The sequence below is a fragment of the Gossypium hirsutum genome, chromosome D03, assembly GCF_007990345.1.
Source record: "Gossypium hirsutum isolate 1008001.06 chromosome D03, Gossypium_hirsutum_v2.1, whole genome shotgun sequence".
NCBI classification, from domain to species: Eukaryota; Viridiplantae; Streptophyta; class Magnoliopsida; order Malvales; family Malvaceae; genus Gossypium; species Gossypium hirsutum.
Window position 1 is genome coordinate 18,891,729 of NC_053439.1, and position 72,089 is coordinate 18,963,817.

At 33.9% G+C, this 72,089-nt stretch overlaps 1 long non-coding RNA gene and 1 other non-coding gene across 4 annotated transcripts; both read right to left on the reverse strand.

The window, feature by feature from the left end:
• Nucleotides 1–22,277: 22,277 nt before the first annotated feature.
• Nucleotides 22,278–22,384, reverse strand: LOC121215855 (small nucleolar RNA R71). The gene has a single exon (XR_005911824.1). It is a non-coding gene; the product is annotated as a small nucleolar RNA R71 (small nucleolar RNA).
• An 18,138-nt stretch (nt 22,385–40,522) lies between these two features.
• On the reverse strand, nt 40,523–44,358 carry LOC107950786 (uncharacterized). 3 transcript variants are annotated; one of them, XR_001698208.2, is made up of 9 exons: nt 44,228–44,331; nt 43,921–44,050; nt 43,763–43,843; nt 43,272–43,596; nt 42,721–42,758; nt 42,617–42,639; nt 42,416–42,508; nt 42,232–42,324; nt 40,523–40,761 (listed from the first exon to the last, which is right to left on the reverse strand). It is a non-coding gene; the product is annotated as an uncharacterized lncRNA (long non-coding RNA). The 3 variants fall into 3 exon arrangements; XR_005911240.1 differs by having other exon boundaries at nt 43,729–43,843; XR_005911241.1 differs by having other exon boundaries at nt 43,272–43,843; nt 44,228–44,358.
• Between the last annotated feature and the right edge of the window lie 27,731 nt (nt 44,359–72,089).

Consider the following 72,089-nt stretch of genomic DNA (forward strand, 5'->3'; position numbering starts at 1 on the left):
TATACATGTACATATAAAAGGAATATACATAGATAAAAAAATTAAATAATGAGTACATTATCAAAATTAATTTAAAAAAAATATACGTATATATACATATATATATATGAGAAAAATATTAGCTAAAAAAATAAGTATGTTCATAAAAATATACATATATAGATTTTTTTTAAAATGAAAATAAAAATAATAATTACACTATTAATTAATAAAATAAATAAAAAGAACATAAAAAAATTAAATTGAATTGCAATTAAAAAAATCTGGGGTAAATCCGCAAATAAATAAAAGTAAAAGAACTAATTTGAACGCGCGAATTACGTAGAGAGGCTGGAAGGGAAATTTTCCCTTCTCCTCTAAAACGGCGCCGTTCAAATGGATCAAATTGGAATTTAATAAATAAAAGGGTAAACTAAAAAAAACTTAATTACAAAAACATTAAAAGGCGGAGGGGCAAAATAAAAATAAATAAAATTCGCAGTGGTATCACCTTCTCCTTTGTTTTAAAATCGTAAATAAGTAAAAAATAATCGAACGAAAAATAGTAAACCACCTTTAAAAAAAACTGTCAATCGTTCTTTTTTTTATTCCTCCTCTCTTTTATTCATTCCCTTCTTCCTTCTACAATGAAGGGAGAGGCCTCTATTTATAGCTGAGCCTCCCCAAATCCAACGGTACAAATCAATTACATCAACGGCTGAGATTAAAGGGTATCTACAAATTAAATCTCTAAGATTACAAAATCATATCTTCTAAGATTGTATATATCATATCTAAGATTGCATATATCATATCTAAGATTGCATATCATATCCAAGATTGTATATCCTCGAAAATTATGTTTCCATATGTGAGCCCGGGCTAAAATTGGGTATTACAATAATAATAATTTCGATAAACTATATATTTATTTGAATTTATATACTAACCAAATTCATGTTCTCATTATGCGTACAACAACCTTCTACATAATGTGTACATAATGTGTTCAATATTTGATTATCCAATTAAATTAATTCTATAATTAATTAATTTAATTCAAGCGGCAACCAAACACAATAACAACTATGTTTTATTCCATTCATTTCAACTATAGGGTGTGACCCTGTAGGTTCTTGTAACGTTAGCAGTAATACTAGAACGATTCCAATGTTACAAACAATGAGTGGCACCTAGCAATGCATCATTGCTACCTAAGTCACAAGAAATCATGATTCGACATAACATTTTTATGATTAACCTTTCATGCAATAATCCTTAAGTCCTTTATCTCTGGATTGGACACAAGTCTTGGTATAGTCACACTTGCATAGTCCATTCATGTTCCTTGATATCTTCAGTAGACTATGATATACAAATAAGTATGACATCTCATATCAGCTTATTTGAGCATGGCCATGCATTTCTAGTCTCACTCAATCAAGTGGCCTAAGATATTACTCCCATTATGTAGGAGGGACTTATCCTATATCAATCAACCATATCCCTCTACATAGATCGTGGTACATCCAACATCAGCCTTTATAGAATAACCAGTTACAATGCATGTTTGACTGTATCAAAATATACAACTCACGATGTTGGGATTATGATGATCTCAATTCTGAGGATCATATACATATTAATCACTATGAGTAATGTTGTGACAATTACATAATAGTCCAAGAAACATACTCATAACAGGTCAGTCCAATATGTTGTTCTCTAGCACACATATTCATGCATCGATTTTGACATTCCATATCAATGACAGCTCTTTATCATCAATCAACTACATGTTAGTCTTAATGCATTATTGTTGTCCTCTCCAAGAATAATACTTGACTAAGGACCTTTTAAGAGTAATCATATTACTCTCAGGACATTATTATAAAATAGTTTATTTATACACATAGAAAAGAAACTGAAATAATAATGGTAACGCCTTATATTAATAAACAAGATAAATCAAGTATGTTATTACAACCATCTCATGATTGATCTTTGGGCATACTCTAACAGTGCAAGGGTGGTGGTATGGTGGTTCGATGGTGGTGATTCAATGAAATGGTGGTGATTCATTTTTTAAGGTAAAATGAAACAAAAAAAATGAGAAGATCAAGGAGGAGCAACCAAACTTGGGTGACAAAAGGTGGTGAATAGGGAGGAGCAATAAGAGAAAATATGAATTAAAATTCAAAAAAATGAAAGGCGGTGAGATGATAGGTGGGATTGCACAAGGTGAACAACCTTCCAGCAAAACATTCAAGAGGGGACAAAGGTGTTAGAAAAATTAATAACTCTTTACTATGGAAGTTACTCTTATGAATTTTAAAAATAAGGAGTTACTAAGCAATTTGAAATAGGTATTACACAAGCATGCATAGACAGTTGCATGGCTTGGTTGACAACATTTAGTCAATTTTTTTAAAAAAATTTAAGAACATGGAGACTTGTACTTGGATCACTAAGGAGTTACAAAAGGTGTTTAACAACTAGGCTGCTTCTCAAGCTTGTCAATAAACTAACATTAGCTATTAAAATTTTGGGATTTGACATAATGTATGTAGCGAGGGAAGGTTATGTGTTGAAAGTATGTATAGAGAGTGCAATAACGTAAGGAGGATTTGGGCAAATTTTTAGTTAAGTACTAGGCATAGTCTACCCTGACCAAAGAAAATGGTAAGACTACTAAGTATGGAGAAAGATATTAAGTATGATAATAAGGTAAGATTTAAGAAAGGATATAGAAAGTAAAGAGAGGTTAAGTATAATATGCTCAAGAGAGGGGAAAATGGTTCACAAGAAATAAATATGGTAGCCTCAGTATTGTACCCACTAAGAAAGAAGGTTAAGAAATACCCTAAGGATGTGTAAAATAACATATTCAACATACAATATATGAAAAGGTATTCTAAGGTTTAGCTCTCTAAGTTCTTACGAACTTACAACAATTGTTTCTAATTCCAAGTCTGTAAAGGAATATGCGTCGAGAGATGATGCCAGGGCTACTCCAAGGAAGCGACATGTTGGGCTGTTATGCATACATAGGAAGTTAAATGTCGTGTCCAAGTCTATGCTGAAGTTCAATAAGTAGTATCCCAATATAAATCCAGTAGTCTAAGAGATAAAGTAGGAAAGTCTAAAATTTTATTTAGTCGAAATGATAACCACGCATTGTATTTTTACAAGAAACTCTATAATAGCCATATATAGTAGTTTTTACATAGGAAAAATGTAAATGTAACCATACAATGTACATCAATAAAAGATTATGTTACACTTATAGAGACATTTACAACAATGAAAAAGAAATAAAAATTTTAAGTTACATCTATAGAAGGAGGTAACACTCGAGATCCGGATTCAATAGATTGAGTTGGGTCAAGAGTGTTACAAGATTTGGTATTAAAGCATGGTTTAGGCAATTCTCAAATCATGAAGGTAAATGAAGGAACCCTGTAAGCATAATACGCCACGCATGGCTTAGTCTCTCAGGTATGTGCCGCAAACTCTACTTTTGTGTAGAGCTGGTGAAAATGCAACAAAACAACCAGTAGGCTCTTGGGGAGGAAATGTCACTGAACAACATGGTGGGCGTATTGGTATCTTTACACTAAGTGGTGTGGTATTCATCGGGAATTCATACGATCTTCTGAAGGGTCTCTTTTGGTTGTGAGGCGCTAATGAATGATCCTCGTAAGAATGGATAGTGGGAAAATTGAATAACCTATACCAGAATCTAAGTCTTTCATTTGGCCAAAGCCCATCAAGCAGCACGATGGATAAGCTTTAAGTAGTGTCACTCTAATGGCTTCTAGGTGGCTACTTAGTTTCATGATGAGAACCTTATTCTTGATGAAAGTAACCTCAAGCTCTGAGGGATTCATATAAGACCGAAAGGCTAGAAATTATATTTTCTTTGATGAAAGAGTAGCCTTTGTATTAAAGGAAACGTTTTCTTGGCATAAAGGTGACCTCCTGGTGAAAGGATATCAAGCCATTTTTTGTAAGAAATGAAAGTGAGAGGAAAGGAAAAGTATAGAACAAATGATGAAGGAGAAAGGAAAAGTTAACAGAGTAAAGAAAGGATTTTGAGTAAGTTCAAGGAATGATAAGTGCTATGTATGCCCAATTTATAAAGAAAACTACACTTGCACGGGAAGTTTAATTACTGAGAATTGTTTGGCTTCTCCAAGTAAGTTGATAACAACTGCCATAGGGAAATAAGTCTAAGATGTAAGGATAAAATGGGAGTAATCATTAGTGATAAGGTAAGCTAAGATGACGGCTTAAATTCTCTAATACGAATTTGACAGTTCTCCAAAGAAATCGTGAAATATATACACTCAGGTGCTTGGTCGCCAAGAATTTATTTTTATACTCAAAAGCAGATAAGTGACGATTTCCAAGGAGATTTTCAATGGATATGCCAGTAAAGGAGAGATCTTGGAAACTTAAAATAGGAAGTAATGTTGTCTTTGATGGGTTAATGCTATCAAATGAGGTATTAGAAGGATGAAAAATTTCGAAGACGAAATTTCCTAAGTGGGGAAGAGTTGTAACATCTCTCTCGGCAAAGCCCTAGTATTCTAGTGTTGGTCTAGAAGTCAGAATTTTGGAACGATTTCTAAGTAAGTAAAGTGATTGATTAATTTCAGAAAGAGAAGTTCATGAGAACCCCATTGGGTGAAGTGATGAAAGTTTGAAATATAGTCAATAGGAATGAGGCTTAAAAAGATAGTTTTAAGTGTCCAATGTTAGGACTGGATTAACTATAAGTTACTATCCGAACATGTTTTTAATGCCTTAGTCTAGTGTATTTTGGAAGAACGAAACTTATGCCTAAGTTAAAGACGATGATTCAAAGAATAATGGCAAGAGAGTATAAGTCTCTGAATTACACGTATAGTTATATAGAAAAATGACAGGAGAAGAAGTGTTTGTCTGAAACGGCCCATTTTGGCGTAAGAATAGATGAACCAAAAATGTTCTATTTATACGACCATCTGTAATAGGAACAATTAAGGAATCACAGGGTGGAATATTTGACTAAGTACTAGTAGTCGCCCGAATGCATTTCTAGCGTATAGAATGGGTAGACCCTAATATGGAAAAAAGTATAACCATACAACATCAAGCAATCCAAATTAGATACATATGCATACAACCAATATGCCCAAAAAGGCACCTCAATCACAGCAATTAAACTTGTATAACCATATGCGTAGTTTATCATCTTGCTACCCTTTTAAAACAAACCATGCTTAACTTATACCTTGTCATTAGAACTTATCATTTGAACTATAGTTTTCATGCATCCTAATTATACATATATCTAACTTATACATATTTAACCATAACTTTTCCATATATATAGTTTAATTGTATATCAAGTTATACCATAATTGACCACATGCTAAAATCACATTTAAACATACCAATTTAGTTATTCAAAACACAACTTCAAATGACCATTTCAACTCTAACCAGCAAGGCCATCTAAAAGGCTATAAAGTCAACCATCAGGAGGCCACAAATATATATCCACATATCAACCATTCAATCATTGAAAACACCAAATTTGCAAGCCAAAACATAATGGCTAAAATATCAACCAAAAACACCCATACATGTACATATTTATCCAATTTTAAATTAACTTGTTTCCATGCTAAAACATAACATAATTTCTACATAATAACCACACCATATTAGATTCATGCCATATCTAGTTCAAAACCTTTCCAAAGCATACCATATCTTGACCATGTTGAGGTCAATTCATCATATATCATTTTTGTCATTCAAACATGCTTTAACACAATATCAAATTAACACATATCATCAAGGCACCAAATGTACCAAGGCTACGTCACCCAAAATATCATATACATGCCAAACACATCAACTAACATTCAGCTAATCATCAACCATAAGTTCACCCATACATGCCATTATAACCTTAACCAAGACATCAAAATCTACTAATATAATCACTGGATAGTGTGATAGATCTCCGACAAGCTTCCAACCCGATCGAGCTTTCAATAATCTAAAAAGTAAAGGAAAGAAAACCATATAAGCAAAGAATGTTAGTAAGCTCATGTAAACCATAAGCATAATATTGCATTTCAATAATGAACAATATAGGTTAAATCTAAGCCCATACCAATGCCTCAAGATTTGACAAACCATAATTACCAACTCGTAAGTGAGTAAATTAGTTTATGTAACATATACTAATAATTCATAACATGAAAGGATTTTTTGGCATGTAATGTATAACCATCAACCTTTCTATAGAATTATACACCTTTCAATTTACTCACTTTCCTTTCCATTCCCAATGCTTTTCATAAGCCTCAACAACATTATTAATTCTCAATTCAGTGTATTTATTCATGATAACAATAGATTCACTCAAAGCATGAGCAACTTACTATCATATGAATATATCATTTATTTCATTAAACCTTTTTATAACATCATAATACATCCCAATTACATACTTACCGTATCATTCCCTTTTCTTAGCTGTTTCATATGCATAGTACAAGCATAATCATAAAAATCAATCATATCCACAAAGCTTGGCATAAGCCTAAGAATCCACACTAAACATGTTAGCATACATGGTATAAATCATACGCAAAAATAACATATATAGCCATTGATTTCAACATGAACTATTAGAAATTGTCACCTATCTCAACTTTCATAATTTTCATATATCAACATATCAAGGATATTCATATAGTTTCATGTCTTACTTCACATCATTTTCTTTACCATTTCATTTGCATAACACATAATACATAAACATAGCATCACTTAAATCATACTTTTCATAATCATGAACGTTCTTACTTGAATCATCAATACATCATAACTTTCTATAATTGTCATAGTGAAATCAATCGGAACCCTTACTGGTTCATCCCTTTTCATGCCCGTTGAACCACTTAGAATAATACCGGATACGTAGGAAAAGTCACAAAAAGTATGATAAACATATAGTTGTAGCTCACACAAGCTGTAAAATGGGTTTGTTCACACAAGCTGCTGGTCAGAATGTAAGCTACACAATGCTGCTAACACAAGCTGTTGAGTATCTGCAACTAATGTTAGAACTCAACCATCAATAGGAAATTCAAGACTAGTACTCAAAACATGGTAACCTGGGTTTGCTCACATAAGCTATCAAGTAACTGCAGCACATGCCGGACACTCAGCCATAGGTAGGACATTCAGCACTAGCACCCAAAACACTATAACCCTAATGACATGTCATTTGTATCCTATATATTCCTAAGGCTCAAAGAGGGCTCAATAATCGTCGTACGTCGTTGAATTTATGTCGTCTCACAATATGATAACTTGTATAATAACATATATATATATATATATTGATTCATTTTCAATAAAATCATATATTAACATTCAATTTGATAAAAATTATATATAATACAGTTCATACGAACTTACCTGGCTAAATTGAAAAAATAGTAAAGTTTAGGGGCATTTTGATAATTTTCCATTTTCCTCGATTTTGGTAAATAATAATTTCATTCAATATGTTAATTTAGACAATAAAAAATTCATTTTATGCAATTTAGTCATTTTTGACATTTTTACAAAATTACCACTATAGTTTTACTTTTATTCAATTTAGTCCCTAAGCCCAAAACATGTAAATTAACCATTTTTACCCAAAATTTAGCCTAGCTAAATGCTTGTGGCATCCAATACAACCCATTTATGCAACAAATTCACAATAAATCCTTGTATTTTTATTATTTTAACAATTTAGTCCCTAATCGACAAATTCATCAAAAATCACTTAATAAAATACTTTTAAGTATCAACTAATATATCAAATTCATCATTTAACATCTAAAATCTCAAGGTTCATCAATGGACACATTCAAAATCTTTAACAATTTCAAAATCGAAGGTACGGGCTAGTTGGACCTAATTGCAACGATCACAACAACTTAAAAATTGAAAGAAATGGATGAAAAATGGCTTACCATGGATCATCCAAAGAAGAACCAAACCTTGAACATTTTCCTATGGTGAATTCGGTGGTGAACAACCAAAATGAAGAAGAAAACTTTATGTTTTCTTATTTTAACATTATTATATTATTTTAATATTAAAAATAATATATAAAACATATATAAAATTAAAGTAAATTAAAACTTAAACCATCCACCATCTTAAGAATGGGTAATTTACCCATTAAGGCTGTCCAATTATGATTCTTTTATCAATTAACACCTTTAAACTAATAGCGGTTAACTTTTTCAACTTTTATGATTTAGTCATTTTTGCTTAATTAACATTGAAACGTTCAAAATTTTCAACGAAACTTTAATACCACCTTAATGACACTCTTTAAATATTTATAAAAATATTTATGACTCGGTTTATAGAAACGAGGTCTCGATACCTCATTTTCTAAAATCACTTGACCTTAGGGTCTTACCACTTGAACTTAATAAAGCGCTTAAATAACATAATTATCAAATAAAAAACCACTATTTCTGACACTACTGAAAAATGTGCTATTACAAAAAGATCTTAAACTCAACCTGATGTTTTCATGAGGAAGGATTAGATTTGACGTTTCACAACCTTTTAAGTTATAAGGTGAGCCCCTAAACTGACTCTTGCAAATGTATTATGCATGTTAGAACCTTCTGTTAAAATTAGCTAAAAATGTATAATGTGATGATTCTGTGAGAAATGTATGTCTGATAAACTTGCACGAATGATTCGTATAGAACATGGATATGATCTCTATGGTCAATGGTTAATTGGTTTAAATGATTAAGTGTGTTTATGTGTGTTTCCAGGATATGAACAAGTTTGATGTGAACGAGTCTATCATGAGTAAGTCAGATGCAAATGATTTTGTGAAGTATGAGTCTGCATGAAGTGTCTATGTCTGTCTCCGGAGTTATCTAAAAGGGTCTGTTAGAACTAAAAACACGAATTTCTGAAAGGAAAAATCCATGACACTCTAAAGACCATATAGTGTAAGACCAAGGCTGGACTATAGCATCATATGGAAAAGATTTGAAGGACGGTTGGGTGAGTACCAGACGATGAGGGGCAAACCTCATAAGGGTGAGTTTAGGAGACTCCTTATAGTCAAAAACACCAACTTCTATAAAAGGATGCCTTTGTGGCTATCTTTGTTAAAAGAAAGTCTTTGTAGCGATCTTTGTTAAAAGGAAGCCTTACTGGCTATATCGGTTAAAAGCAAGCCTTTGTGATGATCTCTATTAAAAAGAAGCCTCTGTGGCGATCTCTGTTAAAAAGATGTCTTGTGGAGAGACTCTAGAAGGGAAGCCTCTGTAGCTATATTTGGAAAGAAACTCCTTTGTGGTGTAATCTAAAGAATGAATCTCGTTATGAACATTTAAAGGCAATGCCTTTAGGCAAACCCCATATAGTTACAAGGGATTAGGCTAGTGTGCGCCAGAGTACGTGGTGAGGCAAGGTTATGTGTTGAAAGTATGTATAGAGAGTGCACTGAAATAAGGAAGATCTAGGTAAATTCTAACTTAAGTATTTGGTGTAGCCTACCCGACCAAAGAAAGTGATAAGACTAGTAAGTATGGAAAAAGATATTAAGTCTGAAAATAAGGTAAAATTTAAGAAAAAAATATAGAAACTAAAGAGATGTTAAATATAGTATGCACAAGAGAGGGGAAATGGTCCTAAAGAAAGAAAGATAGTAGCCTCGGTATTGTACCAGCTAATAAGGAAGAAAGGTCAAGAAATTCCCCAAGGATGTGGAAAATAACATATGCAACATAAAATGAATCAAAAAGATATTCTAATATTTAGCTCATTAAGTCCTTACAAACTTACAATAGTTGTTTCTGTTTTCAGGTCTATAAAGGACACCAAGAGACTGCTAAGGCTACGACAAGGAAGTGATGTGTTGGGATGTTGTGCATACAGAGAAAGTCAATGGCGTGTACAAGTCTACGTTGAAGTTCATTAAGTAGTACCCCAAAGTAAATCTAGTAGGCAAAGAGATAAAGTAGGAAAGTCTGAAATTTTATTGAGTCGAAATGATAACCACACATGGTATTTACAAGAAACTCAATAGTAACTATAGACAATAGTTTGTACAAATGCAAAATGTAAACGTAACAATACAATCTATGCCAATATGAGATTTTGTTACACTCATAGAGACGTTTACAACAATGAATAAGAAAGAAATTTTTTAAGTTACATCTATAAGAAGGATGTAAGACTCGAGATTCGGATCTAATAGATAGGGTCGTGTTAAGGGCTGTAAGACCCCTATCCCATCTTCGTTACTAGATTGGGTTTACTAGATAGAGTCATGTGGGTATTTGAAACTGGTCCACACGGTCGTGTCACAGGCCGTGTGCAGCTAATGTTACCCCTAAAACAAGCCAAAACAAGCCTAAATCTTGCGCATCAAGACATCCCACTTCCACAAGCCTTAGCATGTCTAAACCACATATAGACATACCCAAAATATACCATTTCAAGCAACCTACAAAACCTAACCAATATGATATTCAAAGGCACCACAATTAATGTTCTTTCAAACAAATAGCCCAACTAAAAAGGAACTTATTATTAGTCATCTTTTCATGCTCAAACTACCAACCAAATTGGCCAAAATATAAACATACACATCAAGATACCATTCCAAAGCATCATTACCTAATTCTTAACATTAAGAGTTACCTAATTAAACCAATTAAAACATACATCCAAAACCAACCACTTGACTAGAAATACCATTATAACACAACATTTTACATATCAACAACAAAAACCTATATACATGCCACATCCCAAAATCAAATACAAAAGCTACCAAGGACTGGACAATGTGAGCTCCAAATTGATCCGTCTGGTTAGTCCACAAATTGGTAACTATAAAAAAACCACAAATGAAACAAGTAAGCTAAAGAAGCTTAGTAAGTTCATAGTTTACATACAAAATTAACTTACCTCAATCAAAGAGATAATTAATAATTCTTGATAGCCAAATACAAGTTCACAAATCACATTAGTTTTTGCTCACATATCTAAATATATCATAATAACCCCTTCTCAAAGGACTTACCATTATCATAAATCACATATTCTCAATTTAGCTATGCACACATGTAAACATGAAATTCATTGAAACATTTTTTTCAACTACTACTATCAAGAATATGCAATATCACTTGATCAAATAAATAAGTTGTAATTTAAAGAACACATAGCCCATTGAACTAAGTAACTTGACTCGAATACTTGGGTAACTACACCACACCAGAGGCATTCATAGATGCGTAATAGAGGCACCAAAGTGTTGACAAAGGCATAAATGTGCAATCGGAGGCACCGTAGTGCAAACAGAGACACCAAAGTGAAATCCCATACAAGCGCGCATATTGACCCTATTGGCATGCCAATCGTATCATAAGTGTTTAATATGTTCAACCGAGCATTATACGTAAATTTGTTACTTTAATACATATTCATCATTCAGAGGCATTTTGTCAGTTCCATACACATACTATAAAACCAATACATTCATGTTAATAATGTGCAATCACAAGAATTGCTACCGTCAATTATTCATTTTCATATGTACTCATTTGCAATATTCAATAACATATAGGTAACTATTGAAATATCACCTACATATATACAACTAACTAGAAAACAATGATATAATCACAAGAGACTTACATTTACATATAAAAACACTATGAACTTACATACAATGCACTTTAGGTTAACACAGGGACTACTCCGTAATTTTCCCCTTTCCACGATTACTGTCTCTTTAACTCGGTTCTTGATCTATATAATAATTAAATTCAATTTATTGAATTCACGTACATTACAAACTCAAATCAATGCATGGGACCCTTAAGTTTTCATTATTAACACATTTTCCTTAAACTTTTACATTTCTTACAATTTAGTCCCTAAACCAAAAATTCAAAATTGAACAAAATTTTACAACTTCTCATGCTAATCAAATTTTCACCCATCCATTTACAGCTCACAATTATTCTAAATTCTAAAAATTTCCCTATCAATTTTAATATTCAATCAATTTAGTCCTTTGACAAGAAAACTAACAAAATTACTTTACAAAATAATCATAATCAACAACCAATACTTCAAATCTATCTTTTACATCATGAACAACAATAATTCATCAATGGTGAAATCCAAAATCTTTAACAATTTTATAAATAAAGGTTCGGGTTAGTTGGACCTAGTTGTAACGATCACAAAAACATAAAAATCATTAAAAATAGTTAAATGTTACTCACCATGCATGAAGAACGAACTTCGGCCAAAATTTTCCTAAGGAAACCATGGAGGGTTTGGTTCTAAGGTGGAAAAAAGATGAAGATGATGATGTATCTTTTATCTCAAACCGTCCATGCAAATTAAAAGTGGCATAATTAGATTATAAAACCTCTCACCTTTACTAATTAATCCCTCTAACCACATAATTCAATAATAAATGAGCTTTTACCTCTATTACAATTTAATCCTTTTTACTCAATTAACTAACTAAACATTAAAATTTCTTCACCAAATATGACTCTAATGTAATTCTATAAACATTAATTAAATAATCAAACTCGATCTCACATTTTAGAATTGTGGTCTCGAAACCACCATTTGTGACACCACTAAAAACAATAGGATATTATAAGGGTAATACATGTTTGGTACCAGAGCACAGTTTAGCTGATTCTTGAATCACGAAGGAAGATGAATGAACCATGTATGCATAGCCTGTTGTACTTAGTTTAGTCTCTTAGGTATGTGCTGCCAACTATACTTTTGTGCATAGTTGGAGAAAATACAATGAAATAACGAGTAGGGTCGTTGGAAGGAAAGGCCACTGAACAACATGGTGGGCGTGTTGGAAAGAAGTGACCTTTCAAGTCAGATAAAAACCAGAGACCTAGGAGAGCTAATGCCTAGTGCTGAGAGGAGGTCTCGATGGTGATTGTCTTCTTGTCTTCTACTCATGGAACAACGACATGAACATGCTTAGCATGTATGGTACCATTTTTACAACAAGTGGTGTTGTATCCACTGGAATTTCATATGGTCTTCTAAAGAGTCTCTTCTAGCCATGGGCCACTAATGAATAATCCTTGTAAGAATGGATAGTGGGGAAATTGAATAACCCACACTAGAATCTAAGTCTACCAGAATCTATCTCTGTTAAAAGGAAGCTTTTCTGGCGATTTTTGTTTAAAAAAAGCCTTTGTGGTGATGTATGTTAAAAGGAAGCCTTTGTGGCTATCTATATTAAAAGGAAGCTTTTATGGAAATCTCCATCAAAAGGAAGCCTTTGTGGCGATCTTTGTTAACAAAATGCCTTTTTGGCGAGACTCTACAAGGAATGCATTTGTGGTTATCTTCGAAAAGGAACGCCTTCGTGGCATAATGTAAAGAACAACTCTTATGATGCCCATCTAAAGACTGCCTTTGGGCGAACCCCGTGTTGTTACAAGGGATTAGGCTAGTGTGCGCCAGAGTATGTGGCAAGGTAAGGTTATGTGTTGAAAGTATGTATAGAGAGTGCACTGAAGTAAGGAAGATATGGGTGAATTCTGAGTTAAGTATTGGGGATTGTCTACCCCGCCCGAAGAAAATGATAGGACAAGTAAGTATGAGAAAAGATATTAAGTATGATAATAAGGTAAGATTTAAGAAAGTATATAGAAAGTAAAGAGATGTTAAGTATAGTATGCTCAAGAGAGAGGAATTGGTTCTTAAGAAAGAAAGATGGTAGCCTTAGTATTATACTAGCTGAGAAGAAAGAAAGGTAAAAAAATGCCCTAAGGATGTGCAAAATAACATGTGCAACGAAAAATGAATGAAAAAGGGTATTCTAAGGTTTAGCTCACTAAGTCTTTACAAACTTAAAAAAGTTATTTCTATTTCCAGGTCTATAAAGGAATATGCATCAATTGATGATGACAGGTGTCACATCCCACTTTTTAACTAATTATACAAGAGTGATACTATCATCTCCTATGTTTTAAATTAATTACGCAATAGTGAAAATAATAAAGTGTTGTGGCTTAGTGGTAGGAAGCTACTTAACTATCCTAGAGGTCCCTAGTTCAAATCCCCTTGCTCCCTTGTTTTATTTTTCTATTTTGGGCACAATTCCCATGTGCACAATAGATGCCAACCATTCACCTCCTTGTTGCCTTATATGGAGGATTCCTTTCCTCATTTAACAAGTCAAACTTGCTATAAGTTGTAAGACACATCCCCCTTTGTTCCCTCTCCTTCCTTACTCTATTTTCTTGCTAAAACATGGTGTTGACCACCTTTATTTCTTCCTATTTTCTCTTCCCTTCTCTTTTCCTCCACCATTTTCTCTCTTTTTGGCAACCACCACCATTTCTTTTCATCTTTGCTTCCATTCCTACACCATGAGCATTAGTTGCACGACCACCTCACCACCGTCCACACCCCTCTTCTCTCATTCTTCTCCTCCAATCGCCACCCTTCATTGCAACTATGAATCACCGCTGGACCACCACCGTTACTGTTGTTGCTAATGCCAATTGTCATCGGGATTTGGGTTTTTCTCCTCTTTTCCTTTCCTTTCTGATTTATTTCACCTTTTTCTTCCAATTGACTCATTCTTTAATTTTATTTCATTCCACTTGTGTATGAATCTCACCGATCACATTATCCCTTGTAGATCGTTAAACCTCTGAACTTTTCTTCGGGATTCATCTTCGACTTCGTTGTGCAATTTAGTAGTATAAGTTATGCAAAGTAATGGAATCATCATCTTTCCTTATTTTCTCCCTTATTTTCAAATAATGACTTAACTATAATTGCTTTCTTGATATTAGCATTCAATCTTGATTCCATCGTGATTCTGTCCCATTTCCACTCGGGAACCATCACTGGCTGAAGTAAACTCGAAGGTACCTAATGCTCGGCTTTGACTTGTTAGCAAATCAAACACTTTGATACAAATTCAGAAATATCTCTTTTCATACCTGACAACCAATCAATTTCTTCAAATCATTATACATTTTCGTACTACTTGGATGAATTGATAAACAACCACTGTGTGCCTCATGTAAAATTTTCTGAATCAGCTTATCATCTTTCAGCACAAATACCCTATCACAAAACGTCAAGCAGTCATCTGATCCGACTCGCAAATCTAAATCACACCCTAATTCATACTGAGCTCTCTTGGCTTGCAATTCACTGTCATTATTCTCAGCTTCACAAATTTGCTAAATAAATAACGGTTTAGCCCTCAACTCGGCCAAAATCGAGCCATAATCAGATAAAACCAAACTCGTTCTCAAATATCTCAAAGCAAATAAGGATTTTCTTCTCAAGGCATCAGCGACTACATTCACTTTTCCTAGGAGGTAACCAATCACTAGCTCATAATCTTTTATTAGTTCGAGACATCTCCGTTGTCGCAAATTCAAATCATTTTGATTCATCAGATACTTCAAACTCTTGTTATCGGTAAAGATTCGGCATTTCACACCATACAAATAATGATGCCAAATTTTCAAAGCAAAGATGATGGCAGCTAATTCCAAGTCATGCGTTAGATAATTCTTCTCGTGTGGTTTCAACTGTCTCCAGGCATAAGCTACCACTTTTCCCTATTGTATCAACACATAACCAAGACCATTCAATGATGCATCACTATAAATCACGAACTCTTTCCCCATCTCAGGTTGCACCAAAATCGATGCCTCAGTCAATAATGCTTTCAATTTCTCAAAACTTTGGTGACATTTATCAGTCCATTCAAATTTAACATTCTTTTGTAGCAACTTAGTCATAGGAGACGCAATCATCGAGAATCCCTCGACAAAATGTCTATAACACCTGGCTAAGCCCAAAAAGCTTCTAACCTCGGATGCATTCTTTGGCAGTTTCCAACCAACAATTGCCAAAATTTTGCTCGGATCAACCCGAATACCATCACCTGAAACTATGTGTCCCAAAAATCCAATTTCACGAAGCCAAAACTCATTTTCACTAAACTTACCAAACAACTTCTTTCTCTCAAAATCTGCAACACAGTTCTTAAGTGTTCAGCATGCTTGGACTCATCTCGGGGGTAAATCAGGATGTCATCTATAAACACAACTACAAACTTATCCAAATACAGTAAAAAATTTTGGTTCATCAAGTTCTTAAAAATAGTTGGAGCATTAGTTAAACCGAAAGGCATCACAATAAATTCATAGTGTCCATTCCTCGTTCTGAAAGTGGTTTTTGGCACATCTGACTCTTTGACTCTCAACTGGTAGTAACCGAATCTCAGATCGATCTTTCAAAACATTGTCGCCCCTTTCAAATTGTTAAAAAATCATCAATCCTTAGTACGAATACTAGTTCTTTATAGTCACTTTGTTAAGCTGATGGTAGTCAATACAAAGTCTCACAGATCCATCTTTCTTCTTTACAAACAGTACGGGAGAACCCGAAGGAGAAAAAATCGGTCTCACAAATCCCTTATCTGTCAATTCTTGCAACTGAGCTATTAATTCTTTCAATTCAGTCGGAGACCTTCTGTACGGAGCAATCAAGATTGGTGCAGTCTCAGGTAATAAATCAATAGCAAATTCAATCTCTCTAATCGGAGGTAACCCAGGTAATTCTTCCAAAAACACATTTGAGAATTCACAAACTATCGACACTGATTCAAGTTTCGACATCTCAGTATTCACAAACTATCGACATCTTAGTATTCAACACGTATGCGAGATAAGCTTCACACCTTTTTCTCATGTATTTCTGAGCAAACAAGTGCAAAATCACCATAGACAATTTATTTGATTCATTTGTTTCAACCTAAAGAATCTCACCATTTTCACATTTCAACTCAAGGGTTTTCTATCTACAGTTTACCTTGGCATCATGCAATGTCAACCAATCCATACCTAAAATAACATCAAACTCATCAAATGGCAACAATATCATATTTGCTGAAAAATAGTAACCTTGAATCATCAAAGGGCAATTCTTGCAAACCTTATCAACTAACATATATTTGCCTAAAGGGTTTGACACTTTAATCAGAAATTCAGTAAGTTCAACAGGCAAACTCTTACTAGATACTAAATTCACACAAACATAGTAATGAGTAGACCCGAGATCAATCAATGCAATAACATTAATATCATAAAGGAGAAAATGTACTAGTAATCACTTCGGGAGATGACGCATCCTCATGAGCACGTATGGCATAAGCTCTATCGGGTGCTCTAGCTTCTGGCCTCACAGCTGAATCTTTCAGTACACTTTTACTGCTAGCTCCACTTCCGGTATTTCTCAGTGGTCTACCTCTACTGGCAGTATTACCCGGTCTAACACACTAAAATTTTTCTTCCTCAGCCTTTTCATGACAATCTTAATATAATGCTTTTGAGAACCAAACTTAAAACAACCATGGCTAACCATATAACACTAGTCGGGGTGCCGTCTGCCACAATATTGACATTTAGGTCTATTGCATTTAACATTACCCACACTTGCCATTGAAGTAGCTTGGGTTTTAGAACCAGAATATGATCTCCCACGGTCTTGATGCAAATACCCAGCTGAAACAGTTAATCGAGGATTCATCTCTTTGGATTTCTTTGACTAAGATTGGAATGACTTACTCATTGGCCTTTTTCTTGTATCTCGGGCCTCAATCATAGCTTTTTTCTTTTCTTTGTTTAGCTTTTCAGCTTTGCAAGCTCGATCAACTAGTACCACAAATTCTTACAACTCTAAGATTCCAAAATAAAACATAGCAAGCATGAATAAATACTTCTTTAGAAAGAAAAAGACTAAGTGATGTGGCAATGGGAATGAACATGTCTAAAATTGGGTTATGAGGAAAGACTTGGTATTTAAGTACTCTTATTGACTCACCTCTCTTTCTTTACAACCCTTCCTGGTGTTCAGTTTTTGTTCATTACTTTGTTCTTGCAATAAGAACATTGCTTCTTTTTAAAGGGGGTAAGGCAAATTGCTCAAATTTTTAAAATTTTCAAGTATGTTTCAAATTATTTTTTTCATAAGTATGTTTTAATCAATGAATGTTTAGAGAAATTCTTTTTAATAAGATAGCTTGTATGCAAGCATGAATGATGATTTTATCTGGGTGATTGTATGTTATCATGAAGAATGGAATGTTTTTATGATCATAGTCTTAGGTAATATTTTCCATGAAAACTTAGTTTCTCTTAAGATTAGACATGCATGAAGGTTTATATTTTTAGAATTGACTTAGTAACTTTCTTGAGGAAAAATCCTAGGAGACATAAATATCTAAAATGATATAGGCACCACTTTTCTTTGGATTGTTTACGCCTTTTCAAACCCACCTTATTATATTAGACCCTTGAAACTATAATTTTGAGCTTAAAGGCCTGTTCATTGTAATAAACCTACATTACAAGCCGTATCTCTATCTTTTGAAGTTACCCTAATTTTGTGCATCGTCTTAACTAAATTTGTCTTGATAATTAATATTTGAGGGAAATTTTCAAAAGATGCATGTGATCATGCTTAAAAACAACAGAGACAAAGTGAAGAAAAGTTTGCTCAGTCTCCAAAAAGAAAATATATGAGTATGAGTTCAAAATAAGTTTGGGGGAGTTCCAAAGGTTCATTTGAAAAAAAGGTGAAATTTCAAGAAATCCAAGATAAGTTAAAGGTTAATATTTTAAAACTACAATGTCCCATCTCTTAAAATCCCTATCTTTAACTTAGCCCCATTACAACCTTATAAAAGACCTATTGATTTGATAATTATGTCACCTATATTGGTGGAGAGAAAGTATTAAGGTTAACATATGAAGATCTTAAATAAACCTTATGATTGTTTTGCTTGATTGATGAGAAATTGTGTTGAATGAAGAATATTATCTATGGTTGTCACATACATTTAAACTATGATTCATGTTGGCATATCTTGAAACTTAGAATGAAATTGTCAAAATGTTTGTATATGAGTTACTTGTTAATAAAGACAATCTATGAGCATGAATTTATTGATGCATGATTATGAGACAGAGATTGATGCTACTTACACTCTTAGCAAATTTTTCCTTAGCAAGACCTTGTGCTATGCATGAACATTACTCGGGATGAGCAATGATTTAAGTTTGGGAGTCTATAAACTGAAAAATATATAGGATTTTTCCTATATAATTCATCACCTTTTTACTTAAATTTGTTAATAAAACCAAGTAATTGTTTAATAAATTAATGAAATATGCGAAAATATGAAAGTAGGACATGGAAAATATTAAAATGTGATTTTATACTTTATTATATAGTTTTCATGCATAAAATGGCTTATTTTATATTAGTTTGAGCATATTATATTTTTAAGCTATAAAGTGGGCCATGCATGATTAAATTAAACAATAAAATGTAAAGTTATATTTAATAATTCATTTTAAATATTTCATTACTAAATTGAGTTTTAATTAATTAAGTATATTAATTAATTGAAATGGTAAAAATTAAATTATTTGGTCCTCTAAACTATCTACTATTCTAGGACAGGTCTGAGAGTTTTCTTCTAATTGCAAAATCGTCCAAATTGGGGACCAAGCCAACCGAAATTTCAACTGCACATAGCTGATCATAAATAAATTTTTGGTTTAATTACACAAAGTCCTTGAAGAGTTAAAAAAATCAGAGATTTTCCCGAAAATTTGCTGGTGACCGTGTCTTAGTCCTAAGTTGTGGTGGCAGTCAAATTGACCAAGAATCAAGCAGAATCAGCCACATTTCCTCAATTCATGGCCGGCCATCCTTGGAAGAAGTTTCAAAAGATGGATACTCCTATTTTTAGTAAACTAGCTCTCTTGCCTCACCTATAAATAAGAGCTCATTTCTCACTTTTTCAATCATCCCTCACTCATTCATCATTCTCTCCACTCTCCACTCTCTTAGCTATCTTCCCCCTCATGCCTATCATCATCCTTGCATAAGGATTTTTAGCAAAATTAGCCTCTCAAAGAACCCTTGGTCAGCCACCTTGGAGAACCATCAGCAAAGGAGCAAAGCAAAAAAGCGAAGGAGCTTTGTCAGTCAGAGTTTTGGGTGACAGCCACTCTAAATTAGGTTTAATCTTTCTTTTCTTTAATTTAATCTAAAGATGTTTGCTATGTGTTATTTGTTCTTGTTTATAACAATGTTAGTTTAATTTTATTTAAGCTACGATGATTGCTTTGATTAAATAATATTTATTTGATTCATGCTTATAATGTTTGTGCCTCAATCGATTATGTTTTCACTTAAAATTAAGTCTGTATTTCGTTCATACGTGATTGGAATGCACCTAAATTAGCTAAGAGATCCTGACCAGACGAAGGCTAATGGACGTAGAAATTGAAATGTGCATGCTCAATTTAGATCCTGACCTAATTAAATTGTAGGTTGCATAACCACTCTCACCAAGCTCTGTTACCTGCATAGTTTTTAGATTTGTGAGATTAAATTGTATCAAACCTGACACTTCCTTGTTACTTCACACGAATACTAAGAAACTCTTAGTAAATAAGGATAAGTAAAATGCATATTTCCTAAGTAACGGATTCTAAAAGGACCAATTGTGGTTTCCAAACTCATGACAGATCGAGTTGCCATGGAATGTTTTTCCGAATGTTATTAAGCATGTTGATATCAAATTGAGTTTAGTCAAAGTAATTGTCCTAGTTTATTTATGTTATAATTGTTGCAAAATTGTGTTTAATTTTACTAAAATCTATTTCATTTAGTTTGCATACTTAGGATAATTTGCATTAGGGATCATTGCATTTAGTTCAATATATTTTAATCACCACTTTTCAACTATATTGTGTTTTTATTTACCAAATTGTTAATATAATTTTACAAATTAAGTGACTTAGCACAAATACAATCCTTCTGGAGACGATAACTCGATACTTCCTTATTACTCGATATCGACTGTGTATACTTGCACAAACCTATGCGTTATAGAATGCTTTTGGTACCCATTGCCTTTTGGAGTTGAATGAGATGGAAGAATTTCAAGCACAAGCCTATGAGAAGGCCAAGCTATACAAAGAAAAGATTAAGCGATGGCATGAAAAAAAAATTTTCTATGACAATTTTTCCTTGGACAACAAGTCCTGTTATTCAATTCCAGACTAAAATTATTTTCAGGGAAAATGAAATCTCATTAGTCTGGTCTATTTGAGATAGTACATGTTTACCCTCAAGGAGCTATAGATGTTAAAGACAACAAGATTGGTTCCAATTTCAAAGTCAATGGCCAACAATTAAAGCACTACTTTGAAGCCCTCTAATTCATGATAAAAGTTCCATCAATTTTTGAGCTATTTAATATTTCTTTCTTATTCTATTCTATTCATTGTTTTTAATTTTGTGTTTCGTTTCTTTAATAAGTTTATTTACTTTTTTAACAGGCACACTATGGCCTACGATTGTTGGAAACACAGAAATTTACACATTTTTACATACCCTTTTGAACTTCAAATTATACAGTTTTGATAAAATTATTGTCGAAAAAATAATTAATTTTTACAAAATAATTAAAGTGCACTTAAAATATGAACATGGTTTCGAAACTCATGAAAAATCGAGTTGCCATGGAATGTTTTTCCGAATGTTATTAAGCATGTTGATAATAAACTAAGTTTAATTAAAGTAATTGTTCTAGTTTATTTTTGTTATAATTGTTGCAACATTGTGTTCAATTTTATTAAAATCTATTTCATTTAGTTTGCATACTTAGGATAATTTGCATTAGGGATCATTGCATTTAGTTTAATATATTTTAATCACCACTTTTCAACTAGATTGTGTTTTTATTTACCAAATTGTTAATATAATTTTACAAATTAAGTGGCTTAGCACAAATACAATCCCTGTGGAGGCGATAACTCGATACTTACTTATTACTTGAGGCAACCCAGTTTGAATTGAAACCAGTGATGTTTCAAATGCAACAAACAGTGGGCCAATTTAGTGGTATGCCCACAGAAGATCCACATCTCCACATTTGATTATTTATAGAGGTAAGTGAAACATTCAAGATAGCCGGTGTGACTGAAGACGCACTGAGGTTGAAGTTATTTCCGTACTCCTTGTGAGATCGAGCACGAGCATGACTCAATTCATTGCGACTAGGTTCCATATCTACATGACAAGAATTAGCGGAGGGATTTTTGGTTAAGTATTTCCCACCCAACAAAAATGCTAAGTTCAAGAACGAGATCACAACTTTTCAACAATTGGATGACGAGTCTTTGTATGAGGCCTGGGAGCGATTCAATGAGTTACTTCTTAAGTTTCCTCATCATGAGGTTCCTCATTGTATCCAGTTGGAGAAATTCTATAATGGTATCAATGCAAATACAAGATTGATGGTAGATGCTTCCGCAAATGGTGCAATTTTGTCTAAGTCTTATAATGAGGCTTATGAGATCATTGAGAGGATCACGAGTAATAACTATCAATGGCTAACAAATCAAACAACTTCAAGAAGATGTGTAGCCAGAGTTCATGAAGTTGACTCTTTCACTTCATTATCAACTCAGGTATTGTCTATTTCCTCTATGTTAAAACAGTTAACCGCTAATAGTAATAATAATTTTGCAGCTCAGCCTCTAAGCCCGTTTGAAATAGTTTTTTGTGTGTACTACGGGGAAGGTCATTCTTTTGAGAATTGTCCATCAAATCCTGAGTCAATGTACTATGTGGGAAACCAATACAAAAATTGGAGTGGACAAGGACCCTAGTCCAACTTCTACAATCCTTCATGGCGTAATCATCCTAACTTTTCTTGGAGCAACCAAGGAAATGGACCGAACAACAACTTATTACTGCAAAGACCCAACCAATCTCAAGGGTTTAATCAGCAAGCTCTAAAACCACCTCAAGCTGAGGTATCAAACAATTTGGAGAACTTGTTGAAAGTGTTCATGGAAAAGAATGACGCTTTGATCTAAAGCCAAGCAGCAACATTGAAAATTTTGGAAAACCAAATGGGTCAGTTAGCTACGGAGTTACGTAATAGACCACAAGGAAACTTACCGAGTGTGACAGCCCAAAGTTGACCCTAGTCGGGAAGTGGTTTCGGGACCGCTAAACCGAGTCACCGAAATGTTGAATGTGATATTTATTGTCTAGAATATGTAATTATGAATGTGTGAAAATTTCAAGCTTCGATTTAGTCGATTGCATGTGAATTTAGTCAATAGGACTTATGTGAGAAAATTTTAAAATGTGATAGGTCAATGTGTGAGGACCTATTAGTGCATGTGGACAAAGGGGGGACTTGCATGTCAAATTTCCCCCCCTAATGAGTAGTGGCCGGCCATGACAAGGAATGATGGGCAAAACATGTCATAAAACATGTTTTGTTAATGGAAGAATAAAATAAGGAGTATGGGTAATAAAGAAATGGAAACAAAAGAAAAAAAAATGTGTGGTTGCCCCCCCATTGCCGTGAGCTAAAGAGAAGAAAGGAGAAAAATTTGTGTTCATCCTTTCTCACCTTCATTTAGCCTAAATTAGAAAGAAAAACAAAGAAAAAAATTTCTCATCCTTTGGTTCATCCTTGGCCAAAAATTTTAAGGAGGAAAGAAGAAGAAAGGTGAAGAGATTCGGCCATGCATGTAGCTAGGCTAAGGTATGTTTGATGATGTTCCATGAGATGCATGCATGTTTTAGTTGTTAGCTTGAGTTCTACCTAGCCCATGGTCTAAATCTTGCTATGTGATGGAAATGGCACTTGACCATGGATGCATCATTCTTGGTTGATGTTTGATGTTGTGGTGATGAGGCATGAGGATGAGTTAAGATTCGGCCTAGGTGGAGGTTGTGTTAATGCCATTGCATGCAAAATATGAAGCTTGTTAATGATGCATGTGATGATGGCTTGATGATTCTTGAACCTCCTTTTTAGCATTTTTGTGTGAGCACATATGTGCATTGGTTGCTAAATGGAGAAGAATCGGCTAGCAAGATGTGTGCTAAGGCCGAATGTAACTTTGCATGTTAATGAGCAATGCATGTGTTAAATTGATGAAAAGGGGGAGGATGCTTTACTAGTGTGTATATGTGTGTATTAAGTGTTGAAATCGACCCCAAAAATAGACATGCATATTCGGCCAAGGGGAAAGAAATTAGCTAATATGTTGTGTTGATGCATGATTTTTGCATGTATGAGACTTTAATGTCTAATGTATAAATATGGGCTAAGTGCCTTGTGTTCATCTTTTTGATGCCTAAATGATGAAATCAATTTATTTGTTTAATTAAGCTCAAGAGCAAAGGGGAAATAAATCTGATAAAGGGAAGGAAAAAGTGGTCGAATAGCTAGCGGAATCGTTCGACAACACCCGAGGTAAGTTCTTGAGTAAGAGAGCTTAAATTACGATGTGATTAAATCATGTTTTAAGCAAATTAAAATCATGCTCTATGAGTGGCTATTGAGCCGAATGTGCAAGGATGGTGTGTGCCTTGTGTTGAGTTTTGCTAATGAAAAAGAAATACGAATGTGCCATGAATTATTGTTAGAGGTGCATGATTAATTGAATGCTGTCCGGGCTAAGTCCCGAAGGCTTTGTGCTAAGTGAATATATCCGGACTAAGATCCGAAGGCATTTGTGCGAGATACAAATTCCGGGTTAAGCCCCGAAGGCATTTGTGCGAGATACAAATTCCGGGTTAAGCCCCGAAGGCCTTTGTGCGAGATACTAAATCCGGGTTAAGTCCCGAAGGCATTCGTGCGAGTCGTTAAATCCGGGTTATGTCCCGAAGGCATTGTGTGAGTTACTAAAACCGGGCTATGTCCCGAAGGCATTTGAACGAGGAGCTATATCCGGTTAAATCCCGAAGGTACGTGATTTGGTAATGAATGAGCTTGCTGTAAAAATTCCAGCGAATACTCGAAAAACATCCCAATATGGGGATATGTTACGTATGTGTTGAATTTAATCGAGCCCTTACAAATAAATGTTCGCTCAGTTGATAAACGAGCTACCGGCCTTCGGCTAAGTTAGTTTATTGTGTATGTACATAAGGGTTGTTAATGTTGTGAAGCAAGTTTGATATCGGTAAATTGCGTATTATGAAATATTCCGTTTAGCTAAATGTGTTCTATTCTTTGTGTATGCTGGAATTCCTTGCTCAAAACTTACTAAGCATAAATTGCTTACTCGTTACATTGCTCCTCTGTTTTATAGATTTTTGGTTCTCCAGCTATCGGACTCGGGATCTTGAAGTCGAAGTCGCCCACACTATCAAAGGCTCTTTTGGGTACTATTTTGGTTGAATTTTGATATGGCATGTATAGGACTACCCATTGTTGTCTTTCGAGTACTTTATGAAATGTATAAGTGTACAGCCATGCGAAAATGGCTTGTAGAAGTGGAGTATGGCATTAGACCATTCGTGTTTATGAATGTATAAATGGTTTCATGATGTAACTATAGTTGGAATGGAAGTGTTGAGCAAATGATCAGCCATTGGAATGGCTAAGTATGATCATATGTGGGCATATGTATGACAAGGCCCTAGTTGGTCCATGAAACCCCGAAAATAGGTAAGGTTTACTTTGAAAACAGAGGCTGACAGCAGCAGTGGTGTGGATTGGAAAAATCACAAGAATTCGTAGGAGTGGAATTAAATAGTGAATAAATTATGTAATCGAACCTTGATGAATCTACTTTCATATGAAAGTAACGAAACAATCATATAAATAGTACAGTAAGAGATATTCAGGTTCTTGTGGGACAGGGCCAGAACAGTTTCTGGATTCCCTGTTCCGACGTTGGAAATTCACTATAAATTGACCAGAGATAATTAGGAGTCATACCATATATGTATGGATTCCTCTCTGAGTCTAGTTTCCATAGAAACAAACGGCATCAGTATTGAAGCTCTGTGCAGAGAGATATCCAAGTCGTAATGAGCAAAGGTCAGTGTAGTCGACCCCTGTAACATGGGAGACTTTGACTAATAAACTGTACTAATTGGCCCAACCAAAAATTCTAGAAAAAAATACATAGATGGAGACATGAGTCTAGTTTCAGGGAAAAATCACAAAACTGATTTTTGAGTTGTGAAACTCAAGATATGATTTTTGAAGCGACTAGTACTCAGACTGGGCAGTGTCTGGAAAAATTTTTCAAAGTTTGTTAACATCTCGTGTCCGACTCCGGTGTCGGTCTCGGGTTCGGGGTGTTACACCGAGCGATACTAAGAATCCAAGAAATTTGGGTAAAGAACATATAAAGGCAGTGGCATTGCGGAGTGGTAAAATTCTAGAACCCCGATTGTTTGATGTCGAAGATAAGCCCGTTGAGAAGAATCAACTAGCTGTTGAAGTTCCTACACCAAAGGAATCAAAATCTACAAAGTCTGACCAGGTAAACCCTGACTTAGTGAAGTCAGATATTTTAACATCTACTTTGGATGTAGATTTACCTGCTCAGAAAAGTTGTCCGGTTCAACAGAAAGTTCCATCACCTCTATATCCGCAAAGATTGCAGCAACACAAGCAAAAATAGGAGGTGCAATTCAAGAAGTTTTTCGACGTTCTGAAGGAATTACACATCAATATTTCGTTGGTGAAGGATTTAGAAAATATGTTGAATTATGTGAAGCTTATGAAGGATATACTGCCCAAGAAGAAATGACTATGTGAGTATGAGACTATTGCATTGACAAAGGAGTGCAGTGCATTCTTGCAGAACAAACTGCCCCCAAAATTGAAAGACCCAGGAAGCTTTACTATAGCCTGTAACATTGGGGAATCTTACTGTGGTAAAGCTTTGTGTGACTTAGGAGAGAGTATCAACTTAATGCCTAAGTCTATTTTCAAGATATTAGGGATAGGTGATGTAAGACCTACAACTGTGACACTTCAGCTAGCGGATCGATCTTTAGCATATCCCGAATGAAAGATCGAGGATGTTTTGGTAAGAGTCGATAAATTTATTTTTTCCATTGATTTTATTGTCTTAACTTTTAAAGCAGATAAAAAAGTGTCAATCATCCTTGGGAGACCTTCTTAGCCATGGGAAGAACGTTATTGATATATAGAAAGGAGAACTCACCATGCGATTTCAAAGTGATTAGGTAACCTTTAACATTCTTAAAGCGATGAAATTTCCCAATCCGACAGAGGAGTGTTCAGTTATGGAAGAGATTAAAACCTTGGTTTCTATCAATTTTTAATAAGATCCATTGGAGAAATCCTTAGATCTTAACCCTTTGGAGGATGAAGAAGGTGAAGAAAACATGGCTTTGATGGAAGCCAATCTGGGAAATTTTATTCAGCCCACACGGTTTGAACCGTTGGAGTTGGAAGTCAGAGAATTTGTGCAACCCAAGTTGTCAATTGAAGAACCACCTAAACTCAAACTAAAGGTACTTTCTTCCCATTTGAAGTATGTTTATTTAGGTGACTGTTCTACTTTGCTTGTGATTATTTCAGCGGAACTGACGAAAGATCAAGTGGAGCAACTAATTGCTGTTCTAAAGAAATTTAAGAAAGCAATTGGTTGGACCATAACTAATATTCGAGGTATAAGCCCTTCTTTTTGCATGCATAAAATCATTGTAGAAGAAGGTGAAAGAGCTCGAATTGATGGAAAAAGGAGGCTCAATCCTATTATGAAAGAAGTTGTGAGAAAGGAAATGATCAAATGGTTAGATGCAGGAATCATCTATCCTATTTCAGATAGTTTGTGGGTAAGTCTAATGAAGTTTGTGCCAAAGAAAGGTGGAATCATGATTGTTGAAAATGAGCGTAACAAGTTAATTCCAACAAGAACTGTTACCGGTTGGAGAATCTGTATTGATTACAGAAAGTTGAATCAAGCCACTCGGAAGAACCATTTTTCGTTGCCTTATATGGATCAGATGTTAGATCGACTGGCAGGTAATGAATTCTATTGTTTTTTAGGTGGCTATTCGGGATATAACCAAATAGTTGTAGCCCCAGAAGACCAACACAAAACAACCTTTACTTGTCCACACGATATGTATGCTTTTAGGCGAATGCCTTTTGGTTTATGCAATGCACCTATAACTTTTCAACGATGCATGATGGCAATATTTACTGATATGGTCGAAAATTTTGTTGAGGTTTTCATGGATGATTTTTCTATTTTTTCTCACACTTATGATATATGTTTGAGTAATTTGGCTAAGGTACTGCGGAGATGCTAAGAGACGAACCTTGTACGTAATTGGGAAAAATGTCATTTTATAGTTAAGGAAGGGATTGTCTTAGGTCATAAGATCTCAAAGAAAGGAATTGAAGTCGATAAAGCAAAGGTGGATGTAATTGAAAGATTACCGACCCCAATGAATGTGAAAGGAATCAAAAGTTTCTTAGGCCATGCTGGTTTTTATCGAAGGTTATCAAAGATTTCTCAAAAATTTCTAAACTGTTGGTTTGTTGATAGAGAAAGATACAGTGTTTAATTTCAACAAAGCATTTTTGGAAGCTTTTGAAGAGCTAAAGAAGCAGTTAATCTCAGCCTAAATAATCGTTACACCTGATTCGAACTCACCTTTTGAGTTGATGTGCGATGCAAGTGACGATGTCGTTGAAGCTGTGATGGGTCAAAGAAGAAATAAAGTGTTTCACCCTATTTACTATGCAAGTAGAATTTTGACGGGAGCCCAATGCAATTATACGGTAACTGAAAAAGAACTCTTCGCTATAGTTTTTGCTTTTGACAAATTTTGCTCATATCTTATAGGTACCAAAGTTACAGTATTAATTGACCATGCAGCCATTAAATACTTGCTCACGAAGAAAGATGCAAAACCAAGGCTAATTCGTTAGATACTTTTACTCCAAGAATTTGACCTTGAGATCCAAGACAGAAAAGGTGTCGAAAATCAAATAGTTGATCATCTGTCGAGGTTTGAGCAAGATGAGGTAACTCAGTCATGTGTGCCTATCAACAAGAATTTCCCAGATGAACACTTATTTGAGGTAAATCAAATTCATGAAATACCCTGGTTTGCTGATTTTGCCAATTATCTTGCATGTGGAATAATTCCTCGAGAAATGATATACTAACAAAGGAAAAAATTCATTCATGATAGTCGGTATTAGCTTTGGGAGGATCTATTTTTGTTTAAATAATGTACAGATAATATAATCTGAAAGTGTGTAGCTAAAAGCGAGATTGCTGAGAACTTGTATCATTGCCATTCATCTCCAAATGGGGGACACTTTGGCGGTTTACGTACTGCAACAAAGATTTCGGAAGCATGTTTCTTTTGGCCTACACTATTCAAAGATACTTATTCTTATGTGAAGAATTATGATAAATGCAAAGGACTGAAAATATATCAATGAGGAATGAGATGCCCTTGTCAAACATTTTAGAGATTGAATTATTCGACGTATGGGGCATTGACTTCTTAGGCATGTTTTCTTCTTCGTATGGAAACAAATATATCTTAGTTGCAGTGGACTATGTATTCAAGTGGGTTGAAGCTGAAGCATACCCTATAAATGATGCTAAGGTAGTCATACGATTTCTACATAAGCATGTGTTTACACGATTTGGGACACCAAGAGCTATTATTAGTGATGAAGGTTCTCACTTTTTGAACAAGTGGCTGAAGTGGTTGCTTGATAAATATGATGTGAAGCACAAGATTGCTACTACTTATCACCCCCAGTCCAATGGGCAAGTTGAAAGAGTGAACCGTGAAATCAAAGGTATCCTTGAAAAGGTAGTACGCCCTAGCAGAAAAGATTGGTCTCAAAGGCTCAATGATGTACTATGGGCCTATCGAACAACATTTACGACTCCGTTACGAATAACTCCTTATCGGTTAGTCTTTGGAAAGGCATGCCATTTGCCATTAGAATTGGAGAATAAAGCTCACTAGGCTTTAAAGCAGTTAAATTTTGATCTTAAGCAAGCCAATGAGAGAAGGATGTTACAACTGGATGAGTTGGAAGAGTTGAGGTTGCTTTCCTATGAGAATGCCAAAATATGCAAAGAAAGATGAAAGAGATGGCATGATAGTTATATACAACCTCGTAAGTTTAGAAAAGGTCAGAAGGTTTTGTTGTTTAATTCAAGGTTGAAGTTATTTCCTGGGAAGCTTAAATCCCGATGGAAAGGACCTTATATCATCTATCGAGTTTATCCTTATGGAGCTATTGAATTATACGACAATTACAGAGGTACGTTTAAAGTTAATGGTTAACGTCTCAAACAATACTAAGATGGTGAAGTTGAGCGAATTGAATCCTCACTCAAATTAGCAGACCCTTAATTTTTCATGAACTCATTTTGTAAATAAATAAAAAAATTAGAACTTATTTGCTTAACTTATTACATTTGATTAATTCTTTCTAAGGAGATTGGAACTTAAGCGAGACCGCTGTGACCCCTCCAACCTTTCTTGGGAATTAATTTAAAGTAATTTGTTAAGAAGAAATTTTCTAATTAAGACTTAATTTAGAAATTTTCTAATTAAGAGTTAATTTTTTTTAATTTCAGTTGTTCTGTTTAAATTTGAAATTTTTATGTTAATAAAGAGGGTCAAATTTAGCCCTTGTACTAATCAGTTTTTTTTAGTAAGATATAGTCTGAGTTTGAGACCTAAGACAGCAAAAAGGAGGGGAAAATCCATGCCTTGCCGTCACACCTATTGCTTGCCGCCCAAGTAACCCTAATGTAGCTAAATTTTTGTTACATGTTGCCCTAATTTTTCCCTATATAAAACCCTTTCCATTTTACTAATTTTCATAAGCCTCAAAGCAATATGCTTACACCCTAAAAAAATCCCTAAATCTTCCTTTTGTGCCGTCAACCTCAAATCCTGAAAGATACCTTAGTTCTTTTCCCTTTTTCCCAAAATTCCCTATTGTTGTCGCAAAGAGATTACTAAAGCACCTCTATTGCTGTCGCAGGTCGTCGTCACCGCCACACCATCCTTGTTGTCGCAAGATTTTTACTGTAGCAAGTTCTACCCACTTTGCCGATTTCTCTTTTCTCTTTTGTGCAGAAACTTTGCTGAATTTTTGGGAAAAGATACCATGTCTCTCAAAAGAACCAGATCTTTAAAGACTACTCCTGAAAACTCGATTTTGATCGATGAAGAAGTGAAAGGGAGATTTGATTCAATCTTCAAGAATCAACCTATGATGCCGGAAAAAGGTTTTAACCTGAAAAGCAATTATGTGTTGGTTGTTCCTATGCCGATTAGAAAGATAATCAATGCTCTCAAGTGGGAATGATTCTGTGATGCTCATTCACTTCCCGATGATGAAATAGTTCGAGAATTCTATACTAGTTTGACTATGCAAGATGCTACGGAAGTCATCATTCAAAAGAAAAAGGTACCTCTTAGTTCTAAGTCCATCAGTGATTTGTTTAATTTAGCTAAAGTTGAAGAAGATGAGTACTACCCTATGATGAACAATATCAATTGGGATTTTCTTCAACAAGTGCTTGATGTTGTGACAAATCCGAGATCCCAATGGATTATAAGAAAGTATGGGAGTCATTCTTGTCGAAGAGAATACTTAAAACCAATAGCAAATGTATGGTTTTATTTCGTTCGCTACAGTTTCATGCCTATCTCACATAGTTCCACCATCTCGATGGAACGGATGCTTTTGTTATATGCAATTTTGACAGAAAATTCCATTAATGTTGGGAAAATTATCCTCAAGGAGATTCACGATTGTGCTGAAAACAAGGCAGAAAGTGTTTATTTCCCATCATTAATCACTTCACTTTGCTTAAGGGCCCGTGTTTAAACACAAGCAAATCTGAATGGGCAGTATGTCTAAGGGTGCATTACAAGTCATGATCTTGAAAGGTTAGTAGAGAGAGTGCATGAGCTGAGTCAAGGCGAGCAAGAGGAACCAACTGAGCCAGAAATTGAATAGTTAACAAATAAAACTAAAGCTGATTCAGTTACAGACACTGAAGAAGAAGAATCTGATAAGGAACTAAATAGTCATCAACCAGCTGAAAGAGCTGAAAACCCTGAACCTAAGGTTGAGCTAGAAGAAGAATCAGTCAAGCTAAGTGTTGAACCAAAATTTACAACTCCAATGCCGACTCCTGCAAGTACTTCAAAGAAATCAGAGCTGTCAATTATGATGGACATGTGCAAGTTCATGCACAAACAACAGCAAACGTACTGGAAATATGCAAAAATTAGGGATGATTCAATTCGAAATACTTTTAAGAATATCTCTAAAGCTTTGGTTCCTGAGTTCTCAGATGCTATCTTTAAGACATGGACGGAAGATACTGAAGATGCAAATTGACGAAGGGAATGATTCAGAAAAATAAAATGGGGGATTCTTGTCTTGTTATTTATTTAATTATTTTTAGGTGTTTAGGAATTTATTTATTTAGTAATTAGGATTTAATTTCTGCAAAATATAACATAGAAAGCATTAATAAATACTTCTTTAGAAAGAAAAAGACTAAGTAATGTGGAATTAGGAATGAACATGTCTAGGATTGGGTTACGGGGAAAGACTTATTATTTAAGTAGTCTTCTTGACTCACCTCTCTTTCTTTACAACCCTACCTGGTGTTCAATTTTCATTCATTACTTTGTTCTTGCAATGAGGACATTGCTTCTTTTTAAAGGGGGTAAGGCAAATTGCTCAAATTTTTAAAATTTTCAAGTATGTTTCAAATCATTTCTTTCATAAGTATATTTTAATAAATGAATGTTTATAGAAATTCTTTTTATTAAGATAGCTTGTGTGCAAGCATGAATGATGAATTTATCTGGGTGATTGTATGTTATCATGAAGGATGGAATGTTTTTGTGATCTTAGTCTTAGGTAATGTTTGCCATGAAAACTTAGTTTCTCTTGAGATTAGACATGCATGAAGGTTTATATCTTTAGAATTGACTTAGTAACTTTCTTGAGGCGAAATCCTAGGAGACATAAAAATCTAAAATGATATAGGCACCATTTTTCTTTGGATCGTTTGAGCCTTTTCAAGCCCACCTTATTATATTAGACACTTGAAACTATAATTTTGAGCTTAAAGGCCTATTTATTGTAATAAACCCACATTACAAGCCGTATCTCTATCTTTTGTAGCTATCCTAATTTTGTGCACTGCCTTAACTAAAGTTGTCTTGGTAATTAACATTTGAGGGAAACTTTCAGAAGATGTATGTGATCATGCTTAAAAAAAAGAGACAAAGTGAAGAAAAGTTTGCTTAGTCTCCAAAAATAAAATATATGAGTATGAGTTCAAAATAAGTTTGGGAGAGTTCCAATGGTTCATTTGAAGAAAAAGGTTGAATTTTGAGATATCCAAGACAAGTTAAAGGTTATGATTTTGAAACAGAAATGTCCCATCTCTTAAAATCCCTACCTTTAACCGATCCATATTACAACCTTATAAAACATCTACTGATTTGATAATTATGTCACCTACATTAGCGGAGAGAAAGTATTAAATTCAACATATGAAGATCATAAATAAATCTTATGATTGTTTTGCTTGATTGATGATCAATTGTGTTGAATGAAGAATATTATCTATGGCTGTGACATACATGCAAAATATGATTCATGTTGGCATATCTTGAAACTTAGAATAAAATTGTCAAAATGTTTGTATATGAGTTACTTGTTAATAAAGACAATCTATGAGCATGAATTTATTGATGCATGATTATGAGACAGAGATTGATGCTACTTACAGTCTTAGCAAGACCTTGTGCTGTGCATGAACATTACTCAGGACGAGCAATGATTTAAGTTTAAGGGTCTATAAACTGAAAAATATATAGGATTTTTCCTATATAATTGAACACCTTTTTACTTAAATTTGTTATTAAAACCAAGTAATTGTTTAATAAATTAATGAAATATGAGAAAATATAAAATTAGGACATGAAAATTATTAAAATGTGATTTTATATTTTATTATATAGTTTTCATGCATAAAATGGCTTATTTTATATTAGTTTGAGCATATTATATTTTTAAGCTATAAAGTGGGTCATGCATGATTAAATTAAATAATAAAATATAAATTTATATTTAATAATTCATTTTAAATATTTAATTAATAAATTGGGTTTTAATTAATTAATTAAATTAATTAATTGAAGTGGTTAAAATTATATTATCTGGTCCTCTTAACTATCTACTATTTTTGGACAGGTCTGACAGTTTCTTCTCATTGCAAAACCGTCCAAATTGGGACCAAGTCAACCCAATTTTTGGTTGCATATGGCTGATCATAAATCAATTTTTGGTTTAATTACACAAGGTACTTTAAGAGTTAAAGAAATCAGAGATTTTCCCGCAGATTTGCTGGTGACCGAGTCTTAGTCCTGAGTTGTTGTGGCACTCAGATTGATCAATAATCAAACAGAATTAACCAAATTTCCTCAATTCATGGTCGGCCATCCTTGGAAGAAGTTTCAAAAGATGGACACTCCTATTTTTAGCAAACTAGCTCTTTTGCCTCACCTATAAATAAGAGCTCATTTCCCACTTTTTCAATCATCCCTCACTCATTCATCATTCTCTCCTCTCTCAACTCTCTTAACTATCTTTACCCCTCACGCCTACCATCATCCTTCCATAAAGATTTTTGGCAAAATTAGCCTCTTAAAGAACACTTGGTCGGCCGCCTTGGAGAGCCATCAACAAAGAAGCAAAGCAAAGAAGCGAAGAAGCCTCGTCAGTCAGAGTTTTTGGTGGCAGCCACTCTGAATTGGGTTTAATCTTTCTTTTATTTAATTTAATCTAAAGATGTTTGTTATATGTTCTTCGTTCTTGTTTAAACCAACGTTAGTTTAATTTTATTTCAGCTACAATGATTTCTTTGATTAAATAATATTTATTTGATTCATGCTTATAATGTTTGTGCCTCAATCGATCATGTTTCAATTAAAATCAAGTTTGTATTTCATTCGTATGTGATTGGAATGCACCTGAATTAGCTGAGCAATCTTGACCAGACGACAGCTAATGGACACTTAATTGAAATGTGCATGCTCAATTTAGATCCTGACCCGATTAAATTATAGGTTGCATAACAACTCTCACCAAGCTCTGTTGTCTACATAGTTTTTAGATTTGTGTGATTAAATTGTTTTAAACCTAACACGTCCCTGTTACTTCACACAAATACTAAGAAATCCTTAGTAAATAAGGATCAGTAAAATGCATATTTATTAAGTAAAGGATTCCGAAAAGACCTATTGTGGTTTCCAAACTCATGAAAGATCGAGTTGCCATGGAATGTTTTTTCGAATGTTATAAAGCATGTTGATAACAGATTGAGTTTAATTAAAGTAATTTTCCTAGTTTATTTATGTTATAATTGTTGCAAAATTGTGTTTAATTTTACTAAAATCTATTTCATTTACTTTGCATACTTAGGATAATTTGCATTAGGGATCATTGCATTTAGTTTAATATATTTTAATCACCACTTTTCAACTATATTGTGTTTTTATTTACCAAATTGTTAACATAATTTTACAAATTAAGTGACTTAGCACAAATACAATCCTTGTGGAGACGATAACTCGATACTTACTTATTACTTGATAAAGACTGTGTATACTTGCACAAAAGTACGCGTTATAGAATGCTTTTGGTACCCATTGCCTTTTGGAGTTGATGAGATGGAAGAATTTCAAGCACAAGCTTATGAGAAGGCCAAGCTATACAAAGAAAAGATTAAGCGATGGCATGAAAACAAATTTTTTCCACGACAATTTTTCCTTGGACAACAGGTCCAATTATTCAATTCCAAACTAAAATTATTTCCGGGGAAATTGAAATCTCATTAGTCTGGTCCATTCGAGATAGTACATGTTTACCCTCAAGGAGCTATAGATGTTAAAGACAACAAGACTGGTTCTAATTTCAAAGTCAATGGCCAACAATTAAACCACTACTTTGAAGCCCTCTAATTCATGATAAAAGTTTCATCAATTTTTGAGCTATTTAATATTTCTTTCTTATTCTATTCTATTCATTGTTTTTAATTTTGTGTTTCATTTCTTCAATAAGTTTATTTACTTTTTCTAACAGGCACACTATGGCCTACGATTGTAGATGGAAACACATAAATTTACACATTTTTACATACCCCTTTTTAACTTAAAATCATATAGTTTCGATAAAATTATTATTGAAAAATAATTATTTTTAAAAAAATAATTATAGTGCACTTAAAATATAACATGTTGAATTTTAGTTAATTTTATAATGAATTTTGATGAATTTTTGTTATTTTCGACAGATTTGTACAAAAGGCAAAAAATGGCTCGGTAGACATTGCTAGAAGCACAAAACCGAGAAGTAATATGAAGTATCGAGGTAAACTAAACTTTTGCCTAAGATGGTCCAAAATTATATGTATTAATTCATAATATAATTAATTTTAATTTATATCCAGTCTAAATTTGGGTTAATAAATTATTATTGATTAATTATGAAAAAGTGGTCCAGTTGAACTGAACCAAGTGAGCTAAACCGACCAAGAAATGGACAGCCCAAAAACCGTCCCAAGAGCTGACCCAAATCAGCTTATTAGCTGATAATTTAAGCTTGCAAAGAGGCCCTTGAAGACTTGTTCAAGTTGCATTCAAACCCCTTCACAATTGGTGGCTTTAGAGATTTACCCTAAGCCTAAATTAGCAAAGTTGAAACTATCAACCTTGCCACATGTGTGGCCGACCAAGGGAGGGCTCTTTGGCTGATAATTTTAGCTATTTTTAGCAGCCTTGCTCAGCTACAAAAACCCTTTAGGCTGGTCATTTTAAAAACACACCTCAAGCATTCACATCTTTCATCTATTCTCTCCACTTTCTCTCTTCTTTTCCATTCCAAAATTCCCTTGCTCTCTTTCCAATTTCTCCTCTTGGGAAAGGGGCATTCATCAGCTATTTGGAGTAGCAATTAAGTGTTCATAGCAGCCTTGGTCGACAAGGACGACGGAGAAGGAAGAACGGAGCAACTAGTCAAGCCACGAAAAAACACCGGATTTGATCCTTCTTCCCTATCTCTTTAATTATTGTTGTTGTTATGCTGAACATATCTATGAATATTTATGTTGTTGGAATGGTTAATTTAATAAATTTAGCTTGAATTTAATTTGTGTTAGGTTGATTGCATTTTTTTTGTTAAAATTATTGAAATTGTGTTTATGTTGTTATAGGTCTCGGTAAGATGCTTGATTAAGTAAAATCATGACTAAGTTATTCTTGCATTACAATTGTTAGGTAACTAATGAATTAATTATTTAAACGGATTGAAATTGTAATTAATGGACACAGTACTTAATCAATGCATGTTTAATCATCTAATGTAGCTGAGGGTTAGATTAGCAACGGTATCTGACGATACATTTGCCTTGCATAACTTGCAAGATTATTGTGATTAAACTGTTTCAAGGTAAGGATACTTTGTTACCTCACATAGTCTTTTATGTGCTTATTAAATCGAGTTAATTGTTTGAATTGACATAAGGATATGTGCAAGAGACTATTTCGATTTAATAAGTATGTATGTGCAATATCATAATTGCCTATTAAGATTTGTTTAATCGGTTGAATTGACATAGGGATATAGTCAAGAGATAAATGGATTTTGATAGGTGAGTATGTTCATAAGTTAGAAAATTACCGAGTTGCCGTGAACTTATTAGTAACAATATAAACATGAGTTTAATAATTCCAAGTTTAGAAATGTAATTAATCTAACACAATTATGTCATCTTGATTAAAATCGTATTTTGAAATCGTGCATTTGAGATTTATTTATTTAGTTTACTTAGTTTAAAATCTTAGTTTTTAATCACCCTTTTCAAACAAAATATTTTTCTTCACCAAAGTGTTTTAAATAGCATTCATAAATAATTCTTTTCACAATCCCTATGGGTACAATAACTCAAAATTTACTTGTCACTTTAATACTTGTTGCAATTGTGTACACTTGCACATTTTCGTCATTCCAAGTTTTTGGCGCCATTGCCGGGGACTGTGTTTTAAAAAAATTCATTATTTGTGAAGTTGTTAGCTTTGCATTTTGGTTTATTTTTCTGTTCAAATTTTAACTTAGTTAATTTTTCTGTGATTATTTCAGGTGTTTATGAGTATTGACCGAATCATCGATTTACTCCCTGTAGATCTTGAGATTGAACGAACTTTTTTACAACAAAAAAGACAAGCAAGTCAGAGAAGGATTGAAGAGATGAACTTCGAAAATTTGTATCAAGGAAATGGAGCAAACCTTGCTCAAAATCCTATCCTTATTGCTGATGATAGGGATAGAGCTTTAAGACAGTATGTCGTGCCAGTATTTCATGATCTTAATATGGGTATTAGGAGACCCAAAATTGAGGCACAATAGTTTGAGTTGAAGCCAGTCATGTTTTAGATGCTTCAGACTGTAACACCCCAAACCCGGTCTAAACGTTATAACCGAATCTGGCGATGTCACATTGTAACACCCCTTACCCGTATTCGATGCCGGAATAGGGTACGAGGCACTACTAGAAGACATACATTGCATATGTATTAAATCGAGTTACAAAATTTCATTCGAATTAAAACTTTCAAATTATTAACGTGCTTTTATAATTCTTTGCAACATATCCTCGAAATATTATATTCATAACAAATAGGGCCTACGAGACCCGATATTTACTCATGGAATTCAAACCTTCATTTCCATTTCATTAAATTCACAATTTCTCATGTTCACAATTCAAATCAATTTCTCAATCCAATATATATATTTCAATCATCTAAGAATATAATTCAAGTTACACGAACTTACCAGGCTAAATTGCAGAAATACCAAAATTCAGGGACATTTTGGTAATTTTCTATTTTCCTCGAATTTCCACCCAATCTTGATATAAATAAATATTTCATTCCATTTATTAATTTAAATAATAAAAAAATTCATTTCATGCAATTTGGTCACTTTTTGACATTTTTACAAATTTACCCTTAAAATATTACTTCTTTCAAATTAGTCCCTAAACCTAAAACATGCAAATTAGCCATTTTTAATGAAAACTCATGCTAGTTGAATAATCATATATTTTCTTGCTCCTCCTCTCCATTCCACATCCTTAATGTATATAACATGCTTATATGTAACATTATCTAGAATTTCACTATTTATTTATTTGTTCATTCAAAGTTGTCCACTTGAGTCATTGTCACAAAATTATTTATATATTGAGATATATAACTCCAAATTGAGATCCATTAATTTTATCTGAAACTATACTCACATATCTTCTTATTATAAAATTTTCAGAATTTTTCGTTTATCCAATAAGTACAGTTTATTCTTTAAAGTCATCCATGTTCTGCTGTCTAACAGTTCCGACCCTTCTTCACTAAAAATTTATTATCTCCTTGTAAAAGATTTGTATGATGTTTTTTGTTTTTTTCTCTTGAAAATAAACTCATTAAGGATTTTAAACATATAAATTTAAGCCCATAATTATTTTTCTCCAATTTTTTATAATCTTCCAAAGTCAGAACAGGGGAACCCGAATTCATTCTGACCTTGTCTCACATAATTTATTATATCTCATGATTTACAATTTCATTACTTACATCATTTCTTCTATGAGAAACTAGACTTAATAAGATTTAATTAAATATTTTTTTCATTCTTTAATTCAATTTCTATAATTTATGATGATTTTTCGAAGTTAGCCTACTGCTGCTGTCCAAAACTGTTTTAGTGCAAAATGTTGATTACTAAGTTTATAACTTCCTTATTCATTTTCTCTATAATATTTTTCATCACCTTCTCTTATTTCCCTTCACTAATATATCAAGAACATAAGACTTTATAACATCATTTCCATGCTTTTTCAATAATAATAAACTTAAAAACATATTGGAATCTTGATGTCACTACACCAAAACAGGCTTTTAGCAGCGTTTTTTTAGGTCTTTAAAGCGCCGCAAAAAATGCCGCTATTGACAATGTCGCTAACTTTAGCGGCGTTTATGTGAAAAAACACCGTTAAAGATCATGGTCTTTAGCAGCACTTTTGCCACAAACGCCACTAAAGATCATAACCTTTAGCGACGCTTCTACAACAAATGCCGCTAAAAATCATGGTCTTTTAGCGGCACTTTTGTCACAAAAGCCGCTAAAAATCATGACCTTTAGCAACGCTTCTATTACAAACGCCGCTATAAAAATGACTTTTAGTGACGCTTTTTCACAAACGCCGTTAAAAACATGCTTATAAAAAATTGATTAAATAATATTTATTTCTATAATAAATATTATATTATGTTTTATTTTTGAAATTTAAACTTTAAACTATATAATTTTAAGGATAAAAAAATTAATTAAATTAAATTTTCTATTAAAATTTAAATTTTAAAGCTAAATATAAAAATTAATGAATTTAAATTTAGAATTAAAATATTATCTTTAAATAAATGAGCAATCTATCTCACAACTCATTTGATCTATATTAAATCGGCCAAATATAAAAGAAGTTACAAAACACGTAATAATTAACAATCATGGTTAAAGAAGCTAGTACACAAGGTAGCTACAAAAATTCAAGTTCCGACTAAGATAAACGACCATGGAATGCAACATTAAATAACACTCCACTTGAAGAAGTGCGAAGCCTTGGCTTTTTCAGCTTGAAGAGATTGAATCCTCTACTACACCTTCAATATCTAAAGGATGCAAAACCAAATGATCAGATAAACCAACAAACTTGGTAAACATCAGAGATGTTAAAAATAAAAAATATATATAGCCATTAAGGCTCAAAAAATATATATATAACAAAGAATTATGTGCAACTTTAGTAGCAGGTTGAACCATACTAACAAACAATCTCAATCATAGCTCTTCCATGTATCATAAATAGACATTCTTTCTAATGATTGTCTAAACTATTCAATTTTTTAACAAGGAACAATAGTATTAATTTGCAAAAAGAAGAATTGAGATTGATTACATAAATCAATAAAAATAGAAAACAATCATAAATCTGGCTGATAACCAAATTATAGCAATTGCATGAAGACTAAATTAAGCATAAGCAGTGCCAAGCTAACAAAAATAGATCGAACACTTCAAAACAAAGAAGGATATGTTATTCCTAAAATTACTACAAAAAGTTTGACTAACTTTGCAGTTCATGTAAGTTAGACAACCATGGCTTGAAAGCAGTATGGCTGATTGATCCAGTATGCCATTTCTCAGACCTAAATACTCATTTTCAATCACCCTACAGGTGCCATCATGTCAGATGTAGAAAAGGCTTAATATGTAATGATAAAAAGGCCATCATTTTTTTGTGGAAAAGGCTTAATATGTAATGAAAAAAATGGAAGCAATATTGCTTTAAGCATTTCTTGTGGAAACTCTTCATATACCAATTAAGCTGTATCTCATTGCTGAAGAACACAAACACACAGATCTGTATATCCATATGCCAAAACACATTACCCCTAGTAACAACCAACACAACAATCCCACCTTGTGCAGAACATACAATAAAGTGCAGATACGAAAGGACAGTTATTTCACATACAAAGGCCAATTACTAATTAGTATTGGAACTTCACACAGTTTACAATCACCATTTATGGGCTGAATCAGTTTCCAAACAATGTCTGCTAGTTTTAGCTTTGGCTACTACAAGTTTCTAATATATCATCACCTAATAAAACGTAGCCGCTAACAAAAACTTTAAATTGCAGAAAAGCATGATATAATAATTGTCTGGTTAATGCTCAAAATTTCTCTCTATTAACATATTAAGAGATGGATGTCAAATTAATAAGAGAATGAAAAAGGTACTCGACTATAACAAGCATGTGAGAATTAACCTGATCCATTCCAACATGTATAAGGCATTACAAACTTTCATAAACAAGGACAACTACAAAATGCATTTCATCACATCTCCTATATTTTTAAAGTAATAAATCGAATAAAAAATGAGAAAATCCAAGAAGTGGAAGAACAGATACTATCATGCATTCCAAAATCTTTGGATTAGATATTTGTGATCACATGTTAGGCTTCAAAGGAAAAAATAGCACACCAGATCAATAGAATGCTCAGCTAGATTTTTTTATTTCACACAGATATTACTTCTTCTTCTTTTCTTTATTATACAGTTGAAATAATACCTTTCCATCATACTCTCGCCACGCCAAAACTTCCGGTGCTATATATGCTGGAGTTCCAACTGTTGATTTGGGTCTTGAATGCAACAGAGATGCCTACACCAAGTGTTAAAAAAAACAACTTAATGATTGGAAAATCATAAAGCAACTGACATTTAAGATGGACTATATATAATTATTCCCAAACCTTAGAGAAACCAAAATCGCAGATTTTCAAAAGAGGTGCAGGACTTCCATCTAAAAGTGTATTTTCTAATTTCAAATCTCTATGGCATATTTGCTGCAAACAAGAAAAGGAACATGGAAACAATAAGTAGATTTAGTTCTTGCATTTGGGATACACTAAGAAACATCAAGGTTTGATTTTTTTGAGTCAATCATTCTTTACCAAGTTGTTTCAGCTCACGGAGCCTGTATCATCAAAATCGAAAGAACAATAAATGAGATCTGAATTGAAGCTAAACCAATAATAAAATAAAAGTACACACTTACCTTTGAAATTGCTCGGTGTCAATAAACTTCAAAGAGATCTGCGACCGGACAAAAAATTAAAAATAATAATTACAATAATCACACAAAATAATCAAAAAAGCAAAACTCAGCTATTGTTGTAGTCTTCGCTTTCAGTCTCTAGTCAACGAAGAAAGAAAAACAAAAATAAAAGAACAATAATACTCATATTACTATGAGTTCTGATTTAGCATATCGAAACAGTGAAAAAAAATCACAATTCCAAATTAAGAATCAAACAAAACTTTCTGTTGAATTTTTCAACTGACATTAGGGCACTTCATTAAAATAAACATTGAAAATGAGAAAAAAAAAGTAAAAGAAAAAGGAAAAATGGACTGTTACAGGGTAATGAAATGGACTGTTAGCAGAACATGAAACCAAAATATGCAAACGTTCAAATAGTAGGCAACTGGCAAATTTCTTGCAGAGTTAGTTGACAAGATTTATTAGTAAAGCAATTATTTCACTTGTAATTTAGCAATAGTAGAAACCAACAGAACCATTAATCCATTGCAAGAACATAAAGATACCTGTACACATCTCTTGTCCGCTCCATATCCCCAGCATCAAGCTCCTCATATAAAGTATAATTAATCCTAAATTACAAGTAAACTATAAGTATACTCTACTGCCCAAATTCACATGAAATATAAACAACTTCCAGAAAATGGCTTTCTTGATTCTTTTAAATTAGTAAATACTTCAAGAAAGCAGCAACCATATACAGGGGACAGCAACTAAATTACTAGCCTCAAGCCATGACGTTGCAATAGTTGTGTCTTCACAACCATCTATTACCATTTTGGAATTCCATATCAAGAATATTTTCACAGTCATGCGTAAAGCCCCATAGACCTGATACGAGTCAAACAAAGAGATTAGAAAGTATAAGAAACATAATATAAAATGGGGGGAAAATCTGAGATAGAAATGGTCAAATAAAGCAGAAACAAGTAAAAAGCAGCTGAGATAGCTCATGTATAATACTGTCACTACAAATCATCTGGCTGCTTCTACAAACCATAATTAATTCAGCAATCATGACAGTCTTGTTTATAGCTCTATCTGTAGCTTTAAGCACAATCTTCTTTGTACCTTTCTCCTGTAAAAACAAAACGAGACCTGAAACAATGAAAAGAATAACAGAGGGAAGGTATATTAAGCGAAACAATGAAAAACCTAAAGCAGAGTCATGGCGTAAGAAATGTAATTCCTCATTCTCCCTTGAACTATAATCCTCAGCTCATTCTCGTTTATTGGCGTCTCAGCCTTCGGCTTCTCCACTTTCTGGTACTGGTCCATTTTTTCCCTGCCAAAAGGGAAAAAAACGCGCTTCAAATCTCAAGTTTTTTTCTCAGTAACCAAACAGAACCGAAGCTTGGAAACGAATTAGCGATTCAATGCCATCAAATAAAACAAAATACAAAATCGAAATAAAAAAGGGGAAATCGAGATCTAGGGATAGAGAAGGTAAAGGAAGAGGTACCTGGCGAAAGTGAGCAGTTGCGAATGGCGGTTTGGTGTTTTGAGTTATAAGAAGAAAGGGTAAAAAGTGGCGCTCTGTTTTCATAAAAGGGTAGAGCCGAAGGAGAGATATTGGCGGGGTTAGGGTTTAAGATGATAAATGGGCGCGCTTCAAATTTTTTTGTGGCAAAAAAAATAAAATAATTTTTTAATACATTTTTCAAAAAGCGTCGCTAATGCTCAATTCTAAAAAGCGCCGCTAATGCCTCTAAACCTCAATGACTACGTTGTGTTTATTTTTTGTGGCATTTTTAAAATAGCACCGCTAAAGCTCAATCTATAGCGGCGTTTTTTAAGAAGCGCCGCTAATGCTCGATCTATAGCGGCGTTTTTTAAAAATCGCCGCTAATGTCTTTTATTTTTGTATTTTATTTTATTTCTTATAATTTGGTCCTCTCCAAAATAAATAATTATACCTAAATATCCATATCAATCTATTACTTTTTTTAACTTATTTATTAATTCTATTTAAACTAATATTTAAATATATCAAATGATTTAGATTAAATTTTTTTAAATATAAAAGCATTAATTAATTCTATAAAATTTTATCATTTAACAAATCTCAAGTAAACCTTAACCTTAAACCCTAAATTAACCATTCAATACATATAAAGTATACTCATATTTAAAATAATTTAAACTACACTCATAATTTCAATATATTTAATTTATTATTATCTCTTTTACAATTATATAAGAACATATTTAAAATATAAATTCAAAAAATAATTAATCTAAACCCAAAACCCTAACTTGACCCTTAAATCCCTAAACCCTAAATCCCTAACTCTTAACCTTTAACTTCTAACCCCGAAACCCTTAACCCATAACCCCTAAACCTTAAATCTGAACCCTTAAACCATAATCCCTAAATCCATACTCCCTAAACCTTAAAATATGAACTCCTAAACCGGTCTTAAATATTAAATTAATCATATACCCTAAACTAAAAACCCTAAACAAATTTATTATTATCTCTTTTACAATTATATAAGAACATATTTAAAATATAAACTAAAAAATAATTAATCTAAACCCAAAACCCTAACCCGACCCTTGAATCCCTAAACCCTAAATCTTTAACTCATAACCCCTAACATCAAACCCCTAAACCCTTACCCCTAAACCTTAAATCCCAACCCTTAAACCATAATCCCTAACCCATAATCCCTAAACCCATACTCCCTAAACCTTTAAATAGTAACTCCTAAACCGGCCTTAAATCTTAAATAAATCATATACCCTAAACCAAAAACCCTAAACTATAGTGATAATTAATTCAATATTTTAAAATTAATACTATCTCTTTTACGATTATATAAGAAATTTTTTAATATATAAATTAAAAAACAATCAGTAATCATGTACCCAAAAAACTTTAAAATTGTTTTAAATAATAGTATTTTAATTTTTCCATGTGTTTTATTTCAAATTATTTCTACGTGTCATTATTTTTTCTGAAGATTTTAAATATTCAATTAGAAATAAATTGAAATTTATTTAATTAATATAAATAAGCCTATTAAGATAAAATGTTTTTAGCGGCGCTTTTTCAAAAACGCCGCTAAAGCACCCAGCATTAGCGGCGCTTTTCCAGAAACGCCGCTAAAGCACCCAACTTTAGCGACGCTTTTCCAAAAATTCCGCTAAAGACCCTAGCATTAGCGGCGCTTTTCCAGAAACGCCACTAAAGACCCCAGCATTAGCGGCGCTTTTCCAAAAACGCCGCTAAAGCCCCCAGCATTAGCGGCGCTTTTTAAAAAACGCCGCTAAAACACCCAGCATTAGCGGCGGTTTTTAAAAAATGCCACTAAAAAACAGAGCATTAGCGGCGCTTTTCCAAAAACACCACTAAATCCTCGACCATTAGCAGCGCATTTTCAAAAATGCCGCTAAAGCCCTGACCATTAGCGGCGCTTTTTTGAAAACGACGCCGTTGGGCTTTAGTTTTTTGTGGTGTTTTTTGAAAAACGCCGCTAATGCTAATTTTTTGCTAATGCTCGATCTTTAGTGGCAATTTCCATAAAGCGCTGCTAATGCTCGATTTTTACTGGCGTTTTTTGTCCAAGCGCCACTAAAAGTGCTGCTCAAAGCCTATTTTGGTGTAGTGTGTTCTTACCTTCTCCTATTGATTTCAATCTTTAACTTGATTTTCTCTCTCCTCCAGCTTCTATTTCTTGAATCTAACCTGATATTCAAGCTCCCCATTGTCTCCTTGTTATCTATCTCTCTTGATGGATATGAAAATTCTTTTGATTTCTAAGTGAAAATGGTGAATTTTTGGTGAAAGGACCAAATTGTAAAAAAAAGAAAGTTTCTTTCTTTCTTTTCTCTTCATACATTGGATGCATGGGAAGAAGATGAAGATTCTTCATCTTTCCTTCCATTTATATACTAAATAGAATAATAATAAAATAATAAAATATCATTTAAAAATAAATTAAAATATTAATAAACTAATAATTAATTAATTAATTAATCTAAAATATCACCAACATCATCATTGCCTTCTAGATTTCTCTCTCTTCTAATTGACCATTTTGCCCTTTGTAATCTTTAAAAATTTTATCCTTAAGTCATCACTTAATTTGGTAAAATTATGATTTAGTCCCTCAAAATTCTTCACCTTTTCAATTTGGTCCTAAATCCTCCATTTTTCTTAGTTTCTAGATTATTCCACCCTTAAAATATTTACACTATTGGTCCTTCAAATTTTTTGTATTTACACTTTAACCCGTCAAATTTCGAGTATTTACTCTTTGGCAACAAAACTTTTCTCACTTTTGCGATTTAATCCTCTCTTGAATTAATATGTCATAATATAATTCCCAATGTTGCCATAACTCAAAATTTCCCTTTTTGTCACTTTATTTCCTTAGTTTACTATCAAGGATACCTATTTTCTTACTGTGGGTATTACAATAGTAATTTTCGAGATACTACACAGACAGTGGGTTAATTCTATGGAATGCCTACTGAAGATCCTCACCTACACTTAAGATTGTTTATGGAGGTGAGTGATTCTTATGAAGTATTTCCCTCCTAGCAAGAATGATAAGTTAGGAAGACAGTCCTATAATGAGTCTTATAATGGTGCTCTCCTTTCTAAGTCTTATAATGAGTCTTATGAAATCATTGAGAGGATTGCCAGTAACAATTATCAATGGCCAACCAATCGAGCAACTTCAAGAAGATGAGTTGCTGGAATACATGAAGTAGACGCTCTTACTTTACTCGCATCTCAAGTATCATCAATATCCTCAATGTTAAAAAATCTTACTACTAATGGGTGTAATAGTTTTGTAGCACAGCCACTGAATCAATTTGAAAATGTAGCCTGTGCTTATTGTGGGGAAGGACATTTGTTCGAAAAATGTCCATCGAACCCAAAATCTGTATTACATGTGTAACCAGAACCAAAATCGAGGAAGGCAAGGGTTGCAATCCAATTTCTATAACCCATCATGATGAAACCATCCAAATTTTTCTTGGAGTAACCAAGGGGCATGAACCAGTAATAATTAAGTCCAACCTATATCAACCCAGCCACCTAGTTTTTCCCAACAAGCTCAGAAACTAACCCAAGCTGAACCATCCAATAGCCTAGAGAATCTATTGAAGGCATACATGGCAAAAAATGATGCCTCTCTAAGGAATTTCAAGAATCAAGTGGGCCAGCTTGCAACTGAACTCAGAAACTGACCACAAGGTGCTTTACCTAGTGATACGGAGAATCTGAGGAATCCAAGGAAGGAGCATTGTAAAGCGTTAACATTGAGGAGTGGAAAGACTTTAGAGCCCAATTCCATCGAAGTTGAGAAGGAGCCATCTGATGCTTAAGACTTAGAGGAAGTTCAACCGAGTGTTGAAATTCTAGTTTCACCAGAAATTGAATTTGTAAAATCCGACAAGGTAACTTCTAAACCAGCTTATTTTGATCAACTAATAACTCCGTTAGATATAGAATTTCCACAGAAAACGAATCAACCAGTTCTAGTAAAGAAGCCTCCACCGCCCTACCCTCAAAGACTTAAGAAGCAGAAGTAGGAAATTCAATTCAAGAAGTTTTTAGACGTACTCAAGCAACTTCATATCAACATCCCGTTGGTTGAAGCACTTGAACAAATGTCAAACTACGTCAAATTCATGAAGCATATCCTGTTTAAAATATGAAGGCTTGGAGAATTTAAGACGGTAGCCCTAATGAAGGAATGTAGTGCATATCTTCAAGACAAACTAACCCCAAAATTGAAGGATCCTGGATGCTTTATCATACCTTGCAATATTGGAACAACATATTGTGGTAAGGCACTATGTGACTTGGGTGAGAGTATCAACTTGATGCCCATGTCAATATTTAGGAAGTTAGGGATAGGTGAAGTTAGATCTACTACGGTTACACTTCAATTAGCAGACCAACCCTTAGCACATCCAGAAGGAAAAATCGAGGATGTATTAGTACGTGTAGACAAATTTATCTTTCCAGTTGACTTTGTGATTCTAAACTTTGAAGCAGGCAAAGAAGTGTCAATCATCTTAGGAAGACCATTCTTAGCAACCAGAATGACTCTTATTGATGTGCAGAAGGGTGAGCTTACTATGCGTGTTTAGGATGATCAGGTAACATTTAATGTTTTTAAGCCCATGCGATTTCCTAACACAATTGATGATTGTTTTGCAATGTCTGATTTAGATGATTTAATCATGGAGAAGTAATTCAATTATGTTGAGGACCTATTGGAAAAAATTTTAACATCAGATCCTCTAAATGATCAAGAAGAGGATGAATACTTAGCTTTGTTAGAAGCTAATCAAAGGGGATTTAATCCGCAATCCCGCTTTGAATCTTTGGACATAAAGGAAAGGGATTATGCCTAACCAAAAGTGTCAATCGAGGAGCCACCTAAATTAGAACTAAAGGTACTTCCCTCACATTTAAAATATGTTTATTTAGGTAACGCTTCTACTTTGCCTGTGATTGTTTCAGCGGAGTTAAACATTGAGCAAGAAGAGAAACTCATCCTAGTATTGAAACAATTCAAGAAGGCTATCGAATAGACTATAGTCGATATTCGTGGCATTAGTCCGTCTGTATGCATGCACAAGATCATCCTAAAAGATGGTGAAGAAGTGACGATTGATGGACAACGAAGACTGGACCTCATCATGAAGGATGTGGTAAAAAAAGAAATCATCAAGTGGTTAGATGCGGGTATAATTTACCCCATCTTAGATAGTTCATGGGTAAGTCCGGTCTAGTATGTGCCAAAGAAAGGAGGTATTACGGTCATTGAAAATGACAATAAGGAGTTGATACCGACTAGAACGGTTACGGGATAGAGAATTTGCATCGATTATCAGAAGCTGAACAAGGCAACTAGGAAAGATCACTTTCCTTTGCTGTTTTTGGACCAGATGCTGGATAGACTTGTAGGGAGAGATTAATACTATTTTCTTGATGGATACTCGAGGTATAATCAGATTACAGTAGCACCGGAATATCAACACAAAACAACATTCATCTGCCCATACGGTACATTTGCGTTTAGGCACATGCCATTTGGTTTATGTAATGCACCTGCTACATTTCAAAGATGTATGATGTCTATTTTTACTGACATGGTTGAGAAATATTTAAAAGTTTTTATGGATGATTTTTCAGTATTCGGAGATACATATGATGATTGCCTAGCCAATCTACCTAAGGTACTAAGGCGATGAGAAGAAACAAACCTTGTACTTAACTAGGAAAAGTGTCATTTCATGGTACAAGAAGGTACTATTTTAGGGCATCGGATAACAAGACATGGAATCGAGGTAGATAAAGCGAAGGTAGATGTTATTGAGAAACTCCCACCTCCAATATCTGTAAAGGGTGTTAGGAGCTTTTTGGGCCATGCCAATTTCTATCGAAGATTCATTAGGGACTTTTCCAAAGTTGCTAAACCCTTATGCAAATTATTGGAGAAGGACACAGCGTTTAAATTTGATGAGAAATGCTTAAGAGCTTTTAATGATTTGAAGAGTCGGTTAGTCTCGGAACCCATAATAGTCACACCGGACTGGGATTTGCCATTTGAATTGATGTGTGACACAAGTGACTTCGCGATCGGAGCTGTCATGGGTTAGCGTAGGAACAAATTTTTTCATCCAATCTACTATGCGAGTCAGACTCTGACAGGAGCTCAACTAAATTACACGATAACAGAAAAAGAGTTACTTGCTATTGTGTTTACTTTTGACAAGTTTCGATCTTATCTTGTAGGTACCAAAGTGACTGTTTATATGGACCACTCAGCAATTAAGTATTCACTTGCCAAGAAAGACGCTAAGCCGAGACTGATCTGATGGGTAGTTCTACTTCAAGAGTTTGATCTAGAAATTCAAGATCGAAAGGGAGTGGAAAACCAAGTAGCAGAGCACTTGTCCAGATTGGAGCCGCAAGAAGGGAACTCTCCTCTTATACAAAATCGAGAGATGTTTCCAGATGAATACATTTTGAAGGTAAATCATGTCCATAATACCCCTTAGTTTGCTGATATTGCTAACTTTTTAGCTTGTGGTTTGATGCCGATTGATAAGACGTATCATCAAAAGAAAAAGTTTCTTCCCGATGTGAAGTACTATATCTGGGAAGAACCGTATTTGTTTAAAAAGTGTGCAGATCAACTGATCAAGAGATGCATGGTAGAAGATGAAGTACATAAGATTTTATACCATTGTCACTCAGCTCTGAGTGGGGGACACTTCAGAGGTACACGTATTGTAGCCAAGTTATTGCAAGCCAAATTCTTTTGGCTAACACTATTCAAAGATGCATATGCTTACGTAAAGAGTTGTGATCGATGCCAAAGGGTTGAAAATGTCACCAACAGAAATGAGATACATTGAGCAAACATTATTGAGGTAGAATTATTCAATGTTTCGAGTATTGACTTTCTCGATCCTTTCCCTCCATCTTTTGGTCATAAGTACATATTAGTAGCAGTAGACTATGTGACTAAGTGGGTTGAGGCAGAAGCATATTCGACAAACAATGTTAAGGTTGTAATAAAGTTTTTGCAGAAACATGTGTTCAAAATGTTTGGAACCCCAAGAGCCATCATCAGTGATGAAGGGTCCCATTTTGTGAACAAATGGTTGAAATGGTTATTAGATAAACATAGAGTGAAACACAAGGTCGCTACAGCTTACCATCTGCAGACGAATGGGCAAGCTAAACTGGCAAACAAGGAGATCAAAGGCATACTTGAGAAGGTAGTTTGCTCGAACTGACAAAATTGGTCCAAAAGACTAGATGATACTTTATGGGCTTACAAGACAGCATAGAAGACACCTTTAGGGATGTCACCCTATAAGTTAGTCTTTGGGAAAGCCTGCCATCTACCCTTAGAGTTAGAACATAAAGCTTACTAGGCTCTCTAACGACTCAACTTGGATCTTAAAAGTGCCAAAGAAAAACGGATGCTTCAACTTAACAAGTTAGAAGAATTTCGAATGTCTTCATACGAGAATCCCAAAGTACTTAAAGAGAGACTCAAGAAATGGTATGACAAGCACATTCGAGTTCGAGAATTTGAAGCAGGTCAGCAAGTCTTGTTATTCAATTCTAGATTAAGGTTCTTTCGAGGTAAGTTAAAATCACGTTGGTCCAGTCCATTTATGATTCATCAAGTCTATCCATATGGAGTTGTTGAACTTCAAGGTAAGGGAGTTAATTTACGAGTTAATGCCCAACGCTTGAAACATTACTTGGGAGATAAAACTGAACAGAATCAAATCTTGTTCATTTTGTCAGATATTTAATTTTTCTTATTCTTCTGTTTGAATAAATGATTTAGGGTATATTTTTGGGATTAGTATGTTTAAATAAATTCTATCTAGGAGATTGCAACTTAAGCGGGACCTTTTGTGACCTCTCCAATCTTTCTTGGGAATTAATTTTAACATAATTTCCCAAGAAATTATTCCCTAAATGACAAAATAGATTTTTATTTTTTCAAATGAAAGGGTCAATTTTGATCCAAGTTTTATGTTGCAACTCAATTTTGAATTTTCATTAAGTCTAGGAACTTAATTAAATTATTTTTAAAAATTCGGTTGCTCTTTTTGTAAATATTAAAAATTAGATGCCTCTTTTTGTAAATATTTTCAAAAAACATCTAGAATAAATGTTTTTAGTTCAATAAAGAAAAGAAAAAAGGAAAAGATGATAATTATTAATATATAATTATATCCATTATAATATATATTAATTATTATCAGCTTTATTTAGAGTTAGGACTAGTTTTAATTTAATCATATTTTATTCGATAAGTTTTTATCTTAATAAATTAATAGAAAATAATAATTTAATATGCATTATATTAATTATTAATTGTTATTTACTTTGAATAGAATTAGAACTTCGAATTTTTAAGAATTCTACTCTAGCTCCTACTCCTTTCACTATAAACTCCACCCATCTATTCTTATTTTTTCATTCATACACCATTCCGTCCAAAAACACCAAAACCCTTAAGTGCCGAAACCTCCTAACAATTCCCTCGCTACAGCATCGCCCAGCTGATCAGTCAGCAGCACCCCGCGGGCGCCCACGCCAGGCCTGCTCAATGATCCGCACGCTGCTCACATCCATCCCCTGCTGCGGGCTACTGCCTTGCATACCCGAGCGACACATCACCCTTTCACCCATCCTTAGCCAAAAAACCCTCAACTTTTTTTTTAATTTACCATCTTTTGATTAAAAATTATTTTTCTTAGAAGCTCTTAATTTTTACAAAAAAAGGTGGTAAGATAATTTTTTCTCCTAAATTTTAATTTAATTATCTAATTTTTTAATTTATTGAATTATTAATATTTTCTATTAATTAAATTTTTTAGAAAATAATTGTTACCATCTTATGATTAGGTTAATCATGCCTCGTAAGAGAACTGGTGCATCTACCCAAATTGACGAATCACAAAATAAGTTCCACTATGAAGAAGCTAAAGTAAGATACGAGCGTATCTTTGAGAATCAACTGATGCATCCAGAGAAATGTTTCACATTGAAAGAAAGCAACTATATTGGTTTTATGGCGCGTATTCGTCAGGTTGCTGAAACTCTAAATTGGGAGTTGTTTTGTGAGAAGAGACCTAGTGTGGATGAGGAGTTAGTGCATGAATTCTATGCGAATTTAACCTCAAGTGAGTTGACAGAAGTTCCAGTTCACGGAATCAAGGTATCAATAACTTCAGACTCTATTAATGAGTTCTTTGAATTGCCTAATTTCGAAAACGATGAATATTCCTCCTGGATGAGCAATATAGTGTCTGGAAATTTGCAAGAAATTCTCGATGAACTTACAATTCCAGGTTCTAAGTGGAATTTGACAAAGTAAGGAATCCACACTTGTCGAAGAGAATATTTGACACCACTCGCAAAGGTATGGTTTTACTTATTCCGATTCAGCCTTATGCCTAGCTCACATGGGACTACAATCTCATTAGAGTGAATGGTCTTATTATACTCGATTTTAACTGGAAAGACCATTGATGTGGGGAAAATCATCCTGAGGGAAATGCAATATTGGTCGTTAGACGTTCACATTCTGGCCTAACTTACTTTCCTTTTACGTTAACAATTCTGTGCTTGAAAGCTAAAATTCTTACAAACGTAAAGAAGACAGGCTATAGCTAGGGCACAATCACAAATTGGGACCTCTATTGAATAGTTGGAGGCTCTATTCTACAGCAATGGGTTGAAGAAAGTGAGGATCCTAAAAAAGAAGAAGAAGAAGATCACATAGAGATTGAGCCAGTGCAATCGGCTGAAGTCCCTGATAAGGTGGAACCAATGGAACCAGAAACTGAAGCTGATATCGAGACTTCAATGTTCAGAGCTCAACCGCCTCGCCCAGATCTTCGAGATGAGATGTCAAAGTTAATAGACATAATGCAACATATGCAGTGGCAGCAACAAGCTTACTGGAAATACTAAAAAATAAGGGATGACTCGATGAAAAGTGCTTTGATGAAAATTTACAATGACCCATTTATTTTTGTGCCTGAGTTTCCAGATTACATATTTGAACCATGGAGCCCATTATCAAAAAAGGAGTGAAGCAATTCATGCAAAGACAATAATGATGGAGAAAAAGATGAGACAAATTCGGAAGGATCTGCAAATAAATAGAGGGGGGATCTCGACTTTATTTTATTTATGTTCTTAGGTTATTTAGGATAAAGTTAATTAGGAATTTTTGCATAACAAAACAAGAGATGGAAATCATTAATAAAATTGAACAAGTTGCGAAGTATAAAGTGTGGCAAAAGATATATATATGTTTAGGATTGAATTTAGAAAGAGCTTGGTACTTAAGCAGTCAAATTGACTCATCTCCTCTTTTCTAGAATCCTACCTGGTGTATAGTATCTATTCATTTTAAACAATGAGAACATTGTTCATTTTAAGTACGGGGACTGAAAAATTGAAATTATTTCCACTCAGAATAAATAGTTCTTTTAATTATGATTAGGATATATTTTGTTCAATAATTTGAAATTTTTTTAAGTATGCTAAACTTCAATATAAATAAAGTTCTATTATTTCAATAAATTCTTATGTTAGATGAATAATGACATAAATGTATTTTTAATAAAGCATGCAAATCATACCATAAAATTTTTAGTTCCTTAAGAAAGGTAGGCATGCATGAAAGTTTAAGTCTATAGAATTGACTTAGTAGTTTCTTGAGGCGAAATCCTAGGAAGCATGGAATGTTGAAAATGATTTAGGCAACTCTTGTTTGGACCGTTTGAGCCTTTCAAGCCAAATTTGATGAGATTTTATCCTTTGAAACCCAACTTTGAGACTATATGGCCTAATTTTATTTGAACCCTTGTAATATTTAGCCATCATTTCTCTCTTAATTATCTTTAAATTATCCCAAACACTAGACTCAGTACTATTCAGAATTTCTTTGAAAATAAGTTTGGGAGAGTTGAGAGAAGTGTCAAATGCTCTACAAATTGTAGTACATACAGTAAAATTTTTTTTTTAAAAATAGCACATGTGCTTGAAAGAAAATAGCTGTACAAAGGAGCATGTGAAAGCAAAGTAAGTTGGTGTATTGAGGGAAATTATTCCAAAGGTCGGATTGAAGTTGAGTCTAGGGTTTAAAAGCCTAAATTTATCTATCTTTTACCTACCTCTAGCCTAGCTATGTTACAACCATTTTAAAGACCTATTGATTCAAGTTTTCTATGCTACCTACATTAGTGGGGAGAAATTACTATGTTCAACATATGAAGGCATAAGTTAAACTTAATGATTGCAGCTTAATCTTGAATAAGGAAATAAAATCAAATTGGTAAGGGTTAATATGTCTTGATAAGGAAGCATTTAGTCTAATTGTGCTATCATAATAGTTGTTGAGATTAATTTGAACAATATGGATACTTAAGTAGCATAACTATCAAATTTCTTTTTGAGCATAAGTATATTAAATTCATAATTCTGGGAAGAATGTTATTCTGAAGGAATTTTTCAAAGGTGTTTTTTGAGTAATTCTTTTTAATTTGTGCATTACTTGGGACGAGCAATGAATTAAGTTTGGGGGTGTGGAAACATGAAAATTTACACATTTTTCATACCATTTTTAACTTAATCATACAGTTTCGATAAAATTATTGTCGAAAAAATAATTAATTTTTAAAAAATAATTAAAGTGCACTTAAAATATGAACATGTTCAATTTTAGTTAATTTTATAATTAATTTTGATGAATTTTTGTTATTTTCGATAGATTTGCACAAATGGCGAAAAATGGCTCAACAGACACTACTAGAAGCACAAAACTGAGAAGCAATTTAAAGTATCGAGGCACACTAAATTTTAGCCTAAGACGGTCCAGAATTATATGTATTAATTCATAATATAATTAATTTTAATTTATATCCAATTTAATTTGGGTTAATAAATTATTATTAATTAATTATGAAAAAGTGGTCCAGTTGAACTGAACCGAGTGAATTGAACCGACCAAGAAATGGACAGCCCAAAAACTATCCCAAGAGCTGACCCAAATCAGCTTATTAGCTGATAATTTAAGCTTGCAAAGAGGTCCTTGAAGACTTGTTCAAGTTGCATTCAAACCCCTCCACAATTGGTGGCTTTATAGATTTGCCCCAAGCCTAAATTAGCAAAGTTGAAAATATCAACCTTGCCATATGTGTGGCTGGCCAGGGGAGGGCTCTTTGGCTGATAATTTTAGCTATTTTTAGCAGCTCTTCTCAGGTATAAAAACCCCATTAGGCTGGTCATTTAAAAAAAAAACCTCAAGCATTCACATCTTTCTCCTCTTCTCTCCACTTTCTCTCTTCTTTTCCATTCCAAAATTCTCTTGCTCTCTTGTCGATTTCTCCTCTTGGGAAAGGGGCATTCATCAGCTATTTGGAGCAATAATTAAGTGTTCATAGCAGCCGTGGTCAATGAGGACAACGGAGAAGGAAAAATGGAGCAACTAGTCAAGCCACGAAAAAACACTGAATTTGATTCTTGTTCCCTATCTCTTTAATTGTTTTTGTTGTTATGTTGAACATATCTATGAGTATTTATGTTGTTAGAATGGTTAATTTAATCAATTTAGCTTGAATTTAATATTTTTTAGGTTGATTGCATTTCGTTTGTTAAAATTATTGAAATTGTGTTTATGTTGTTATAGGTCTTAGTAAGATGCTTGATTAAGTAAAATCATGACTAAGTTGTTCTTGCATTAAAATTTTTAGGTAACTTATGAATTAATTATTTAAACAGATTGAAATTGTAATTAATGGACACAGTACTTAATCAGTGCATGTTTAATCATCTAAGGTAGCTGAGGGTTAGATTAGCAACAGTATCTGACGATACATTTGCCTTGCATAACTTGCAAGATTATTGTGATTAAATTGTTTCAAGGGAAGCATACTTTGTTACCTCACATAGTCTTTTATGTGCTTATTAAATCGAGTTAATTGTTTGAATTGACATAGAGATATGTACAAGAGTGCTTATTAAATTGAGTTAATTGTTTGAATTGACATAGGAATATGTACAAGAGATTATTTCAATTTAATAAGTACGTATGTACAATAACATATTTGCCTATTAAGATTTGTTTAATCGGTTGAATTGACATAGGAATATAGTCAAGAGATAAATGGATTTTGGTATGTGAGTATGTTCATAAGTTAGCAAATTACCGTGTTGTCGTGAACATATTCGTAATAATATAAACATGAGTTTAATAATTCTAAGTTAAGAAATGTAATTAATCTAACACAATTATGTCATCTTGATTAAAATCGTATTTTGAAATCGTGCATTTGAGATTTATTTATTTAGTTTACTTAGTTTAAAATCTTAGTTTTTAATCACCCTCTTCAAACAAAATATTTTTCTTCACCAAAGTGTTTTAAATAGTATTCACAAATAATTCTTTTCACAGTCCCTATGGGTACGATAACTCAACATTTACTTGTCACTTTATTACTTGTTGCGATTGTGTACACTTGCACATTTCTGTCGTTCCAGTAGACATCAGCCCATTCATTACATTAGTTAATTTTAGTTTCCTAATTTTCAGCTATTTTTCTTTTCCTGCTTAATTTTTCCTTTGTTTGTGACAAGGTACACTCTCAGGTTAATCTTAGCCAACACGTCATCGCTATATTTTCTCTCACATTTACCCTAATCCTTTCACTTCTTTGCTAACTTCTTTTCTGTTTCATCTTCTTCAACTTTCTCCATTTTTACTCCTTCCAAACTATAAAGGTCTCACCTTTTTTTTTAATTTTCCAATCATTATTGTTAATACAATTATTGCACTCGATTATGACAGGTAGAAAGATCAATGTTGGAAACATTATTTTTAGAGAAGTCCATCGCTGCTCTCAAAAGAATGTCAGTGGTTTAAATTTTCCATCCCTCATTACAGCACATTGTCAGCGAGCGAAGGTTCCTATTCAAATGATTGAAGATACAATCACCAACAAAGGAGCCATCACAAAACAACTCACCCTAAGATTTTCTGGGGAGGAATAGCCATGGCATTTGGGCCCACATCTACACCATCACTACCTCTACCTACTGATACTACTCCATCAAAATCTCGTACTAATTTTGAGTAGAAAGTTCTTGACGCGTTTGAGATGTTGCAACAACAGTTTTGCATACTGAAGAGACACCAACAAAAGCTGGCCACTGAGTTTGGCCGCCCTCAAAAGGAAATAACTCTCTTTTGGGGGTATATCCCACGAAGAGATAAGGTTATAAAGAGATCTCTATAGAAGAACTGTACCTGACCCATGCCTCAATTTCTTGTTTTTTTTAAGGAGTTATACTTAAAGCCTGAGGACGATTATGACGATAGTGAAGAACCTATTATGGAGTAGTAGACCATCGAACAAGAAGTAGAAGAGAAAATTGAATCTTTGTATGTCAAATCTGAGAAGGAAGAGGATGATATGACTCAAGCTACTACACCTGCAAACACCAGCACTACACCGACCACTGCAATTATGATAGAATAAGAATGTCTAGTTCATCAACTGATTGATGATCTTACAAAGGCAGACATTGATGATGAAGAAGAGGTGTCTATTAATCAGCTTAAACAAAAGTGCTACAAGAAAATCACTGGAAAGTCTATCCAAGATGATGCTGATGAAATAGAAAGGAAGTAGCACTACAAATCTGCTGCCAAGAAATCCACCCAACCCAAATAGAGTAACCGCAATTCTATCCATGTTTTTCTTTTCTTTCTTTCATTTTATACTGTATGTTTCATGCATTCATATTTAGCTGTCATGGCATTTTTATAGTTCATAGTTGTTTTTTCCGCATTTTATATTTCATTGTTCATGTATTCAGGACAATGCATCCCTTAGGTTTAGGGGTGTATTGTGTTGTACATATAGTATATTGTAGATAGATGCTTTAATATTTATGCACTTTGTCATTCATTTTTCCGTTACATACAAATGTCAAACATTTCCTAAACTATGATGAGTATATTGATATTAGTGATGTTCGATGAGGATAATAACTCTTCGAATAATTTAGAAAATTGTGGAAGTTTATTAAACATGTTTAGCTTAGCATAGTTGTTTGAAAATTGATTCCTATAACTAGAACAACTTAAGTTTCAATGCAATTAAGTCTGTAGTAGGATTCTTTTAATGCATTTAGAATTTCTGAATCCTAAATTCAATAATTTACTTATAAATGATAAGGATTACCTTAGTAATAGTTTTACAGTCTAATGTTTGAAACTGTAGAGTGGGTCAGTAATGTTTTGTTTGCTCTATCGTATTATTAATCAGAAAAATGAGCTCAAATAAGAGTGATTTTAAAAAATAATTTAATAATAATTTAGGGACACTCCAACGTAGTAATAGGTTGATTAGCTAAGGAGGTAGTTGTTTGCTCCACCCATCTCTTTAGTTAAAAGCCTTAGCGTTATGAGTGAAATAAATTCAAATTGTGGCATGATATACTACCTGGTAACCTATTGTATACTCCATGGAGATTGTCAAGTAAAGAAATCATATGACAAGATGAATTCCCTATAGAAAATAACATTTTTTATTAAAATTTTGAAATGACTGAATAAGTGAGAATAGTGAAATTGAGTTTAGAGGAAACATATTTTAAATATATTAGGAGAGGTCTCCTATAGTCAGAATTGCATAATTATTTAGGAACTTTTATTTCAGGAAATATTTCCTGCACTTCATTGGCTAAACAAGCTTATAAAACTTGAACCAATTTTTTTGTTATTTAGAAGACTACTGAGAATAGAGGTATTAAATATACTTCACATAGTTCAACAGTGCAAATGATAATTGTGTGTTTTGGCAAATATTCATCATTGATGCATCCTTATATACATTTTGCTTAAGGAGAAGCAATAATTCAGGTTTGGGGGTGTGATAACTCTTGAAAAGAGTTATATTTCAAGCCTCTAGATTAGATTAATTGTTTATAATTAAGTAAATATGTTTTAAATTTTTTGATATTTTTAGAACATTACATAACAAAGCTTGGATTGTGCTATACATGTTATTATTTGTTACTTTTATTATTGGGGAAGAAAGGTGTTGTTTGTGGTTGGCAGCAGGTGCAGGATGAATAAGAGAAGAGAAAAATGATGGAAAATGATGGAAGTGAAATATTTCCATGACAAAATGTTGGTTACATTACAAGCAAGAATGCCACGACATTTTCAGGAAGATGACGTAGCCCTTAGTCCATGTTACTCTCAACCAGCTGTACTTGTACTAGATAAATCACCCTAAAAAAAGGAAGCGAAAGGTGTATATTGAGAGGGAGGGACCTACCATATAAAGAAGGAAAAGGATAGATAAACAGTTTTGGAGAGAGCGAAAAAGAGAAAAATATGGTTTCTTAGATTCTTGTGAAATCTTAGAAAAAGAGTGGAAAGGGTAGTAGCTTGCAGAGTAGAAGAATTACAAAAACAAGGAAGGGGGAGAGAAATCTTCCTTGGGTTTTGCATCAAATCTCATTATGAAAATGAAAGCTGGAGTAGCGAAAGCTTCCTGCGGTTCTGGCTTTATTTTTTGATTTGAACTTGTGATTCGTGAATTTAAACAATGATGTTGAACGGTTCTGTTTTGAATTCTAATGTTCAACCTATGAACTAATTTCTTTGGGTTGAAATTATTCTGGGTCAAATTTTATTAACTTTGTGCATGGTTTGATTTTGAGTTGAATATTGTTTCATTCGATTTGTGATTATTTTAAATGCATGCGTCCAAGCTCTAGACATAGATGAATGTGTAGCATGTTATTAGATAAGATTTAATTTTGAAAAGATTAATTAGATTGTATTATAACCGGTTGATACAAGAAAGTATTCGAAAGAATATTTGTAACACTCTAGACATAGAAGTTGCAATCTGTATAGGGAGAGGGAGAAAAATCTAGATAGCATTCTTGAGTTCTATAGACATACAAAAACTCAGAATGATAGCTCAAAGTCTGGTGGTCTAAAGAAGCAGACTGCAGTAATGATTCCCTGAGCAGTAGAATGGTCAATATTTTGCCATGGCATTATTATGTTATAGAAATAAACCCATGTTATTCCAACCTTTATCATTCAACATTACAAACTCTTTCCCATTTATTCTTTGAGAATTGCCACAACATTTTAATTGCCCTAAAATATTTTTAGATATAATTGATTTTATCAATCCTTCGTCACTTCTCTTCATCAATTAATCACCTATTATTTTGCAAATTTTAATTAGTCAATTTCATAAGAATAACATAACCAACTATTATAGTCAATTCTGATCCCTGTGGAGATGATACTCACTTATCACTTTATTACTTATTTCGACGTGTATACTTGCACATTCGCATTACACATTCACACGTGACAACTCACGACCACCACTGCTACTCACAAAGATTTCGATACATCTTACTTCATCCGGGATGCATAGCGTAAGGTCTGTTATGCATGTCCCTCAGAACGGACTACCTCAACTCTAAATCTAAAGGTACACAGTATCTCCCACTATAGCATAGAACTCTTTCAGAATTAAAGGCAAAATCCGAAGTCTTACCCTCAATGATAAGTTTCATATGAGGTGCTAAAGATGTAACCAATGACTATTCCAACATAATCTCCTCCAACAGAGTAGGTCGCACTTGCATTTCCACTATTAAGCCTCCATCATCAAACAAAATCAGCCTAGAAAACATTGGCCTTAACTCACCCATCGCTTTTCTACTCAATGCATCGGCCACGACATTAGCTTTACCTGGATAGTATTCACTAGTGTAGTCATAGTCCTTTAGTAGTTTTATCCAACGCCTCTGTGTCAACTTCAACTCCTTCTGGGTAAGGAGTTACTTAAGACTCTTATGATCTGTGTAGATGATATACTTCTCCCTATAAAGGTAGTGCCTCCAAATTTTAAGAGCGAAACCCACTGCAGCCACTTCAACGTCATGCATAGGATAGTTACACTCATGCGGTTTGAATTACCTCGAAGCGTAAGCCACTACATTCCTGTGTTGCATCAATACACAACCAAGACCCGTATGATAAGTGTCAGTATAAAACACATAATCCTTACTAGACTCGGGTTGGATCAATAGGGGCTTGAGTTAACACTGCCTTGAGCTTTTCATAAATAACCTACTGTTCATCAGTCCACCTAAATGGCGATCTTTTTCTCAATAGCTTTGTCATCATTGCAACAATCAAGGAAAATCCCTCAACAAACATTCAATAATACCCAGCAAGCCCGAGAAAACTCTGAATCTCACTAACATTCTTAGGCTGCTTCCAATCTAGAATAACCTCAATCTTCTTGGGGTCAACATGAATACCCTCAACAGATAGCACATGTCCCAAAAACATCACTTCTCGGAGCCAAAACTCACACTTACTAAGCTTTGCATACAACTTTTTCTCACGTAAGGTTTGAAGGACTAACCTTAACTGCTCCTCATGCTCCAACTCAGACTTAGAGTATATCAGAATGTAATCGATGAAAACTACCACAAACTAGTTGAGATAAGGCTGGAAGACTCTACTAATGAGGTTAATGAACTATTTCTTGCCCTCAAGCAAAGTATTTATGAATGTATGAATATAAGAATTGCCACAGCCACATAACCATCTTTTTTATTGCCAAACCATATACAGAACATTTTGTACTTCAATTCTTAGTAATATTCTATGTCTAAAAACTTGTTCAAGTTTCATAATTTTATTTAGAAAGCAAAGTGGAAAAAATATTGCCCTAAAAACAAAAATCCTTCATGCTCCTGTATGCAATTTGACTATAGAAAATATATCGTAATTTACTTGGTTCATCTTTTACCTAAACTAGGTTTTCTTTTTAACCATGGCCCCGTATCTACTCGAATACGTACATATCTATTTACTATATTAATATTTATATATATTTTTAGAATACTAGGGGATTCATCTCGTCACATGGTTCTCTAATTTGACAGTCACAGTGGAGCATACACTGAATTGCCGAGTATTTAATCATGTCACAAGTGGAATGGAATTCACTTATGAAGCTAAGGCTTTTGACTTAGAAGATGGATGGATCAGATGACTACCTCCTTAGCTACTCAGCCTATTACTACAGTGGAGTGCCCTTAAACTTCTTTTTCTTTATTACACACTCTTACCTAAACTTACTTTTTCTAATCAACAATAGAATGGAGCAAACAAAGTGTTGTTGACCTATTTGGAAATTCTAAGCATTGGAGTGTTTATGGCATTTCTTTGATTTTTCTTAAGCTTTGCCATTTTATTCATTATTGAGTATTGCCATTTTACTGATCTTAACTTAAAAAATATCTATGTTTATTAAAAGAACATACTATAGATAAATTGTAATTGAAGTTAGGACATATCATTTTTTAGGGGTTGATGCTAGGAAAACTATCCTAAGCTAAATTTTCCTAATCCACTGTCACACTTTTCTAGATTTGTTGAAGAATTAATCTCCTCATTGAACATCATAAACAAAAATCACACTCATAGCAGTCTAAACAATCCTTAGCAATTACGTGTATCATGGTAAAGTGAACATGCTCAACTAAATATCTAATGCATCTAAATGTTCAACACACCCCTAAACCTAAGGGATGCATTGTCCTCAATGGATGCATAGGCAAGAACCATGAATGCAAGAATATATTTACACCTAGAATGTCATGGAAAAAAATGGATGTTATGACGAGTGGACCTACGTGTGGACTTATGTTGCTTCAACATATTTTCCTTGCTTCAATTTATTATCGTTGCTTTAATTTTTACCAGTGGACTTACATGTTAAATGTTTATAACATATTTTTGTTTTTAGTGATTGGAGTGGCACGTCCTCCTTTTCGTTGTCGAACTTGGTGATCTCTTTCGCGATCCTGTTTAATGATTGCTTCGGTAGATGTTGGTGGCATAGCTAAAGTGCTATCCTCCAGTGGTGCCAGTGTAGAGGTTACTTCTTCAGTCCCCTCATCATCAGTCTCTATGTGGACTGATTCAGCCATGTCTACATCTTCGTCAGGTGATTTACTTTCTTTCTATTTAGCAGCAGGGTTTGTACTTCATGGCTTTGGTTCAGTTGGCTCTACCTTGGCCATCCCTTCTTCGACAGATGCTTGCAATTCCTCAGGAAAATTAGGGAATGCAAGAATGAGTTTGGTGAAGTTCTTCTAAAGTGACCACTTTAGAGTAGCATCTCTCTTCTCTACATAGGCCCAAAAAATGGCCATTCTTTCTTGCGCCTTTTCCAAGTCTGTAGCAATTCAAAATTGCTGAGTCATGAAGAGATGTAGCTATTTCTGCAACCTTTGAAATAATCTGAGCACCTGTTGCTCAAATTGACTATTGGAAGTAGAAGTGGTTGTTGTGGAAAACATCGGTGTAGAGGATGTAGAAGCTGAGCCAGGTGGTTGTTGCTGTAGCAAGGCCTCTCTAGATATTTTGGCTACAATAACCCTTGTGATTGTGCCCTTATTTGGGGTTACATCCTCGCTGTGCTAGACTTGGACATTGACTTGATGGTAAAGTGCAGTGATTAGGGATGGAAACTTGAGACTTCCTGCATTTTTTAGCATACAACGGTGGACTTCATTGAAGATTATTTTGCCCACATTAATCCTTCTTCCCATCATTCTGTAGTGGAGCAACAACATCCGCTCTTTAGAGACTATAGTGTTACGGGTAGAAGGGATTAATCACATCTTTAAGAATTGATACCAAACTCTACAACTAGGCTTTAAGGATGCCCTTTCAACTATGTAACAGTCTTGCCTAGATATCATCCACTAAGTTCCCTCAACACAACGGTCTTACAGGACCTGATTCAACCCTTCAAAAGTGGCAGTTGCAGTGAATTGAGAATGCTCATCTTGTACATCAGAGAGCCCATATTGAGCGTTGATACTGTCCTCATCAAACAACACCAACATTCCTCGAACATATATGAAAAAATTACTGGGTGAAGTGATGTGAGCATAAAAATCACGAACAAGATTTGTCAAAACATCCATAGGATATAAGCAAAAGATTTTCCAACCATGTTTTTCTACCACATATGAGATGGAGACGTCATACCACATAAAAGGTTCAACTTTGAAAAGAAAGCCTTTTTCGAGGCAAAATGGTCTTTTGGATATATTGTTCTTATACTTCTCCTCTACTGTAGCATTGAAGAATGTTCGTGGTGGTACAATAGCTATTTGGAGGATAATTTGTCTAGCCATTATTACGGGTTAAGGAAAACATCGTTTGAGAAGAAAAAGGGGAAATTATAGTTGTTAAAGAGGCACAAGTAGATTTGAGAGATAAAAGAGTTTAGGTAACTGTGAGGAAAAACGATGGGATTAGGGTAGAGGTAGAAGTAACGATGGCAATGTAAGTGGTAATTGGGGTGTGACGTGGGTGATAGAATAGGCAGTAATTATGGGCTGATGTGGGTGTGATGGAAATTGGAGGGAAATTGAAAAAGAATGAAGGCCTAAAGTTTGAAGAACAATTTCTGTTGGGCCAACTTTGTATGTAGAGAGCCCAACCCCTCTACTACTGTCAGGGAAACAGAAATACATATCTGCACTGCAAAGTAAACAACAATTATTAAAAAAAAATTAAATGAGAGAGCTAGGAGAAATTTGAAAACGATAAAAATAAACAAAACTATCGAGATGCTGAGGTTAAACATCTCAGAGGTCAATGGACTGTTTGTCCCGATTCACATGAGCACCCTAGTAGTGCTTCAAGCATTGGCCATTAACTATAAATGTGGCCCCTGTTTTCATATCCTTGACATCAACATCTTATTGAGGGTATACTTGGGTTACCTCGAAGGGACCTAACCATCGGGATTTCAACTTGCCAGGAATCAACTTCAACCTTGAGTTGAATAACAACACTTGTTGTCCTGGTTCAAATTGTTGTGACATAATCCTCTTATCATGCCAACACTTGGTCTTCTCCTTGTATAATTTAGGATTTTCATATGCTTGTGCCCTAAATTCTTCCATTTCATTTAACTCTTGTAATCTTGTACTGTCAGTAGCTTTCCAATCCATGTTCAATTATTTCAAAGCCCAACATGCCTTATGCTTTAACTCAACCAAAAAATGACAAGCTTTTCTATAGACAAACTTGGATGATGACATTCCTAATAGAGTTTTATAAGCAATGCGATAGGCCCATAAGGCTTCGTCCAATCTTAAGGACCAGTCCTTATGATTTGAGTTAACAACCTTCTCTACACTTTGCTTAATTTCTCTATTGGAAATTTTAGCTTGCCCAATCATTTGTGGATGATATGTCATGGCAATCTTTTGTTTTACACCATACTGTTGTAAAGCATTGGCAACTAGCTTCCAATCAATGTGAGATCCCTCATCACTAATAATGGCTTGAGGTGTACAAAATCTTGTAAAGATGTTCTTGAGCAAAAACTTCAGCATGGACTTGGCGTCATTAGTAGGTACAGTTGTTGCTTCTATCCATTTGGAGAAATAATCGACTACCACCAGTATGTATAAATTGCCAAATGAGGGTGGAATTGGACCCATAAAGTCTATCCCCCACATATCAAATAATTCAATCTCTAAAATATTTTGCATCGATAATTTGAGTCTCCTAGATACATTGTCTATCCTTTAACAACAATCGCATGACTTATAAAATTCATAGGCATCTTTGAAAAAATTCAGTCAATAAAAAACAGATTGGAGTACCTTAGCTGCAGTTCTGACTCCTCTAAAATGCCCTTTATAATGAGCTAAGTGGCAATGTTGCAATACACTGTTCATCTCCTCATCGGGAATACATCTTTGAATGATTTGTTTAGCACATTGCTTATATAAATAAGGCTCATCCCAGTAGTAAAATTTTGCATCATGCAAAAATTTCCTTCTGCCCTGGCTATTTAGATCAGGTGGAAACCTTCTAGTAACTAAGAAGTTGGCAATATCAGCATACCAAGGTAATGCGCTGGCAATCAACAATTGTTTATCTGGGAAATCTTCCTTAATAAGGTAGATATTGCCATCTTCATTTCCAGCTTCTAAACTTGATACGTGATCAACCACATAATTTTTAGTCCCTTTTCTATCCCGAATTTCCAAATCAAACTCCTGCAGCAAAAGTATCTACAGAATTAATCTTGGCTTGGCATATTTTTTAGTCACCAAATACTTAATGGAAGAGTAGTCTATGTAGACCGTGACCTTGGTGCCAACTAAATAAGATCAAAACTTTTCGAACATGAATAGTCACAGGGAATAATTCCTTTTCAATTGTTGTGTAGTTAAGCTACACATCCATCAGGGTCGTGTTTCCATAAGAGATTGCATGAAATACCTTGTCTTTCCTCTTCCCCAACACTGCTCTCATAGCATAATCGCTAGCATTACACATGAGTTCGAATGGTATTGTCCACTTAGGAGCTATTGCAATCGGTGTTGCTACCAGTCGTTTAGTTAACTCCTCAAAAGCTAGTAAACAAGGTTCATAAAAAATGAGAGGTTTATTCTACTCCAACAACGTGCACGCAGGTTTAGATATCTTTGTGAAATCCTTAATGAATCTTCTATTAAAACCTGCATGGCCTAAATAACATTAAATACCCTTGACACTGGTAGGAGGAAACAAATTTTCTATTACTTTAATTTATGCTTTATTGACTTCAATCCCTTACTGCGATACCTTATCCCCCAAAACAATGCTTTCACGGACCATGAAATAACATTTTTCCCAATTCAAGACAAGACTAGTTTCTTCATAGCGATGAACAACCAATTCCATATTTTTGAAATAGCCTTGAAAGTTATTCCCAAAGATAGAGAAATCATCCATAAAAATTTTGATAAAATTTTCCACTACGTTAGAGAATATTGCCATCATACAACACTAAAATGTTGTTGGGGCAATACATAACCCAAATTTCATTCGCCTAAATGAAAAAGTACCATATGGACAAGTGAAAGTTGACTTCTCTTGGTCATTAGGAGCTATAGCAATATGATTGTACCCTGAATGTCCATCCAAGACATAGTAGAATGCTTTCCCGACTAATCTATCTAACATTTGGCAATAAAAGGTAAGGGGAATGGTCCTTTCGAATTGCCTTGTTGAGCTTGTGATAATCCATATACATTCCCCATCCCGTGTGTAACATCCCGATTTTGGGCCTGTCGAAATAGTGGTTTCGAGACCACAAATTTGATGAGGAAAAATTTATTTTTCTTATATTTTTATGGTCTACCATTTCACAAAATGATTTCATGAAAATTTCATTCGAAAATTTTGACGTTTGGGCACTCAATTTAGTCAAAAGGACTAAATTGTAAAAAGTGCAAAAGTTGAGTTCTACATGTTAGAGGTGTCCAATTGTTATGAAATTTTAAATTAGAGGTCCTTATATGGTCATTAGACCATTGGTTGGTAGACAAAAATGGACATGGTTAGGCATGTATTAAGGGCATTTTGGTCATTTAGTTATTAAAACGATTTAAAAACAAAATTAAAAGCCAGTTTTTGTCCATCTTCAACCCCATGGCCGAATTTCACAAGGGGAAACCATGGCTAGGGTTTTTCAAGATTCCAAGCTCGATTATCAAGAAGAACAAAATTTAGAGTTAGACCGGGGAAAAAAAAAGGTTGAGGACTAAAGTGCTAAATTTGATCATATTTTGTACCGAGGTAAGTTTATGGTAAATAAATGCAATATTTTGATGATTATTATTAATGCTATTATTTTTCAGCAATTATGTATTTATTTCATGAAAATATCTAATGTTAACTCAAGTATGAGATGAGAGAGAATCAGTGTTAAAAGGCCTCGTTGAAACATGAGGAATGTATTGGATACAAATGTCATGACATTTGGGTAAAGAGATCCTATGTAAGACCATGTCTGGAACATGGCGTTGGCACTGAGATGAGAGGTCCCATGTAAGACCATGTCTGGGACATGGTGTTGGCACCGAGATAAGAGGTCCCATGTAAGACCATGTTTGGGACATGACATTGGCACAGAGATGAGAGGTCCCATGTAAGACCATGTTTGGGACATGGCGTTGGCACCAAGATGAGAGGTCCCCCGTAAGACCATGTCTGGGACATGGCATGGGCACCTATATGAGAACTCTCATGTACGACCATATCTAGGATATGGCATTGGCAGTACAAGAAACATCCCATGTAAGACTATGTCTGGGACATAGCTTTGGCATGTTATATTCAGACAGGAGATCGAGTATCCTTAGTATTCCAAGTGATTCAACGGGCTAATAAATAGACAATGTTACATGAAAGTTTAGGCAAAAGCCTAATAGACAAGTTCAGGTGAGTTAATAAGATTAAGAGTATCTCAGTTATCAGTTGAGAAAATAAATTTCAGCAACGAAGGAGTAAGTTAAGTAAGCAAGTAAGTAAACGAGTAAGTAAAGAAGAAAGTAAAGATCTTACTGCTTAATAAAAATTTATGAATATAATTGTTTATGATAAATGTTGTTATTTATTTACTTGTAAACTTAAGCTTTATGCTTATTTCTTTTATTTTTTTTCTTTCATATAGTATTATCAAGCATAGTCGGGATCTTGAAGACGTCGGAGAGCATTCACACTATCAACCGCCACAACTCGGTATTTTAAGACGATAAATGTTTTGAGCTATGGCATGTATAGGGACTTGGTCATTTCGATTGTATATTCTTAAGATATGACTAAAAGATGATATGTAAATATTTGATGATGAAATGTTATTAAAATGACTAATTATGAAGGTGTTTGTTGTTATAAATGTCTAGGTGATAAATTATGCATAGAAATCATGAAAAAGTAAAAATTGGTAGTGAATCAATTTTGAGACAGTAGTAGTGACGTGATTTTGAAAAATCACCAAGGATAGTAGAAAATGAATTAGAGGGTGGATGAGATTAAAATTAAAGCTTATTGAGTCTATTTTCATAGAAAAATAACGGTGTAGACAAAGGAATTATGTATTCTGAGATATTTGCATTTTAGTTAGACAATGTCAAAGTGGTTTTTGGAATCCCCTGTTCTGACTTTGGAAAATCATTAAAAATTGTACAAAAATATTTATGAGTTGCAATTTATATGTCTAGATTTCTTATTGAGTCTATTTTCTGTACAAACAGGTGATAACACCATATGAAGTCTGTAAAATGAGATAATTGAATTTTAGTGAAGAGAGATCAGGACAGTTGATTAGTGAAACAAGGGAGATTTTAACTAATAAACTGTACTAATTGGATGAACCAAAAATTCTAAAAAATTTATGGTAAAAATATATATGAGTTTAGTTTCAGGAAAAAATTACAAATCTAAATTTTGAATTTTTTAGCTTGAGTTATAATTGATTTAGTGACTGCTACGCAGGTGGACAGCCTTATTATGAACAGTGAATAACTTTTAAAAGTAATTTTTTATTCCTCGAACTTTTAAGTTAAGTCAAGTAATGCGTCATGCTCAACTACGGAAGTGGTCTCGGGTAAGGGGTGTTACATCGTGGCAGTGCGAGTTGGTATAAGCTAATTGTCATCATTACTAACCACTGTAACACCTCTCTTCTTCGGCACACACTATAGAGGATTAACCCAAGAACTATTTGAGATTGGGTAGATAATACTGGCATCAAGCCACTTGATTATCTATTTCTTAGTAAATTCCTTCATAATAAAATTCAACCTTCTCTACTGTTCAATAGAATTGCCATGGCAATCTTCTATTAAAATTTTATGTATGCATATAGCAGGGCTAATTCCCTTGATGCCGAAAATTGTCCATCCTAATGCCTTCTTAGATCGCTAGAGAACTTCCACCAACTTGACCACGTGATCAGGTGTCAATTCTACAGAAATAACTACTGGAAATGTGTTGTTGTCTCCCAAGTAAGCAAATTTCAAATACAGTGGCAAAAGCTTCAACTTTAGTGTGGGAGGTTCATCTATAGATGGTTTAGGAGGATTGAAAGTGTGAGCTAATAAATCCAAGGACTTAAAAATTTTTTTTGGTCTATCCACAATATGCTTTGCCTCTACGGACTCACTGAATTCTTTAAAAGTTTTTGTTTCATTCAGCTCAAGTGAATCTGCATCACTATCTGAGTTGTTGTGGCACAAGCTTGCACACTTTTCCTCTACTGTTGTTTCTATCGAAAAAATAGAATGGCACTCTTCATTATCATTAGCAGATTTAAGGGCATTGAATACGTTGAAATTGATTTGCTGATCATTTACCCTTATGGTCAGTTCACCTTTTTGCACATCAATCAATGTTCTGCTTGTAGCAAGAAAGGGTCTTCCAAGAATAATCGACACATCTTTGTCAGCTTTACATTCTAAACAAATGAAGTCGGCTGAAGAAATGAACTTATCTACTCTTACTAACATGTCTTCAATTTTACCTTTTGGATGTGTGTAGGATCGATCAGCTAGTTATAATGTTACTGTGGTAGGTCTTGCTTTTCCAACTCCCAGGTTCCTGAATACAAACATAAGCATTAAATTAATACTTGCTTCTAAATCACATAATGCCTTCCCAACATAATGATTTCCAATTGAGCATGAGATAGTAAAGCTCTCTAGATCCTTCAACTTTGGAGAGAATTTATTCATCAACATTACCGTGCACCCTTTACTGAGAGCAACAATTTCAAATTCTCCCAATCTTCGCTTCTTTGACAATATATCCTTCATGAATTTCACATAATTGGGCATTTGCTCCAAAGCTTCTACCAATGGTAAGTTGATGTGGAGT